Genomic DNA, 72,089 nt, shown 5'->3' with positions numbered 1-72,089 from the left:
GTAGCTGTCATATATTCCCAGTTCAGGCGGTCAAATGCCTTTTCGGCATCGAGCGCCAGAACTATTCCTGCCTGTTTGCTGGTATGTGCCCAGTGGATTAGATTGAGAAAGTGCCTGGTATTATCTGTTCGGGATGAACCCTGCTATTTCTTTGGAAACCAACGATGTAATGTGGGATTTTATTCTAAGGGCCCAAAGTTTTGCGTATAATTTGATGTCACCGTTTAGCAGCGATATGGGTCGTAAATTTTCACAATGTGGGTGGCTTGCCTGGTTTGGGCAGAGTGACTACATTAGTTCATGCTCCCGCAATCACAGACGTCTCTTTGACACTTTTAATTCCCTTCTCCGCCCTGCTGTGGCCACCCCCCAAACTAACCTTACAGCTGATAGCTTTGCATATTACTTTACTGACAAGATTGAACAGCTAAGGAAACAATTCTCCCCTCCTTGCCGGTCTCTTTCTCAACCACACATAAATCATGCTTTCCCTACCCTTCAGACTTTCTCCCCAGCTACTGAACAAGAGGTGGCTGCACTTCTCCGTTCCTCTCGTCCCACCACTTGCCCACTTGATCCTGTCCCATCTCACCTCATCAGATCTCTCTCCCCTTGTCTTGTGCCTATCCTAACACACATCTTTAACTGCTCTCTCTCTTCTGGCACTGTTCCTGCTGACCTTAAACATGCCACTGTAATACCTATCCTGAAAAAAACATCTCTTGACCCGTCCTCCCCCTCTAACTATCGTCCCATATCCCTGCTCCCTTACTCATCAAAGCTTTTGGAAAGACTTGTCTTTACCCGTGTGTCTCACTTCCTTAATTCCAACTCTCTCCTTGACCCTCTTCAGTCTGGCTTCCGCCCTCTCCACTCTACTGAGACCGCTCTTATCAAAGTGACTAATGACCTAATCTCCGCTAAATCCAAAGGTCACTACTCCATATTAATTCTCCTTGACCTCTCTGCTGCCTTTGACACAGTTGATCATGCTCTCCTCCTTCAAACTCTTCAATCGCTCGGTCTCTGTGACTCTGTCCTCTCTTGGTTTTCCTCCTATCTCTCCCAATGCTCATTTAGTGTCTCCTTTTCCAAGGATACCTCCTCCCCTCGCCCTGTCTCGGTTGGAGTTCCCCAAGGCTCTGTCCTTGGTCCCCTTCTATTTTCTCTTTATACTGCCTCTCTTGGAAAACGTATTGCCTCTTTTGGATTCAACTACCACCTGTACGCTGATGACACTCAGATATACCTCTCCTCACCGGACCTCTCCCCGGCCGTCCTGCAACGTGTCACTGCTTGCCTCTCTTCCATCTCTGACTGGATGTCGTCACGCTTTCTCAAACTTAACCTCTCTAAAACTGAACTCCTTGTCTTTCCTCCTCCTAATACTGATCCTCCTCTCTCACTCTCCCTTCAAGTCAGTGATATCCACATAAGTCCATCCCTACAAGCGCGCTGTCTTGGCGTCATACTTGACTCTGGTCTCACCTTTGAGTCTCACATCCAGTTTGTTGCCAAGTCCTGTAGGTTCCAACTCAAAAACATAGCCCGCATCCGCCCCTTTCTTACGCAAGATGCTACCAAGGAGCTTGTCCATGCTCTAGTAATTTCCCGCATGGATTACTGTAACCCTCTCCTGATTGGTCTCCCCAAAAGCCGTACTGCCCCGCTACAGTCTGTAATGAATGCTGCAGCTAGACTGATTTTCCTATCCAGTCGGTCCTCTCACACCTCGCCCCTCTGCCAGTCCTTACATTGGCTCCCTGTATCCTATAGGAGTCAATTCAAAGTGCTAACCCATACATTTAAAGCACTGAACAATTCCAGCCCCTCTTATATCTCTTCACTGATCCAGAGGTATGCCCCTCCTCGTACCCTCCGCTCTGCCCGCGACCACCTCCTGACCGCTGCTCGCACCCGTACGGCCAACTCGCGCTTGCAGGACCTCTCACGGGTGGCTCCTCTCCTTTGGAATAACTTGCCTACTGCCATCAGACTCTCCCCTAGTCTTCAATCATTTAAGAAGGGCCTTAAAACCCATCTCTTCAGGAAAGCGTATGGCCTCCCAGAGTAATCTCTCCCTTACATACCTGTCTCTTGCTCTCTCCTATGGGATAGTGCTTTGCTCTCTTCTCCAGCTCTGCTTCACTCCTACCTGATATTTCCTATCCTAATGTTTCTAATACCCCACCTCCTATAGACTGTAAGCTCATTTGAGCAGGGTCCTCTTCAACCTATTGTTCCTGTAAGTTTTCTTGTAATTGTCTTATTTATTGTTACATCCCCCCTCTCAAAATACTGTAAAGCGCTACGGAATCTGTTGGCGCTATATAAATGGCAATAATAATAATAATAATAATAATAATAATGTGCCTCCAACATTTCTGTTGGGAGGGTGCCCGACACTTTTATGGAGTTAAATAGTTTAGTGAGGCGAGGAGTTAGGAGTGCTTTTAGTTTATGATAGTGGTAATTAGAGAACCCGTCTGGGCCTGGAGCTTTGTGCTTAGGTAAGGAAAGGATGGTTTTGCGAATTTCATCTTCTGTAAACGGGGCATCCAATTGTGTGCTAACCTGGGGTGTTAATCGTGGTAATGGTATGTCCTCCAAGAAGGCATCAATATCTTTAGTGTTTGGCTGCGGTACCGTAGGGTCGTCCTTAAGGTTATACAGATGATCGTAATACCGTGCCAATTCGTTGACAATGGTCAGTGGGTTATATATTTTGCCTTTCGTGGGGGATATAATGAAGGGGATTTTGGTTTGCAGTTGTCTAGATTTGAGTTTGTTAGCTAACATTTTACCCGCTTTGTTCCCTTGTGTGTAGTATTTGAGTTTGAGGGATCTCAGCCATCTTTCGGTGGTCAGAAGTTCGAGCTCCTGCAGTTCCTTCTGCACATCGTTGATGCGCTGAGTTAGAGATTTGCGAGGGTTGGATTTATTATGTGTTTCTAGGTCATCTAATTCCTTTTTCAGGGCTTTTCGGGTGTCCGTTGTGTGTTTCTTACGTTTCAAACCTTCGCTGATGAGTATACCACGCATGACCGCTTTATGTGTGACCCAGGTGGTTTGGATAGGGAGGATGTCTAATTCGTTATGTATGATATATTCGGTCGCCTCCTTAGTTATTATGTCTAGGACTTGTGGGGTGTCCAGGAGACTTTCGTTCAGTCTCCACGTCCCTCTACCTCTAGCCTGGTATAGGGATCTGAAAGTGATTGTCATTGGGGCGTGATCCGACCAGGTCCTCTGGCCAATTTGTACTTCATCTATGTTAGCTAGTGTGGCTTTGTCAACTAGGCAGAGGTCAATCCTAGAATAAGTTCTATGCACCTGCGAGAAGTAAGTGTAGTCTTTCTCTCGCGGGTATATAGATCTCCAAGCATCGTAAAGATTGTTGGCGAAAATAATTTTGCCTAATTCCTTGCCATTGGAAACCGCGAGAGGTGTCGGGAATTTGTTGTGTTCTCTCTTTATGTCCAAAGAAGGGTCTAGGGCGCAGTTGAAGTCACCACAAATAATTACATGGCCTGTGCGGAGTTTGTCTATCAGTTTTACGGATTTGCGAATAAAAGTAGTTTGGGCCTCATTTGGGGCATATAGTGAAGCAATTGTGATTAGCATGCCATTCAGGTTGCCCACAAGGATTAGCAGTCTACCCAGTGTATCCGCATGTCTTTTGGTTTCTTGAAATACCCAGTCCTTGTAGAAGAGGATTGCAACCCCCTTGGATTTGTGAGGGGAGTACGAATGGAATATTTGGGGATATTGAGTGGATCTAATTTGGGGGGGATTGCGATTGCAAAGATGCGTCTCTTGGAGGCACACAACAGCGGCTTTTGAGTTATGCATAGCCTGGACAGCCATATGTCTTTTGTGTGGGCTGTTTAGACCTTTCACATTCAGAGAGTATATTTTAAATGTGGCTACCGCCATATTAGCATGTGAATGGGGGGACGCTCATGTGCTGCATGCCAACTTGTCTCGTACTGTCGATGTGGGGGGTTGACATTGAGCAAGTTTAAGGAGTTGTAGTTTGGTTTGCGATGTCTGTAGTGCGTGTTACCTTGTCTGCCTAGAATCCGTGTCTCGCCTTCACTCAAGTATATTATGGGCGATATTTCAAGGCAATCGCGTGTAGGACAGGTCATGAGTGTTCGAGACATATAGCAATGTATACCTTCAAAGGACGACATAAAACATAGCATTTCAAAACAGAAAAACAAAGATAAACCTGGGGGGGAGAACATAGGATGTCCTGCAGAGTGTGCAGGGACTTAAGCTGCCTCATGTGGGAGACTACTGTCTCTCAGGAATTGGGCAGAGGGGGTGTGAAGGTCTCCGCCAACATTCAGCCAATGCTGATGGCTTAGCTATTGAGCCAATGGTAAGAAATCTTAAGTGCACCATACAAGTTAAATTCCATTTCACTTTTTTTTTTATTTTTTTTTATTTATTTATATATATATAGAGCAAGCCTCTCAGTGTATCTGGGCTACTAAATTTACCTAAAGGAACAATAACAATAGTGTATACTTTCTGGTATTAGCATATACCGGCATAGCCATTTGAGGCACCACCAGTGGGGTTGGTGTCGCATGTTTAAGCAAGAGCTACCGGGTGGCTAGTAAGCAATACAAAATATCATAACGGCTTGCTTGGGATAGCATACAAAGTGACAGCGTGATGTAAGTAAGGGCGATATTGCATTTACGGTTGGTGTTGCAAAGCACAGCTAGGCCCTTTACAGTAGAAAGACTCTGCCCCCTGTACACGTTGTCATGAGTAGTGTACATTGAGATTAGGACACGCTATAATGCCATACAGTAACAGAATAAACTAAACTAAACACCCCCTAGCGGCGCAACCATGCGCACGGCCAGTATCGCTGGTTATCGCTGGGTATTGCAAATAAACTGGTTATTGCAAATAAACATCTGTCCGCAAGGTGGGATATACAACATAATTTAATGTAAGGTTAGGACCATATAGGAAAATAATGCGCACAAAATTATTCTAAATACTTAAGTGCCCGAAGTAACTCTGGTGTAGTATGTAAGTGTCCGATTTCTAGCCCACTTGGGGAGCAGTGATTTCGATGGAGATCCCACCATTGTCCATTCAGCTCTAAGTTTTTTCGGTTGTGTTGTCTGGGGTTAGTTTCGTCCTAAGTTGTGATGTAGGCCCCACTCTTTAATTTCCGCCATACCGACTTCAGGTTCCAGGAACACTTCAGTTTTTCCTCTATGCCACACCAGTAGTTTGGTCGGGTATCCCCACCGGTAAGATATTTGGTGGTTACGGAGAGTCTTGGTGATGTTGATGAACTCTCTTCTTCTCGCCATGGTTGCTGCGGACAGGTCGGCATATACGCTGATACCCTGGTATGGTTCAGGTAGACGTTCTAATTTCCTTGGCGCAGTCAGTATTGCTTCTTTTTCCTTATAATAGTGGAAGCGTGCTATCACATCTTTCGGGGTATCCAACGTGAATCTCGCCGGTCTAGGTAGCCTATGCACCCTGTCAAAAGTCCAAGAAGCAGCTTCGAGTTGCGGTAACAGAGCGGCGCATAGGGCCTGCAGGTACTGTGGCAGGGCCTCTGCGGATACCGTGTCAGCTATTCCCCGGAAATGGAGATTGTTTCTGCGCGATCTGTCTTCCATATCCGCCATTTTCATCTTTAAAGTCGCTTGTTCTTCTTCTAATCTTTGCAATTGATCCACCATAGAATTATGGGCAGTGCAAATTTCCTCTGTTTTGGTTTCTAGGCGGCATGTGCGATCGCCCAATTCCTGGACGTCTTTTCGAATTTCCTTGGTAAGTTGTTTGAAGTCTGATCTGAGGGAGTCTTTTAGTGCCTGCAGCATTGTGTGTAGGCTATGATTGGTGACAAGATCTTCTCCCTGAAGGGTCTGTAATGACTCTCCGTCTGTCAGAGTGCCTGGATCAGGGGATTGTGTGGCGATATCGTCGCCATCTTGTTTTTGCCGGGGGCGATCTTTTTTACTATTGCGGATCGATTCCGCTAATTTGAGCTGTTTGGAGGGTGCCATGGAGGTTAGGGAGGTACTTGCCCTCGATAGGTGCCGGTTCTGTGCGGTGTTGGCTTATTAAAAGTAGCAGCTGGATCGGCGGTTCACGGAGCTCGCCTGACTTGCGACTACTCCATGCGGTCGTCGGCCACGCCCCCCCATAGTAAGCTTTTCTAATGCCTGGAAGGATAAATGTGTAGGATCTCCATTGTGGTGATTTCTCACATGATTAGAAATTGGAGTAGACACATTAGGGTTCATAATTGAGCAGACATGTTGTAGGATCTTTCGTCTTAGTTGTTGGTAGGTTTTACCTATATATTGTACCTGGCAACTACATGTTATCAGATACACAACTCGTACTGAACCGCAGTTGATTAAGTCGTTAATCTTTTATTCTTTCTAAGTTCTTGTACTCATGACTGTTTTTGTTGGTTTAATACATTTACAAGCCTTACAATGTCCACATTGATATACTCCTGTTGTGTAGAATATTGCATATTCTGTATGGTCCTATTCAAATACATATTAAGGTGTGGCTGTATAATGGGTTAAACAGAACAGATGGTGTTTGCTATTCTGTACCATGAGGTCTCTGGAATTTGCTGTATAAGAGCTTTGGGGTGGTCTTTATATGGGGAATTTCCTTATATGGCTATTCTAAACTAAACGTTATGACGTAATTTGGGCTATAAAGGGCAGAGGACAAAGGACCAAGTTCTCTTGCTCTTCCTGCTACGATCCTGTTTGCTCTCCTCTCTGAAGTCCTGAGTTGCTGATACAAAGACGACTCTCTGTAACTTCGTTAAGAAATACCATCTGTTGAGTATATTATGATTTGCTGTTGAAGTAGAATAAATAATTATTTTTTTTATAAAGAACGTCAGATTGCGTATTAGTACTTTTTAATAATATAGACATATATTATTGTGGCGAGCATTTGGCCCAAGACTATATATATATATATATAAAGGACTTACTAAACTAAATAAACAGACAGACAGTTATTACATTGACGAGCCAGTCAGACTGTTTTTCTGGCATTCCACACTTCTATTCAGGGGGGATATTGAGCAGAGGAAGTGAGAGAGAGGACGGATCGAAATACTCTGTGTTGAATAAAAGTGTGTGCAGGCAGAAATACAGAAAACCCACCATGTTTAAAAGCTGTGTGTTTATGAGAAGACAAAGATTTTCAAATCACAAAGACTGTTCCAAGATTATATTCTACAACAGACAAAAGCACGTGTTATAAAGAAAGCAGCACAAGATACAACGTGTATTCTAGAAGCAAGCACGTGGCAGAGATTGGCAAGCGTCCAGAATCAGAACTGCGCAGCTGTACGAGTAAAAGGCAGACTAAAAGCAGATGGAGTCATGCAGTAAAGATCAACTTGTCTGGTGAGTAATAATGGATTTTGTTACTGAAATTGCAGAGAAAAGTAAACTTGATTTTGTGTTTAATAGATGCTATACAGATAGTCATTTGTGGGCAAGTTTATATGAGCAATGTAAACAAGCAAATGCAGCTATTGATAATAAACTGTTATGTTTAAATAAAACAAAAAAGAAAATTAGAAATGTTTTAAAATTGGTAGAAACCTTTGACACAATGATTCTTAAAACAGGAGTTGCTCCAACAAAATTGCAACTAAAGGTGCAAGATTTAAAAAGTACACAGACAGACATTAAAGAGAAATCTGTATGTGTAACAGAAATTAAATGTACTAACTGTGATAGACTATAGGCAAGTATTTGTGATTTGGGAGAACAGTTGGATCTTAAATCTGAATTGATCTGTAAGCTTAGAAATGAAAATAAACAAATGTGTGTAATTACAAGGAGCGACCATAATTTGATACCCGAGACAGTTGATGTCACAGAAATATCATCCCAGTCTGATTTGCAACGTAGAAAATTGTTAGATAAGGCTGCAAAACTTAAATTAAAAATTCAAGAACAGCTGATGGAAGTTACCAAAGATATTCCCCCATATAATCCATCAATGGATGCCTTTGGTAATGCAGACGTATTTGAGTCTAATTTATCTAAACATAATTTGAATGACGAACAAAAGAAACAGATTGTTTAAAATATGGCTGCCAACATACATTGCACGTAGACTGACCCCACCCATAAGTACCCCTAATGACGAAGATGGTGAAATAGTCCATGGGAATGAGCGAGATAGATTGACACAATTAATAAGATTAACAACAGGAAATGAGCATGTGGATATTGAGGTTTTAGAAAAATTAAAAACAAATATAAATGAAGATGTCTTCAGTTTCCTTTTAAAATTTGAGCGTGCATACAGATTGATCGTGAGTATTCCTGATGATCAGACACCAAAATCTATGGTAAATGCATTTGTAAAAAAATTTAAATATCTTGATCCAATATCAATTGCATGCGCTCTCCAGTGTCAAAATATTTAAGAAGCTGCATCATTTCTAGATAGGGTTAGGAGGGAATCCAGACAACAAACAGTTAAAAAATATGTCTGTGCAGTAAGGAGAGGTAGGGGAGAGGAAAAACCCAGCTACAGGAAGTACCCCCTCCCTCGCCTCCTGCAGCTGTTAGAACTCAGACAAAGAGGAGAGAAGCTCCAAGTTTTAATATGCCCCACTCACACTATGAAAGAAACTCGACATATGGTCTGGTCTGTTTCTATTGTAACAAGCCAGGTCATATAAAGAGAAACTGCAGGAATTATTTTCATGATTTACAATCAAGGGATCATGGCAAATAAAATGGATTTATTCAAAATAATCCTAATAGAGAAAACTCCAGAGATTCGCCATATACTCCTCTGATAAGGCAAGTGAGAGAAATTGTAGCTTCCTCAAACACAGGAGACAGACAGGGTGTGATTTCTAACATGTCTAATCAGGCTGACCAAATTTTAAATTCACAATGACAATCTAAAGGAATCAGGCCACGTCCACTTGAATTTTTGGCTCCATTAAATTTAGATGGATGTGGTACACCATACATTAAATGTTCTTTAAAAGGTTATGACACGGAATTTCTCATCGATACAGGTGCTCAGTTAAGTATAACCAGTTTACAACTACCTTTATCACCAAATGCACCTATATGTACAATTGTAGGATTTGACAGAAGTGGAGGATCTATGGCAACATTAGTAAATAATGTTACTTTAGAAATACCTCAGTGTTTAAAAACAAAAATTGATATCTGGTACTGCAAAAATGTTGATAATATCATAGGCACAGATGTTATGCAAAGAAGAGGTTGGATTGTTGATTTGGGAAACAAAGCTATTTGGAAAGATGCTAAGGGTAGGAAACCAGTGCTATTGGATCCTACTGAATATGGGGAGTTAGGAATTGTTTGTCCAGTAGATGTAGTGTCTACAGAAAGGCAATGGTCTAATACTAGGGATAACCTTGAACTTAAAGAGATTGTACAGAGTTATCCAGATTTATGGGCACAAAGTAAAAATGAATGTGGAAGATTTAAAAATGTGCTGATTGACATTCAAGGTCCTGATCCACTCCCACAGAGGCAGTATAGATTACCCCCAGATTCAATTGATTCTATTGCAAGTGTCATTAATGATTTGGAACAGAGAGGAATAATTATAAAAGCAAATAGTCCATGCAATCATAATCTGTGGCCAATATTGAAAAAAAGATTCAAATTCTTGGAGATTAACAATTGATTTAACCCCTTCACGACGGGTGACGGACGAGGTCCGTCATCCTGGGGATGCCCTTAACGACGGGTGACGGACCTCGTCCGTCACGCGGTAAAATTAACCCCAGATCGCCGCAATCGCGGCGATCGTGGGGTTAATGGTGCTCCGGTCTGCCTCTGCATTAGAGGCAGACCGGGAGCACCGGATCGGGCTGTCCCAGCTCATGTGCCCGCTCTGACAGCATGTCAGAGCGGGCACATGTGCTCTGTATACTCACCTCCGCCTCCCTGCACTTCCGGGTTCAGTGTGAAGTGCAGGGAGACAGATCTTCAGTGATCCTGCCCCCTGGTGTTAAAAAAAAAAAGTTAAATTAAAATCCCACCCCCCTTTACCCATATTAATAAAAAATTAACCCCTTCCCTGCCAATTGATCACTGACTACAGTGATCAATTGGCAGGGATTACATTTTAATATGATCTGATTTTTTTTTTAACCCCTGAGGGTTAATTCTTTTTTTTTAAACCCTCAGGGGTTAAATTTATTTTATTAATTAATTTTAATATTTTAAAATTATAGATTTAGCTAGCTGGGGAGGGTGGAAGTTAGTGGGGAATTGGGGGATTTAGTGTTAGGCTAACTAGGGGTTAACGTTAAAAAAAGTTTTAAAATAAGCTTTAAAAAGTTAAAAAATTAAGTAAAAAAAAAGTTTTAATAACGTTTAAGTAAAAAAAAAAAAAAAAAAACCCTTTACCCAGTCCAAATAAAAATTAACCCCTTGCCTGCCAGTCTATCACTGCCTACAGTGATCAAAATACAGATCACAGTATTATACTGTGATCTAATTTTTTTTAACCCCTGACGATTAACTTTTATTTATTTTTTAACCCTCAGGGGTTAAATTAATTTAATTAACTAATTTAAATATTGTATAATTAAATATTTTGCTAGCTGGGGTGGGTGGGAGTTATGGGAAAATGGGGAATTTACTGTTAGTGCTGCTTACTGCTAGTTAGGGGTTAACGGTAAAAGAAAAAGCTTAGAAAAATGTTAAATCTGTAAAAAAAAGTTTTACGAAAGTTTAGGAAACTTTAAAAAAATGAATAAGCAAAACAAAAGTTTAAAAAATTGTTTTAAAAAGTAAAAAAGTTTTAAAAAGTAAAAAAATACATTTAATAACGCTCATTACCACTACACCTGGTACAAGCTAGCGGAAAAATGATCCCACGCTAAGGTTCAAAATAGGCCTTTTGAAATACCCTGGGATGTCTTCTTTAAGAAATGGTATGGCTTTATGGGGTATTTGGATTATATAGCCTGGTAAAATACTCTAAAATGGGACATGGGCACAGCGTAAAAATTTAAAGTTTGAAAAAAAATGGAATGGCTGTGTCCCAAATGTGCCCCTCCGATGTCCACATATACCTGGCAAAGGTACATACGGGGGTATTTTTGTACTCAGCCGACATAGCTGAGCAACATATAAAGTATTATAGAGTGGTGGTACACATAAGGTTTGCAAAATATACTGTGCAAACTCACTTTGTGTGTCAAAAAGGCAGAAAAACGCTTATTACCACTACACCTGGTACAAGCTAGCGGAAAAATGATCCCACACTAATTTTCAAAATATGCCTTTTGAAGTACCCTGGGATGTCTTCTTTAAGAAATGGTATGGCTTTATGGAGTATTTGGATTATATAGCCTGGTAAAATACTCTAAAATGGGACATGGGCACAGCGTAAAAATTTAAAGTTTGAAAATAAATGGAATGGCTGTGTCCCAAATGTGCCCCTCCGATGTCCACATATACCTGGCAAAGGTACATACGGGGGTATTTTTGTACTCAGCCGACATAGCTGAGCAACATATAAAGTATTATAGAGTGGTGGTACACATAAGGTTTGCAAAATATACTGTGCAAACTCACTTTGTGTGTCAAAAAGGCAGAAAAAACGCTTATTACCACTACACCTGGTACAAGCTAGCGGAAAAATTATCCCACGCTAAGGTTCAAAATATGCCTTTTGAAATACCCTGGGGTGTCTACTTTAAGAAATGGTAGGCCTTTGTTGGGTAGTTTGAATTTAAAACTTACGAAGATGCTTGGAAATTGCACATAGGTCCAGCGTCAAAATTCAAAGTTCTGTAAAAACTGATCTGGCTTGGTCTCCAATATGCCACTGTAGCTTCACAAAATAGTGCCAAAGACATTCATTGGGGATGTCTTTTTACTCAGAAGACTTAGCTGAGCATAATTTGAAGGTTTTGAACTTAGTGGCACATATGAAATATACAACATGCCCAGCAAAAATGCAATCCGTATGTCAAAAAATGCACAAAATTATTTTTTACCACATACTTTGGCATATATTGGTGAAAAAATGGGGGCATGCTAAGGCACAATATGCACCTTATGATATACCCTGGAGTGTCTACTTTTACAAATGGTAGGCCTTTGTGGTTTTTTTTTGAACAGTCAAACTGTTATAATACCCCAGATGGAAGCATAGGCTCATTAAATCCGTCTCTCAAAATTCAACTGTGAATACTGAAAAGGACAGGTCTCCTGTATGGCACTGTAGCTTCACGAAATAGTGCCATAGACATACAATGGGGGTGTCCTTTTACTCAGAAGACTTAGCTGAGCATAATTTGGGGGGTTTGAACTTAGTGGCACATATGAAATATACAAAATGCCCAGCAAAAATGCAATCCGTATGTAAAAAATGCACAAAATTATTTTTTACCACATACTTTGGCATGTAATGGTAAAAAAATGGGGGCATGTTAAGGCACAATATTCACCTTATGAGATACCCTGGAGTGTCTACTTTTACAAATGGTAGGCCTTTGTGGGGGTTTTTGAACAGTCAAACTGTTATAATACCCCAAATGGAAGCATAAGCTCATTAAATCCGTCTCTCAAAATTCTACTGTGAATACTGAAAAGGACAGGTCTCCTGTATGGCACTGTAGCTTCACGAAATAGTGCCATAGACATACAATGGGGGTGTCCTTTTACTCAGAAGACTTAGCTGAGCATAATTTGGGGGGTTTGAACTTAGTGGCACATATGAAATATACAAAATGCCCAGCAAAAATGCAATCCGTATGTAAAAAATGCACACAATTATTTTTTACCACATACTTTGGCATGTAATGGTAAAAAAATGGGGGCATGTTAAGGCACAATATGCACCTTATGAGATACCCTGGAGTGTCTACTTTTACAAATGGTAGGCCTTTGTGGGGGTTTTTGAACAGTCAAACTGTTATAATACCCCAAATGGAAGCATAAGCTCATTAAATCCGTCTCTCAAAATTCTACTGTGAATACTGAAAAGGACAGGTCTCCTGTATGGCACTGTAGCTTCACGAAATAGTGCCATAGACATACAATGGGGGTGTCCTTTTACTCAGAAGACTTAGCTGAGCATAATTTGGGGGGTTTGAACTTAGTGGCACATATGAAATATACAAAATGCCCAGCAAAAATGCAATCCGTATGTAAAAAATGCACACAATTATTTTTTACCACATACTTTGGCATGTAATGGTAAAAAAATGGGGGCATGTTAAGGCACAATATGCACCTTATGAGATACCCTGGAGTGTCTACTTTTACAAATGGTAGGCCTTTGTGGGGGTTTTTGAACAGTCAAACTGTTATAATACCCCAAATGGAAGCATAGGCTCATTATATCCGTCTCTCAAAATTCTACTGTGAATACTGAAAAGGACAGGTCTCCTATATGGCACTGTAGCTTCACAAAATAGTGCCAAAGACATACAATGGGGGTACCGTTGTACTCAGCAGAAGTAACTGAACACATAATAAAACTTTGTACAGGAATAGCACACAACAACTTTACAAAATGCACATGAGAAGTTCTTTGTTATACGTTTGTGTGCGAAAACCCCCCCAAAACACAATTTTACTCCAATATTTAGCAGAGGTTGGCGGTAAAATGGCTACGTAGAAAGTGTCAAAACAACCTTAGGTAAATAGCCTGTGATGTCTACTTTATATAAATATATACTTTTGTGTGGCAATTTTGTTTTATTTTATGGCTATTAGGCTTACAAGACAAACATACCAAATTCTATTAAATTCTATTCATATTAAAATTTTATTTTACTCCTTGTGCTTTGTGACCTGTAACTACCAAAAAAAACTGAAAATCCCAGACACATTATATATTCTGTAAATCAGAACAAATAAATGAATTTATTTTTAATTACTTTCCTTAACCTGCACTAATTATGCACACATTATGATTGCAAAAACTGTAAAAAAAAACAATATTTTTCATTTTTTTTGCATTTTTCTGTATTTTTTTTATAATAAGTAAGCATTTATATATTTATATGTTATATCAAATTAAAGCCCTTTCTGTCCTTTAAAAAACAGTATATAATATGTGTCGGTGCAATAAATGAGAGAGATGCAAATTGCAGTTGAACGCAAACAGCAAGAAAATGCAAAAATTGCTTGTGTCATTAAGCGTAAGTCAAGCTTCTGAAGCTCTGTCCTTAAGGGGTTAAGAACATTAAATAAATACACACCACCTTCTGCACATGTGGTGGCAGAAACCCCAGATATGATGTCACGATTGACGTCAACGGCTAAAGTATACTCAGTACTAGATGTAAGTAATGGATTTTTCTCTGTACCACTGAAGCATAGTTGCCAATATAAGTTTGCTTTTACATTTCAAAATAAGCAATATGTGTTTACTGTGTTACCCCAGGGTTTTCACAGTTCTCCAACATATTTTCATCAGGCATTGGCAAAAGTTGTGTCTAAGTTTTCTAGGCCAGAAATCTTGTTACAATATGCTGAGGATATGCTTTTGCAGACTGAAACTGAGGAATAACACCTGATTCTATTAAATGAATTATTTTTCCTTTTGCAGGATTCTGGTTTAAAACTGAACACACGAAGTAACACTGATGCAACCAGAAGTACAATACTTGGGTGTACACATTGGTCCAGGACACAAGAAGCCAGTGCAGGAAAGAATCAAAACTATTTCTTCTCTTCCTGTACCGACTTCACACAAGGCCTTACGCCAGTTCCTAGGATTAATGAATTTTTCCAGAGAATTCATTGAAGGGTTCGCTGAAAAAGCCAAACCTTTATATGATCTCTTGAAAAATAGTGAATCTTCATTTGGACCATGGACAGATGAACATCAGAATGCATTTGAGGTACTTAAAAGAGACTTACAGGTTGCACCTGCTTTAGCGACAATACATCCAACTGCATCTTTTGCAATTCAAGTACATACTTCAGAGATGGCTGTCTCCGCAGTACTATTACAATTGCAACAAGAGATATGGAGAGTAGTGGGAAGAGGGCTAGAAATTTGTGCCAGACATTTGGTAGGAGTACATTTTGCGGTAATGGCAACTGAACACATAGTGGGATTCAAAGACATAATTCTGCAAACACCACATACACCTTTGAAATTACTTCTTGAAAAAGGAATTCCAGGTGTGTCACATCAGAGATTTTCACAATGGTTAATAGCCCTATCATCAAAGCAAATTAAGGTAGAACATAAGGCAAAGTATGTACTTCCACAACTAATGCAATATGAGGGTAAACCCTATGAATGTTTAGCAGAAGTTGAAGAGAATTTTCTTTCTCTTTTCAGAAAGGAAGCAAGTGAATCTGATGAACCTGTGTTTGTTGACGGGTCCAGATTCTGTTCAGATGGGAAGTACTATACAGGTTATGCTATATGGTATCCTAAACGAGGATATTCAGTAGAGCATAAATTGCCAGGTCATTTGTCAGCACAGGGAGCAGAACTAGAAGCATTAAAAACAGTACTAACACTTGAGGAAAAAGAAGGGCGTCCCCTAGTGATATATAGTGATAGTTCATATGTGGTTAGATCACTAACAGAACATTTAGCTATATGGAAAAGTAGAGGGTTCGTAGATGCCTCAAATAAAGTGTTAGCACACAAAGAGACACTGGAGACCATATTTGGAATTGCATCTCAAAAATCATATTTACATGCTATAGTTAAAGTTCCTGCCCATCAAAAAGGTAAATATTTACTTAGTGAAGAAAATGAAATAGCTGATACATTAGCAAAAAGAGCAGCTTTAACTGGTGAAAATGCATTGCAGACAGAGCCTATGTCAGTATCAGTGGTTAGAAAGACTAACACACAGCCTCCATCTTTTGCAGAAGAACAGGCAAAGGATTCGTCCCTTGCGGCTTCTCGGGTTGATCCAAAACCTCCATTTGTTCATGAGAACGGGGTTTTGTGTCATGACCAAAACGGAGAACTGTGTCCGGTCGTGCCAGAACATCTAAAAGTGTTATTTACACAATATAATCATGAGAGTTTAGGTCATATTGGACAGCAGAAACTATTAGAGGTACTCAGAAATCAGTTTTATTGGGATAACATGGAAAAGACTGTACAACAGGTAGTACAATCATGTTTGATATGTGCACAAATAAATCCCAGACCTAAAGGACAAAAAACACCTATACAACATATAGCACCTGCAAATGGTCCTTGGTCTACTTTACAAATTGATTTCATTGGGCCATTACCAACAGGTAAGAATGTTAGTAAGTAGTTGTGGATGTATTCTCTAAATGGTTAGAAGTAATTCCACTGACTAAAGATGATTCACAAAAAACAGCTGAAGCATTATGGACACACATTTTCTCAAGATGGGGATTTCCTAGACTTCTAGAGTCAGACAGAGGTACCCATTTCACAGGGAAAATCATGCAAGCACTGTGTGCTATTCTAGGCATAGAGCAGAGATTTCATGTTCCATATCATCCACAATCTGCTGGGATTGTGGAACGTATGAATCGAACATTGAAATTTAGACTTTCAAAGATGTTACGTGAGAAAGGCAACACATGAGTACAGGCACTTCCGCTGTACTTATGGGTATTAGAGGCACTATTTCTTCAACTACACAATACACTCCATTTGAATTGATGACAGGTAGGAAAATGCAGTTGAATTTTCCTAATGAACCATATTTGTCTACCCCACAGAAAGATGCAATTGCTAAAAATAAATGGTTGCAAATGCTGCAGGAAAATTTGGAGCAAATTCTTCCACATGCAGCTACTCGTATGTGCAAAATGGCACCTCCTGATTTTTCAAAGTTTTTAAAGGGGGGTATGGTCATGATAAAAACTTTTAGGAAAACTGGACCTTGGGAGGCAAACTGGGAAGGTCCTTATAACATAACAGATACAATGGGACAAACAATGGTACAAGTGCAAAGACCTCTTGATGGTTCACGGAATAAACAGAGGCAAAATTGTTTTTGGGTTCATGCAGATCAGTGCAAATTGTATAAACCTACAACATAATCTGATAATATATTGATACTGCTTTGTTTTTCTTAGTCTATTTTAGATAATTGTAAGCAGACCTACAGACGAAAGTTGGCCGGTGACAGACGATGTGTTCGCAAAGACAACCGTGTAGCAGAAAGAAGTTGTTCGTCAGCATCCTGCTAACATTGATGACTACAGTTCTTGTAATAGTTATTTTTAAGATGAACAAAACGACTTTCAATCAGGAATTAAAGAATGACTTATTGGGAAATATTAGAAAAAAGATAGACAATGAACAAGTATTGAAAGGCCATGTTTGTTTCGGGACAAAAGATGGCTATCTACAAGTATGCAATGTGCGAATTAATTTCACAGGAGATAGTGTTATTAATTTAAACATTACAATAGGTCCTAATGATTTATTTAGTTGGACCAAAGGTTCATTTGTACAAGACAATGTAAAAACGGGATCATGGGAACTTAACATATTACAAAATGCATATATCATGATTGTAGTTAATGGAGAGGAAATGGTAAATTGGTCAGGTGACATGTATGTGAATGTTGCACAAACTTCAGTAACAACACGAGGACGAGGTGGTGAGGTACTTTATACAGTACAATATTGGCTTATACATTTAGAGCCAGAATTCCTCTTAAAAAACAATACTCCAGGTATACCTTGGATATGGGAAATACGAGCATCTAGGGAACCGTTGACAGTAAAAGTTAACATGATGTTTCTGGTAACTGATTATGTTATGCGAGATATTATAATGAAACCTAGTCTTGTAGATATCCAGGAAGGAAAGGAAAGACTTAGATTAACATGTAGTACACATATAAGTTTACCCCCTGAGTCTGTAATGACATGGAAAGGGGAAGGAATGTTTTTGGGTAGTATGTCACATACAACGCCAAAGGTTATTCACAGAGGTGTACTAGGAAAGGTGGATTGGTCAAAAGAAATGTTTGTTTTCTATCTAGACAATCCTACCTACAGTGATAGTGGAAACTATCAATGTTGTATAATGTTAAGAAATCATCACAAGAGATGTGGTGATGTTAAGGTAAATGTATTCTCTCCCAGAATGGTAGAATGCAAAAATAAGGTTTTTAAGTTATCAAGTCCCTTTCAATTGAATCATTTTCAATCAAAGCCTTTGTTATTAGATGGGAAATTTGCAACAATAGTTTGGCATTTTAATGTTTCTCAGTGGAAAATTTCCACTAAATTTCCACAATGTAAGGAACATTTATTAAATATGGAACGAGGCTTAGAACATTGGTTTGGAGGAAGTAAAGTATCAAACAGGAAAAAAAGAGATATAGTAGAAGGAATTATGGCTGGATTTGGTACTATAGGAAGTATCACTAATTCTATGGATATTCAAACATTAAAGAATGATTTGGGAACTGTAGGGTTAATAGGGGGAAAAGGATTGCATATTCAAAGAGGTTTAAATCAAATATTGAAAAATATGGTTATGAACACAGCCTCTGTTATTGCACCCTCTGTTCAACATTTACAGGAAGCTACTTTGTCATTAATGAGAAATGCAGATTCATCCCAGGTAGCCAAAGCTTGTTTAGAGATACAAGTTGAATATTCTACAGATTTTAAGGTGATGGCACAAGCATTGCAAGGTGGTGTTACTCCTATAGAACTCAAACGTAGTTTACCTGAGCAGTTTGCATTCGCAAAAAATCATACAGATTTATGGGTTAACAAATGGTTGGGATGCAACAATGATATATGTATAAGTTCTTCTTTAATACCAATTTCTGGTATTGAAAAAACACTATTTTCAATGTCGGTATTAGGAATTCCTATTAGTAACACACAATTATTATTTTATAAATTACAATATCCTGATTTTGTATCTTACAATAACATTACTGAACTTGAGCAGGTAGATCTTTCTAGTTGTCTACATTTTGCATCCAAAATAATATGTTTAAATAGCCAAGTTGAAACCATTTATCATTCATGTTTTCATAACCAAAGTTCATGTTCCGGTAAAATTAAAACAGTTAAAAATCCTCATGAAATTGTAACTCCCATAGAAAAAGACAAAGTATGTGTACAGGTTATGTCAAATAATGAGTTAGTAAGAGCTACATTTTCAGAATGTACACATTCAGAAACATTACTGAAAGGGTTTTATTGTATCAATGGGGGTCCACTAATAATACATATACAAGGAACTCAAGTTAACATATTGAAGAGTCCTATACAAGAGATAGATATCATGCCTATTCAATTAAATGTTTCACAAACAAATGAGTTTCCATGGAGAAAATGGGCAGATGAGATTAGGAAAGACAAGATATTATTATATTCGTTACAAAAACAGTTGAAAGAAACAGAAATTCAATTTGAACATGAACAGGGTAAATTAAAGGTGATAGAACATGAATGGTCAATTGTTTCTAGTTCCTCTTGGTGGAATGACATAATTAAAAGTACAAACACACTTGCTAAATCATCTGTAGGATCAGCAATTGTAAATATTTTATTTCATCCATTTATTATTGTTATATGTGTATCTATAATGTGTATTGTTTTACAAGTAATTATGCAATGTAAAATTAGAAAACTGTATATACTCGTAAATGAAAAGGTTAAACAGAAGGAGAATACACTAAAGGAAACTGTAAACAGGGTAATACACAATACTTCCAAGGAATCTCAGATACTGGGTAGCTATGAACACATCTCTTCTTATACCCAATGACTGTGATATGAAATGTGATACGAATAATGTATGAATGGACAGGTAAATAACATTTATGCTACAGTCAAATACTCTCCAACAAAACTGAAGGCAAAATTAGCTTCAAGCAAGCATGGCAAAAAGAACTTAAATGCACTATAGAAGAAGATCAATGGAAGAAAGCGTATGTATCACACAAAGGCGTCACATCATGCACGAACCACCTGGAACTACAAAGGAAACTGCTATACCGTTGGTATCTAGTTCCAGACAAAATACATAGAATATGGCCAAAAACATCCACAAATTTATGCTGGAGATGCAATACACAAGTTGGAACAATGCTCCACATCTGGTGGTCATGCTCGTTACTGCAACCCTTCTGGAAGAAGGTCCAAGAACTCATAGCACAGGCCTCGCAAACAGATATAACACCTGACGCAAACACATGCATCCTGTTCATACAGCCAGAACAAATGAACAAGGTACAATGGGCAACAACGTACCACATACTCATTTCGGCGGCGACAGTGTTAGCCAGACTATGGAAGAAAACAACCCCACCTCGGATTGAAAATCTAATAGACCAAATAAACACCAACTGGAAATACGAATCTATGCATGGGCGCCAATATGGTGAAAAGAAAATCTTAACCAAGGCCAATCTCATGTGGAAGGAATACTGGACGAAGCAGAGCAGTAGTGTACCTCATCAAGTCAGGGAAGCTACTTAAACACAGTAGAAGGGGAACGCATGCATAGCCCAAGGACTATCAGACACTAGGCACATCTACAGAGGCCTTAGGGGGTAACCTGAACCGATAACCCCAAGCATCCCAACCTGCATAATCTCCCCTCCACTATCCAAAACAAAACTGACACGCAGACTCCCGAGGCAAGAGGTCACCACTCTGCACCCACTACAACATAACCAGTAAGAGGCCCATGTTATTAGCAAGTACAGCATTTATTTGCAGCATTTAAAGTACAGATAAACAGACTTAGAGTTGATCTATGTACCTTGTATCTATGACAGACAAATGTTTATTATATGCTTGATACATGTGATCTATGTGTAACGAATCTGTTATGCCACATAAAAAAAACTTACTGATCTCGCTGTTACCATATCCCCCCCCCCCCACCCTTTTCTCCTTTCTGTATCCACCTCCTGTGTACTCATGAAAATAAAAATTGTCAAATTGAAAAGAATAGCACTGGCCAGCGGCACTGCATCTACCCCCATAGCGAAACATTTTCTTGAAAGGGGACACACATTGACAACCTTGAAATTCATGGGCATAGAACATGTCCCGATCCCCGTGAGGGGAGGTGATAGAGACAATCTGCTTCTCCAAAGGGAAGCTTTCTGGATTTTTACACTGGGAACGGTTCACCCAGGAGGTTTAAACGAGATTAATCCTCTAAATTGCTTTATTCCGAAAAGATAACCACTTATATAAGTTTGTTTGCTCTAAGCTGAGAACGGCTTTATCACTCGTATTAGTACTTTGTTGAATTAGAATGTGTTACTGTCTTACTCTTCTGTGATTCTTTACACATATTGGATACATTGTATATTAGTCAACTCCTGCTCCTGTAACTTTATCTTCTCTAGAGGATCAGACCACCCTAGTTGGAATTTTAGTATACTCTTTTGTATATGTACTTTTTTCTAGACGGTTAGTAGATGGGTACCTTGGGTGGAATCTTGAACCTTTAATTATTATATTATCCTTGGTTTTTATGTTTATGCTCACCCGAGTGTGTGGATTATCTACATCTCGGTTTTCTACTTAAACCCACTTTGTTTTCACCAGTTCACACTCTTTGGGGTTAAATCCTATTTGGGATGATGCTCTTTGAACTTTGACATTCTATTTTATGACATCATTACTTCTTTCTTTTTTTCTAAGTTCACTCTCCAATCAGAGCCTAGGTTCACCATATTTAAATCTCCACTTTTCCCGCTTTTCTTTGTCTTGATAAAAGTCCTTCGTGGACAGAAACGTCGACTTGACCGTTTTTTGAAAATATCACTTGTATGTGAATAAATGAAATTTATTTTCTAAAGAAGCCCTCTTGAGTGCACTCTTTTTCTATGCTTATATATATATATATATATATATATATATATATATATATACTCAGATCATGTATGTAATATATATATATATATGTATGTATGCATGTGTGTATATATATATATATATATATATATATATATATATATATGATATAAGAATATCTAATTGTATTTTAAACTGTTATAAATTTTATTTATTCTTTTCAGGCAGCAGGGGGAGTACCTGTCATTTCAGGCACTCCCCCTGCTGGCAATGCTATGAATGACTATGCCGTCCATGTGATCGTGAGGTCCTCGCCAGTGGCGAGAGGAACAGACCTAGTATGTCTGAGAGGAAAACGTTGCTGTGAAAACGATGGAGCACGAGCGTCTATCTGTCCTAACTGCCTGTTGCCTGACACGTGTTTCGGCGCTGCTAAACGCGCCTTCTTCCGAGGCTATACAGGTGTCCTCTGACACCAGAGGATTCTTTATACTTCTATTGGACCAATGAAAGGAGGGGCGTGTGTTTGAAAGTTCACGCCAAACGACCGAACTCTGAACAAGCCACGCCCCGCTCTCTCTCTCTCTCTAACATGACGTCACTTTATAAGTAGATGCAAATTTAAATGTAGCGGCTTATTAACCCTAGATGTGCCTAAATGTGGTAACTGCAAAGAACAGAGGAATAATTAGTACATCCAGTAAAGCAGTTAAAGGGGTATATAAAAGTGACTGTAGTCACTAAATAAACCATAGAGAGAAGCATCTTTACAATGATTTAGGTCTAGTAACATTAGGACATTGTAGAGTACTATAGTCATTAGAGGATATTGTACACATGGATGATGTCAATAAGTATATAACTTGGTGTTCATATAAATGATAAAGACATCTATAAGAGGCACTTACAACTCTTCTTATGAGCCAACTACATAAAAGTGCGTTCGTATAGAGTAGAGAGTAATGATCTAGTTCGTGCAAGATGTAAGAAACCACTGGTATTGCTGACCAAGGTAAGAAATAGTAAATATATATACGAAATAAACTAAATAAAGAAATATAACTTAAAATCTTGGTGATCCTATTACTCAATAAAGGGGGTAAATGTAAAGCCCTCATTCATTCCGTATGGGGCTAATGTTTTGAACCTATGTATCCAATAGCATTCTCTCTTGAGGAGGATAAGATCAAGATCCCCTCCTCGTCGTCCAAGGGTCACTTTTTCAATGCCTGCAAATCTAACACCACTTGGGTCACCGTGATGATGACTCCTAAGGTGTCTTGCCACTGGGGTTTCTCTGAAGTTTCTGACAGAGTGTATATGCTCCATCACTCTCCTTTTAAATGGACGGATGGGTTTTCCAACGTATCTAAGACCACATGTGCAGATCAAAAGGTAAATTATCCCTTTAGTGTTGCGGTTAAAAAATTGTTTAACAGTACACACAATTTGGTCACTTAAATCTCTTAGACATTTGGAATCTTTTTTTCATGTACCTACAGGCCACCACATTTATAGGTTCCTTGTACAGAAAGCCAGTTGTAACCAACCTTTTTGTTGGAAAAATGGCTCGGTACAAAAAACTCCGTAACCCCTTAAGGACCTAAACATCTGGAATAAAAGGGAATCATGACATGTCACACATGTCATGTGTCCTTAAGGGGTTAAGGTTTCTACCCCTCCTTGCTGTAAGTGATACATATGGGGTGACAGCTCCTTTAAGCTGGGGGTCTTGGGAGATAAGTGGCCAGAATCTCCCCATAATCTTTTTAGCTTGATCCCATCCAGAATCAAAATTTGCAATACAGCGTTCTAAGGGGGGGGGGTGCCATGGTCTTGGACTGGGTGCTGGAGGGGGCTGTGTGAGCTGTGGCCGCACAGTACCAGCCCCCCCCCCCCATGCTAGTTAGGGTGCCGTGCGGCCAGAACAGCTCACACACACAAAGAGCTGCTGAACGTTGGTAAAGTGGGGGCGGAGCTAATGAAAAATCGGGGGTGGAGCCAAACCGGCAGCGGGGGCGGGGCTTATTATGGCCCTTACCCGCTGCTGTTAGGAGGTGCAGCAAGATGGAATCTCTGCTTCCCCACAGGCTTCAGGGATTCCAGTCATCCTCCAGCCCACTGTCTGTAAGTAAAAGTGTGTGTCTGTGTGTGTGACTGTGTGTGTGAGACTGTCTGTGTGTAACTGTCTGCCTGTAACTGTGTGTGTGTGTGTGTGTGTATGTGTGTGTAACTGTATGCCTGTAACTGTGTGTGTGTGTGTGTGTGTGTATGTATGTGAGACTGTCTTCCTGTAACTTTGTGTGTGTTTATGTGTGTGTGTGTGTGTAACTCTCTGCCTGTGACTGTGAGTGACTATATATGTGACTGTCTGTAACTGTGTGCGTGACTGTCTGGCTATGTCTGTGAGTGACTACCTGTAACTGTATGTGTGTGTAATTGTCTGCCTGTGACTGTTTGATGTTGCCTGTAACCGTGTGTGAATATCTGTCTGTGACTGTATGCATGTGACTGTCTGCTGCTGCCATGTGTGTGTGTGTCAATGTATATGTGACTGTCTGCCTGTAACTGTGTGTGTGCCTGACTGTCTGTGACTGCATTTGTGACTGTGTGCATGTGACTGTCTGCCTGTAACTGAGTGTGTGACTGTCTGTCTGTAACTGAGTGTGTGTGACTGTCTGCCTGTAAGCGTGTGTGTGGGGCTGCAGGGATTTTGTAGAAGGAGGCGGGGTTTTGTATTGGGACAGTAGTCTTTCTTTATAAGGGGGGATAAGCAGGGGATTTGTGGAAGGGGTTTGCAGGGGTTTTGTAGACGGGGCAGTACAGGATTTGTAGAAGGTAGCAGGACAGGGTTTTTGTAGGAGGGGGCAGGGCAGGACAAGGGTTTTGTAGGAGGGGCTGACAGCGGTTTTGCAAAGTTTACCAATTGTAAAAAAAAAAAAAAGAAAACCTTTAACATTTTTTACAGGTTTTCCCGCACTGTGTTAACCTCTACCACTTCAGCTGGAAGGCTATTCCATGCATCCACTACCCTCTCAGTAAAGTAATATTTTCTGATATTATTTTTAAACATTTGCCCCTCTGATTTAAGACTATGTCCTCTTGTTGCTTCCCAATTCAATGCAAAACAAATTTTATGCCATGAGTACACATTAATCAATACAATCCCCGCAACCTCACTAAAAGTGGATAGTGTAGAATAAAAACGATATAACTTAACTCAAAATGATAACACACAGCTTCCTCTAGGGACAGACCACTTTTTCTGTATTTCTATTTCTATATATTATATATTTATAGAGTTTTTTTTATTGTTTTTAATAATGTATTTTTTGATGAATAAATACCTACCCATTTTTAGAGATCTTTTGGTGTCCAACTTTTCATGGAGGATCTGGAGCAGCCCCCAGGATTCCAAGGGAAGGCAACCTAAGGTGACATATTCATCAACTCTCTAGTGAGTGAATTACTATTTGCGCATATATATATGTACTGTATATATATATATATATATATATATATATATATATATAGTTTACACTATATCAGTGTCACGTTCTGTGGAGATGTCTGGTCTTGGCTTCTAGTATCCAGTACTCTTGATACAATTCTTGTTTAGTTTTTCTTGTTTTTTTGGTTTTCTATTTTATGTCTGGTTTTCTTTATGCTGGGATTTCTGGGTTCATTCCTGTAATCCACCCTTGGATTTCCCAGTCTCTGGGATTCATTTAAATGTTTGTTTTATTTGCCACACCCGTTTGTTTCCATCTTTCATTATGTTTCTGTGTTCCTGCAGGCAGCTGCTCATTGCTTCTGTCCTTTCTTGCAGGTATGTGCTATATATGTGTGTTCTAATCTGTGGTTATTTTAGCATACATTAGGCAGTGTAGGACCTGCCAGATATGGGGTACATTGGCGTTGTTGGCAGGCTTATGCAATGTATGATCATATAGTGTGACTAAATCCCCATGATTTCCATATGTAGTACTTGGTTATTTCTCCTCTTGTTTTGCCTATGTTATCTTGTATTGTTTTAGTTTGTATACCCAGCCCATGTACAGTCCTGTCCAGTCATGCCCATGTTATGTTTGTTTTCCTCATGTCTTGTGTATATGTTCTGGGTTTAGCTTACTATCCTTCTCTGGTTCTGGGTTCTATTAGTTCTGTCTTGTTTTCATGTTTGGTGCCTGTCTCTAGTCTTCCTTGTTTCTAGTACTGGATACAATCTTGCTGCAGAGCCTCCCTATTCAGCTCCTGGGAGGTCTGCTAATTTCCATGCTCCTAGTTCCTGGTATCCGCTTAAGCTGATTCAGGGTCTTGGTATATGGCTGCACAAATGCTGGTGCTCAACACCAGGGGGCGTGCGGTTACCCTGCACCAGACCCTGCTAATCCACCTACACGCTGTGACTCCTACTCTGAACATCAGGCATACTGGGTCTGGTCCTGCACCGCCGCCCGGACAGCGTCTGGGTCCCGGGCACCGGACCGCCACCCTGACAATCTGTGTTTTTTCTGTAGATCTATAGCTGTATCCTCATCGTTTCATATATTGGTTTCCATGGGTACACATTTCTGGTAGTGAAGTAGTTAATGTATACAAGGCATAATACACCACAAAAAGTGAATAATGTGCATTTTCTATTTTCTTTTTACATTTATTACATAGTTATTAAGTAAAGAGTTGTATTAATGAGTAGCAGATTGTGCCATCCAATGACTACTTTCATTTAAATAAAATCTATTTTGTCTTGAAAGCAAACAAAACATAAACTGAGTGGGCCGATAATCTCCTCAGCCTATTTTCAAAGTACAGTCAACTCCTGTTCAACTTTGGTCTCTTGACATTTGCCAACGACCAAAGCTACCTTAGATGGTTGTTGATGGCAAATTTTACAAAGTACTACAAGTGGAAATCACTTAAGATTAATGGAATAAGAAAACCACAGGTGTAAAGCAAAGCACAAAACGAATCTCCTTAAATAAATCTTGGTAAACCGGCTGTGCTTAAGATTCTGAAGGGGTTTGTTTTTCTTTTAAGTTTAAGGTAATCTAAGGATTGCAAAATGCATGCAACAATAAGATTTCAAAAGGAACAATTGTAAGTGTGTAAAATTACAAGGTTTGTTCCACCTTGTGCGTAATAGTATTCTAAGTCCTACTTATTGAGCAATCTGGAGCATCTTACAAACTATTTAAGGTGGATTAAATTATAATTAGGCAACTACACACTGAACTGCTATGTTTTTATAAAAAATTGTTTAATGTAAATTTTCATGAAATACAAATCAGTGTCGGTGCCTATAGAAAAGTAATAGAGCATCCAAAACCATGCAAAAAATAAAATAAAAATCATCAATGGCTATATGTTTCTATTGTCTATTGTCTATTCTTGCCAACCAAAACTGGGCAGAATCCACCTCCTTTTTCCCCGTTTTAATTAGATTTCCCCTCTTCCCTTCTTGTTACCACATATTATAACTGTTAAGTTTCTATTGTATTTCTATATTGTATTGTTCTATAAAAACCTGTTAATAAAAACCATTTGAACACAAAACTGGTTAGACTAATGCAAAAGTCCACTTCCTCGACAGATAATCAGCAGCACTTTGGTTGTACTGTAGAAAACAGGAGTCCCAGATTTTTGTGAAAATGTTCAAACATAATTTGATACAAACCGAGGAGCTTGCGCCCAAAGAAACTTTGCGCTATAAGCACCATGATGGGAAATGTATATATTGTGTGAAAAACTCTAAAAAGTCCAGGCTCACAAATGCTCAATAAGGCACATTTATTTTAAACACTGTGAATCCAACAATGTTTTTGACCGCAATAGGTCTTTATCAAGCTTGTCAAGCTTGACAAAGACCCAGTTGGGTCGACATGTTGCTGGTTTCAGCTTGTTTCAATTAAGTGTGCCTTATTGAGCATTTGTGGACCTTCTTTGTTCTACTTGAATTCTTTGGCATAGACTGTGTTTGCAAGGATTAAGTGACAGGCAGAGCACAGGATACCTCCAACAGTTGGTCCTACTGCTCTGCCACAGCAACCACTGTTCACGTACGGTGGTTGCTATTGCAATTCAATAGTCAATGCTGTTACCACTGTAAATAGAGTAACTTACATCATTGGCATGTGGGAAATAAGACCTGCATGTCACCTTTCACAGAAAATGTTTTCCCTACATGGAGAGGTATCGCCTAGCAGAGCAAATCAAAGAAGAGACTAGGATCAAAAATGGGTGTTACAGAAGAGTAACACCTATGAAGTTGAGGATATGGTAGTGCTGGAATGACACAAGACAAAAATCAGTTTGAAGTAATTCAGATGTATGTGGCTGGATATATATATATATATATATATATATATATATATATATATATATATATTGAGGAAAAAAATTACACGACTAGAGGGGCAGGAAAAACCTGACCCCAAAGTCAAGACTGGACTAAATGGGTAATATGGGCTTAACCCAGAAAAGACAAAATTGAAAAAAGAATAAGAAATCTTTCTTTGAAAAAAAGGGGGTGCCAAGTCAAAAGACTATGGATAATGATTCTCAAAAAATTTTAACATAAACTTTATTGGTATTTAAAGGGCATATCTACATAACAGTGAAAAAGGGGAAAAAAAAGACAAAGTGAAAAACACAAGTGACTTGTGAAAGTGTAATATTAAAAAGGGGGTCTGCCTATCTGGCTTCTATATATCAATCACAGCAAGTGTGAGAAAATATACTAATTCTTGATCAACCCAAGTAGAAAGATAGTATCAAGAAAGACAGCTGTTTAGTAATAAAAGTAAAAATAAGGTTCTAGATTCCAACTGTCATTCTATGGAAACATCTAATTTAAGAGTCATCATCCTTTCTAAATGTTGTCTTAATAAGGATCACCTTTCACTACTGAAAAAAGGGCTCTTTTTTGTACCAGTGACGCCGTTTAATAAGTTTATGTGGGTCAACGACCTACACTTATTCGCACGTAAGCTGGCACTTCACGAATACCATCAGTTGAACAGAGAGAGAAGGGCAAGAACTCATGGGATGTCCAGTACTGAATATGAATGTCTGATGACCCTGATGGAGCTGTGGGAATAAAACAATGAGACTAACCATCCCAACCATACCGACCTTAAACCCAAAAGTCGGTTTTCCCTCCATTTTGGTAATTATCGTAATATTGATCTATTTTTGGAGACAATGAAAAGGAAAATAGAAAAAATAAGCATCAAAACGTTGGAGTTTTCAACATATTAAAAATGAACACACTCCCAAGAATACTCTATCTTCTGAACACACTCCCAATCTCAATCCCACGTATGTTTTTCAAGAAAATCCAGACCCTATTCACCCAATTCATATGGGCCTTGCTGACGCACGTTTCGGCACTATGTGGCGCCGTTGTCAGAAGAAGGGTCGCCTAGAAGCCTAAATCTGGCGTCCTTGCTGACGCGCGTTTCGGCGCTATGTGGCGCCTTTGTCAGAAGCAGGATTCTTCTGACAAAGGCGCCACATAGCGCTGAAACGTGCGTCAGCAAGGACGCCAGATTTAGGCTTCTAGGCGATCACTATGCCAGACTTAAGCTCTTAGTTAGCTTTTTTATTTTTCACCATTGGGTTTTGTTCACGGGTTGTGGGTCGTGTTGGACAGTCTAGTCAGCTCTTATTTCGGGATGACTGGTGTCTAGTAAGGTTCAGCATTCTCTCATCTTTAGATAGGTGATTTATGGTTGTCTATTGCCCTAGCAGTACCTAACAATGTTATGAGACAGGAGATTTAGGGACTTCTAACAAGTCTACTTCCCCTATGACTACCGAAATGAGGTCTTTCTAAGCTGTAATTCAGTTTTTTTTTACACTGCCTAGCCACTTCTTATAAGGGTGGCTTTTTGGGTGTCAACAACCTGTTGTCACTGTGGCTACTATATATAATTAATTTTTTCTCAGGTATAAGATACTTGGCACTTCTAAATTGAGAGTTAATTTCAACTATTAACATCCTATCTACCTGGAGTTGCCTCCTTTACCTGATTCTATTATATGGTCTAATGTCTACAAACTAAACAGTTGTTTCTCACTATCTTTAGATCAATTGCCACGGTGGCCACAGGTACACGTACCTCAGGTGTAAGATATTTGGCACTTCAGGTTGAGAGTTAATCTGTTCATTAACACATCTATCGATCTGGGGTTGTCTTCTTTACCTGACGCTACTATACAGACTAATGTTTACAAGCCAACAGCTTAGATTATAGGCTTAAGATTACCTCTATATTAAGAGGAATGTGCATCGTTATTCATATATGATTTCAGGGTTGCTCCTACCATTAGTAGCACCTGTTTATATCAGATGCACTCTTTCCATAGGTAGACATCTCTTACTGTCCCTATTATCTCCAATACCTAGAGGAGTGACTTCCTCCTCCATGATCTAGATAATTTGTATCTTGATAACCATCTGACACCAGGCATTGACCCTAAGTTTTCCCATATATATTTGCACTATTTAGACTCCATCTACGACCTAGACCCTTAGAGGGTAGCACTGTCTGTCCCTGTTTTTCTGTTGTTTTTATGTATTTCTATATTAAAGTTTTTTTATTTTCTTCTCAACACGGTATAAATCATGACAATTGAGCTATATACTTCTCTACATGGGCACACCTCTGGTTAATGTGTGTTGGAAGTTGAATTAATTCTCCTTTCCAGCTACCTTTGACATCTGGGGATCCTTTTTTGATAAATTACACTGTATGTGCTCTTGTGTTTACCTCATCTATAAGGCCTTATAGATTACATCTCACTCAGGGGAATATAAAGTTATTGCGTTTTGTTATTTAATTGCAATTTCATATCTAATGTTTACTATGTACAACTAAGCTCAAAATTTTTAAAGACATGTACATATATTTGCTATATACCATGTGAATTTGTGGATTACGAAATTTACTACAATGTTATGCAATGTCTATATATCTTGTATGAAAAATATAAAGGTAAAAAATATACAAAAAAAAACGTTGGAGTTCCATCCTAACAACAATTTATCCAAAAAGAACAGCAAGCCTTAAGTTCCCTTAAAAACGATAATGACCTCATAATAAAACCAGCGTAAATGGGGGGGGGGTGGGTGGGGGGGGAACATTGTAGTTATGAATCTGAATAATTAAGTTGAGATGGCTGGGAGGGTATTGGAGGATATAGAAACCTATAGAATCTTAAAATCAAACCCTACTAATGATTTTCCTCCGGAAATACAAAGATATTCTGGACTGAGGCCGAAGTGAAGGGTTGCTATCGGGTGACGAGTATGAATTCATTCTTAATCATCACCCAAGGAGAGCAACCTTTTACTGCCTGCCCAAGTCCACAAAAGCTTGACCCTACCTCCGGGGTGCCCGATAGTGTCAAGGGTTGATAACCTGACCCAAAATGGGAGCATTTATATTGACTAAATTTTGAGACCTTTCGTTGAAGGACTACCGTACTATATCAAGGACACTAAGCAAACCCTTGCCCTCCTCTCAAACCTAAAGGTGACAAACTTGGCTGCCCTTTTGTCAGGATTACAAGTTGATCCAGCACACAGTACTGTGTCACATCTAGGACTAAGGATAACGTATAACCGGACCTTAGAATGGCTGGACTTAACATGTCCAAAAATTGTCAAAATACTAGCCGAGGTCAGGGACACAGAATCAGACACAAAGATGAGGGAAAGCCAAACGTCAAGGATACCAGATATCAGGCAAGTCAAAACAAAGCCAAAGTCAAATAACAGAAAATCAAGATCAGGTAAATATACTTTTGTGAGTTATGTATATTTAACCTGATTTGTTTCCCTTATATTGAAGCACACTATGACCATAAACTGTTAAATCTAATTTAACTATCCATAACATAATATGTTGGAGCATTACATATGGGTTTTGTTACCTTTTTGTTACCAGATTTGTTACCTTTTTTTGGATATGTTTTAAAAAAATTTTTTACCAATAGCCATTTTTAGTCTCTTTAATGGTTTACTTTTATGGCAATTTTATTCAAAAAGTGTATAGATAACCATCAATTAAGATGCTCCAATTTATGCCTTTGCCTATTTATTTTCACTTTAACCCCTTAAGGACACATGACATGTGTGACATGTCATGATTCCCTTTTATTCCAGAAGTTTGGTCCTTAAGGGGTTAAACACTTTTATACTCAGATTCTACCATTTTCGAACGGTTGTTTAACTAAAATGCTGAGTTTACATATGGACTTTAACTGGTTTTAACAGCCTCCTATAATCTTTATCTACCTTGAGGAGTTAACTTGCACTAATTAGTTAAAGGCATTACTGATTGTGGGGGCATGCCTATATAGCCTCTACCCGCCCCCTCTGACATGTCGTCACTTGATTGGCCATGTTACATCATCGGAGGGATGGAGTTACACATAAAAACAACCGGCGAACTCAGTTTATTTCTACTCTTGAAAAAAGGCGCCGAAGAGTGCGTAGAGGAGGATACCATTATAGGCAATTTCTATTTTATTAGGGTTTCCTAGGGGCTCTGCAATAATGCACTTTGCCAGGATAGTAAGCTAAGCTTCTTTATTTTAGAGCTGCCTTGAAGTAGCTAGAGAGATTTGGGGGGTGTTAGGATCTGTGTGGTACTGATTCTGCTTTTCATATGGTTGGGATTTACCTTTACCTTTACCTCTAAGCACTTGTACCACACCAGTACTAGTATGAGAGTAAGCTTTATGGTTTAGGACCTTTAGAAAGGTATCTCAATAGGGAGTCTATGGGGTATGTTTTAACCCTGGTTTAGGTGCCTTCAGATACGGTATTCACCTAGGTTAGCTACCTGGACTAATCCCAGATACCTCTCATATATATTTACTTTGATCCAGCCATTCTGGATGACTGCTGCGTTGTTGTTGTTTTTTTTGTTTTTTTTTTTTACCTTTTTCTTTGTAACTATAATCAGGGTTGTGGTTTGTAGCGGAGAAGGGGGTAGGTAATTATTGCTATGAACTCCTACCCTCCTGTTTTCCCCTTTAAATTCCATATTCACCCTCTTTTAAGTGGAGTTTGGTCTAATTATTAAGGTGGGGGTGGCGAATTAACACTCTATACACCTACCCTCCTGTTCCTTATAATCAGACTCTACTAATATACCAGTTTACTTCCATTACCTTACCTTACATTATCTCAATCATTGTATCAACCCATACCTTTTATTCACCTTTTGAATATCTCTAATATTTCCAATATCTCTAATTTTGAATCTAAATGCTAAACTTTATACTTCTGATCCCCATAGACTGCTGCTATTTAATTGGCTACATTTTAGCCTTCCACTTGGAATATGATTTTATTACTAAACAGCTGTCTTTCTTGATGCTATCTTTCTACTTAAATGCAAAAGAGAACAAATAAAGGTTAGGTCATAGAAATATAGGTATAGAGTATTCCAGATCTAACCTTTAGTAAGGGCAACCCTTGTAAACTAATCTCTGTTAAAGCATAACTTTTAATAAAACTTAACTTAACCCCTTAAGGACCAAACTTCTGGAATAAAAGGGAATCATGACATGTCACACATGTCATGTGTCCTTAAGGGGTTAAAGTACTGTATACACATGCTCAGTGAAAGGGGAGAAGGGATCAGCACTAGAAAGTACTTGCTGAAGTAGTTATATTACCAATGGCATGGGGTAGTCATAAAAGGGTAGTCTAAAGTCCAATTTAACCAAATTAGAAAAGTAGATAGATATATCTACAACTCCCATCACCCAGTGCCAAAATAGCGTTAACACCCTTTCCCCTAATGCTAGAAGTATAGCCGATTAACTGCTAGCTACATATCTGTTCTAGATACGGTAGATAAAAACAATAGCAAGGTGGCTAATATAGGAGAGAGTAAAGCTGCAGCATCGTCCCCATTAACCTCTGCCACCAACTGCTCTAAATTCCCAACGCGCGTTTCGCCGACTATCGGCTCTTCCAAGGGAAGTCCTTTCTTCTTGACTGGTGATGATTTGGCATAATATTGTGAAAATCACAGTGAGAAGACGCTGGGCGTCCATAGGAAAGCATTGAGTAATGCTTTCCTATGGGCTGTTTGAATGTGCGCACGGCTCTTGCCGCGCATGCGCATGCGGAGCTGAGAGGAGGATCAGGGTGAAGAGATCCCCAGCGCGAAGGGAACAAGGTGCTGGAGAAAGGTAAGTGCTGAAGGGGTTTAACCACACACACACTCACAAACAGACTCAAACACACTAGCTAACAGACACACACTCGGTGACAGACATACATACACACTCACTGACAGACAGACACACATACACTGACAGACAGACAGACACACATACACACTCACTTACAAAACATACACTCTCACTGACAAACACACACTCACTAACAGACACCAAACAGACTCACTAACAGACACACACTAACAAACACACACAAACTAACACACTAAGTAACAGACACACACTCGCTGACACACAAACCGGAACCTCCTAGTACATAATGACCCCTGACAATGTTATGCCAAACCATCACCAGACAAGAAGAAAGGTTGCGATGTAGTGGCTGCGTCACTTGTAGCCACATGACAAGTGGATCCACGTTTGCCCACCCACATAGTGGTAAAAGAATTCTAATCAACCATTATATTACATGCATGACTGATCATGTCATATACATGATCACCTGCCAGTGTGGACTTTCATATGTAGGCAAAACTGATATGACACTTAGAGATCGAATCAGAGGACACCGCTCAGGTATCACTACTGCATTCCGGGGTAAAAAAACGGACAAACCCGTAGCAAAACATTTTCTAGCAGCCCAACATCACCTACCTACTCTACGATTCATGGCAATTGACCATGTCACCACGCCACCGCGAGAAGGTGACAGATCAAAATTACTCTTACAGCGAAAAGCCTATTGGATTCACCACCTGGACACCGTGACCCCAAAGGGACTTGGCGAAAATCTAATCTACTCTATGTTCCTTTAAATTTGTATAGGTGCAGAGTACAATACATGTCCTACTTACAATAATTATTTTTGACGTATCGCTTATGCCCTAACGTCTCTATAATTCCTCTGAATGAGTTATTAAGATTTAAATACCTCGTGCATTCTTTGTATCTACAGAATTAGGCTGAGACATTTATGAATTCTGGCTGATGCAGTCCCCATCGTAATTGTCTTTTTTTAAGCATTGTTTTTTTTTTTTTTTTTTATATATATATTTAAATTTATAACGAAAGCTCTATTTAGTTAAATATCTAGCCTTGCAGACATCCCTGAGTGATATACTACTTGAAGTGTTTTTTTTTATTTTTTATATATTTAGAGATGTTCCCGTATAATGGCTTACGGTTTTTTATTTGTTTGCTTTTGTAAGAGAGAGGATGTTCCCTATGCTCCATAGAATATGTTATAAAACCTTCTTTAGTTATGTTTCTAAGGTTATATATAACCTAGGAGGTTTTGGACTACCACCCCATATCACTCTTTGTATACACCTTGATGCATACACTTCACTTTATTTGGTTTGCTCCTTTTCATGAGTTTTTAGACACACACAGCCTTTACACCACCTTTACCCACACTTTAGTCTTCTTTCAGTCTATCCATATACCGTTACGGTATTCCTCCATGCCAGTTGATGTGCTTTTTCCACTTCCGGTTTCCATCAGTCTGCCAGCTGTCATATCACTTCATTGGTAAAGTTTTTTCACTATTTTGAAGACCTAGAGTGCTCCCTTATAATTTTTTGTTTATATATTAACGTGGGATTTTGCACCTAAGTACGAAGAGAGTTTTTTTCATTGAAGGGAGGAGAGCCATTTCTGTTTTTGACATATATATATATATATATATATATATATATCTTGGAAAAGTAGGTGCACTCACTGTTTTTTTTTAAGAAATAATTAAATCCTTGAAAAAGACCCAGGTAGGGGTCGAAACGTTGATCGAGACAGGTTTTTCACTTTTGCTTATATGTATTAACTAACACTAATTATTTCATTAAAAAAAAAAACGTGAGTGCACCAACTTTTCTGAGACCTATCTACTAAACGTGGTTAGCACCAGGGTATGTAACTCAGTATATCTGTGTGTGGTGAGTGCCAAGGTTTCGGATATATATATATAATCCTGATGAAAGTCCTGATATAGGATTGAAACGTCGATCACCTTTGGTTGTTGCAGAATAAAGCTACGTTTATTTATCACCTTATATGAAGTCCTTGGAGTGCTTTTCAAACTACCATGTATATTATTATTGCCGACAAGCACCGGGCTATATATTTTTAACTATACTGGAGTGCAAGCTATTGGACATTGTTATACATATATATATATATATATATATATATATATATATATATATATATATATATATATATATATATAAATGTGTCCCCGATGAAGTCAAAACAATTCAGGATAAAGAGTGTTCTAAAAGTACATTGTGTTCTTCATCTGCTGCAAACTGGCTCACAGTTTTTCTGGATACATTTGACATTAAAACCTTGTGTATGAAACAATCCTGTCTCCCAATGTTATCAGAAATAGAATAGCTACTTACTGTAGCTGTGAAATCCCTACAAAGCCTTGCATCATTCAGGTATACAAGTACAAAGAAGAAATTGGAGAAGATTAATATGTAGAAAATGTATATCAATCTGATCCATATCATAGGATATTACATTTTACCATATATGTGGCATTTACTGACAATAATTCACACTTCTTATCTGTTTCACCAGTTGCCAGGAATGCAATGTTATTTATGACTATTAAAAATAACTAGTAAAGAGACACTTTCAAACAGATAAAAAGATCAGGACAACCTCACATTTTTTTTCTTTTCATGTTTGCTGCTTGACATAATACTTTGAGATGAACATGTCATGTTAATCAGGCATTTGGTTTTCAAACAGTTAATACATTTTTGGCATAAGTGGGTTTGCTATATATAAAAACAAAGTTATAATTGTTAATGATGTATTCCTTTGCCTAATCTTATAGCTCTGTCTGTCTTTCTCACTCTGGGTTTTTTATAAGAACGCTAACTTAATTTTTTTGCTTTTACTGACAAGCCTAATGCCATTTTCTGTTGCCTTCAGCAGTGCAACTTTTAAACAATCCCATTTCTCCTGGACTCCATTTAAACTGCTTCAGTCTGACAAGGACTCCTTTACACATATTCTAATTTTAGAAAAGTCTGTTTTTCCAAAGTCTACAACTTTTGTTTTTATGTGGTGTGACTCAGTTCTTATATTAAACCACACTGACTGGTGATCACTGGATCCTAAACTTTCACATACAGTAATATCTGATACCAAATCTCCATTTGTAAACACTAAATCTAGTATGGCCTCCTTACGAGTTGGTTCCTTAACGGGTTGTTTTAGAGACAATCCCAGTAGGGAGTTTAGAATATGTGTGCTCCTGGCACAAGCAGCTATTTTGGATTTCCAGTTAACATCAGGAAGATTAAAGTCACCCATGATGATAACTTCCCCCTTCATTGTAATTTTAGCTATTTCCTCAACTAGTAGATTATGTAACTCTTCTATTTGTCCAGGTGGCCTATGAATCACACCTACACGAGTTACTGTGTGATTACCAAATTCTAATGTAACCCAAACGGACTCTATGTTTGCCTCACTAACTTTTTTTTATGCTAGATTTTATGCTATCCTTCACATACAGGACCACCCCTCCCCCACCTCTCACATGATTACAGCAGCAGTTTATTTTAAAAAGGCAATGGCATGTCAAAAGGTACTATTGCCAAAATAGACATAGCCTGGATGTAATGGATCTCCCCATTTCCCCAACATTTTTTTCTGAGTCTATACATCAAATATCCCAATTGAGGCTTAAAAATTATTGATTCTGTGCCAGAACTGAAATGGGGGAGGATGATAACAAAAAAAAAAAAAAAAACTGTTTTGGATTAATAAATTGGACATTCTTAAACTCAGGAGTATTAATTTGGTCTCTTTTTTATTTATTTTTTTAAATATTTGTTCATGTTATAATTATAACTATAATAAAGATTTTTTTATTTTTCTTTATTTGTGTGTGTTTTACTCTCAGGAAAAAAAAAAAAAAACATTCCCAGTTTGCCTTGTGTCTCTGTTGGTCTTTTCAGGTATTTCGCTTGATTTTTTTTTTTTCCCCTGTATATAATTTTATCTGTATATCATGTTTCTTTGTAAAATCCAATATAGTGTGTAGTCAAAATGTTTATCCCAGAGGTCTAGGATTTTTTTTTAATGAAAGAATGGAAAATTCTTCAAATATTCTTGATGAATTGTACGGTATTAATATTGTTAGCATTCTTATTAGGTCTCCTTTTCCTGTGTATAGTGCTCCTGACACTATTGTTATTTGGGGTACATAGTTTATTAAATAACGTGTTTATTTTTCAATATATACAAGGATTATATTGATTGTTTAGCTTAATTGAAAAAAAAAAACTTGTTTTGACACTTTATGGTACATTACTCTATTTTCTATTTTCAATGCTTTCTGTGTGATTTTGATATCGGCTGGTCAGATGAAAATGAGTCTAAGCTATGTATACTAGACATGTGCAATTAGTTTCGGTCCGAATATGAATTCGGACGAATTTCGGACAATGCGGACATTCGGGTACTTCCGAATGTCCGAATTGTCGAAGTGCCGATGTGCCGAAGTTCCGAAATTACAGTATTTCCGAAGTTCCGAAGCACAGTATTGCCTAAGTACTAATATACTTACCCAGTGAAAGAAGAAGAATGTTACAGTGTAAACTATTTTAAATAAAAAGTATACAAACATAGCCAGGATTCAGCTGTAAGCATTTGCATAACTTACAACCAAGTAACATATATTCATATAAAATGTAAGTTACTTGGCCAGTCAATGTAATGACAGGAATGAATAGAGAACTCCCTAATTCACACGGTATCTACTAAAAGGCTGAAAGACCTAAATTGGTTTTTCAGCCAAATTTACTAATACTAAGTAAAGATTACTTAGTATTAGTAAATTATGCCCCTACTCGCTATACCGCGAGTAGGGGCATGTCTAGTAAAAAGTGAGTAGCCTGTGGCTAACTCTCTGATTGGTTACTTAATCCACCAATCCGAGAGTTATGAGTCAAATGACACAGCGTGGGAAAATTCCAAAGAACTTTCCCATGCTGTGTAAAATGACACAGAGCACTCTGGTGGATTTCAAACCAACCAGAGTGCTGTGACGGGTAAATGTAGAGACTTACCTGTCAGTCTCTTCATTTACCTGTCAGAGCACTCTGATTGGATGGCTTAAAGCCACCAATCAGAGTGCTCTGAGCCTAATTGCAGGGCGGGGGAAGGCTTTATAAGCCTTCCCCCGCCCTGCAGAGCTCAGTCTGCGCGGAGCCCTCCATGGGCCTCCATATTTTTTGCGCTCGTTTTTTTTTTTATAATTGTGTCGGTTATTATGGTTTTTTATTTGGCCTTTTTTGGGGCTGAAAAGAGAAGATTTTAGAAGAAAGAAAACATTGAATGGTAAGTGTTATTTTTTTTTTACAGGTACTTAGATAAAGGTCCCCCCCTCATTAGTTTTTAGGGTGAGGGGGGTAGGTAAGGGGATAATTTTTATTGGGGGGAGAGGGTGACTAGGGGTTTGGGGACCCCTAGTCACCTGGGGGGGGCATTTTTTTTAGGGCCCCCGCCCGCCGCTCAGGGGTGGGGGCCAGGGGGGAGGACCTTAGGTCCCCCGCCCCTTATTAGTTTTTAGGGCCCCCACCCGCCGCTGAGGGGTGGCGGCTAGGGGGAGGACATTAGGTCCACCCTTTATTAGTATTTAGGGCCCCCACCCACCGCTGAGGGGTGAGGGACAGGCGGGAGGACACTAGGGGTCCCCCCTTATTACAATTTAGGGCCCCCACCCGCCGCTCAGGGGTGGGGGCCCGGGGGGAGGACAATAGGTCCCCACCATTATTTTACATTAGGGCCCCCACCCACCGCTCCGGTGTGGGGGCCAGGGGGGAGGACATTAGGTTCCCCCCCTTATTCTGATTTAGGGCCTCCACCTGCCGCTCAGGGGTGGGGGCCCGGGGGGAGGACAATAGGTCCCCCATCATTTTACTTTAGGGCCCCCACCCGCCGGTCAGGGGTGGGGGCTGGCAGGGGCACTATTTTTTTTTTAAACAGTGAGCAGTCAAAGGCTGCTCACTGTTTACTAGACATGCCCCTACTCGCAGTATAGCGAGTAGGGGCAAAATTTACTAATACTAAGTAATCTTTACTTAGTATTAGTAAATTTGGCTGAAAGACCAATTTAGGTCTTTCAGCCTTTTGGTAGATAACTCCCTAATACCATGGGAATTAGGGAGTTATCTACCAAGCGGCTGCAAGAGAAGTCCCGAGGTGGCCGAAGTCCCGAGGTGGCCGAAGTTGCGAAGTCTTGAAGTGACGAATTGCCGAAGACCCGAATTGCGAAAATCCCGAATTTCGCAATGCCAAACCGAACTGAAAAATTTCCCCATGCACATGCCTACTATGTACAAGACCTTCTCAGCAGTAAAGATAGAAGGCCCTTAGGATACTAGATCATTAGCTTGAGATCTTGCGGAATGGGAAGAATAATGAGAGGTATGATCTCTAGATGTGTTGAAGCAGCCTTTGTTTATCTGCTCAAGAATGACTTGAAGTCATCATCTCCAGCTAATAGGGCAATAGCCGGGTATGCTAACAGGACCCGCTGTCAGAGGTTTAGTTCCTATCCCTGATGACTGATGCTGTGTAAAAACTGTGTAACTACATTCAGCCTATCACTAGCCTGTCAATATGCTTTTAATACAGTTAGAGATAGCTTTGTGATCGTAAGAGGGACTCTATCCATTAGTCTAGACTCAATCATCATGAAAAATGGTTTTATTAATTTTCTGCAACTCTACTACTCATAGCATTTTCTTCTTAAAAAACACAGAGAAAACAAAATCTTTTTTAAAAAAACAAAACAAAACTAAACTAAAAACAACCCAGCAACAACAAAATCTGTTTTTCTTGGTTGTGTGGTTTTCTAAATCAAACCAATCATTTTCCAATGTATCCAAAACACTAAGTGCTAGAAAACTAGATTCCTGCCGATGAACCATTTTACAGATATTTCTTTAAATTGTGATTGCTGACCAGGAAACACAATAAACAACCATATCACAAAATAATCTAATCTTTTGAATGTACTATTTCCTTATGAGATTTGAACTATCCATATCTTAGGCTCTCATGATGATTGCTGTGCACAGCCAAATTGCTGAATGATTATTTACTCCTATTCATCACCTCTGGAAATGTTTACAGTGGAGCCTGATACCTGGAAGAAAATATTGATTATTAAGATTTCCATGGTATAGTGCTATATTTAGAACACAATTTAAGTATGTGCCTCTCATGCAATCTCCTGAGCATTTGCAAAGCAGGAAAAAAGAAAGTTAGGCACAATGTACATATATTTTTTAAAACATCTTCTAGGACTCAACAGACACATATAGCAAAACTTACTGATTTATACAACATTAGCCTTAGTACATTGTTAAGTGAAGTTTTGATCCTAAAATAAATGGCGGCCATGGAGACAGACAACATTTTCCACCACCACTTTTGTACCATTGATTTATCCTTCTTTATGACACACTAACATGCATGGACATGGATCCTATGATTTTGTTTTGGCTCTTCAGAATAAACTCCTATGGTTATATCTGGGAATGCACACAAAATAGCAGTACTGCACTTGTAAGAACTTAAGGGGAAAAAAGACATCTGGAGAACGAGTATCCTTGTAATATAAATTCATCTCTGCACATCTCACATCTGTGCACCGGGCATCAAAAAAGAGAGGGGGGATAAAATAAAAACCCTAAACGAGACTGGGAAATTAATGCATTTTGCGCTGTTACTGGATACTTCCTCAACATGAAATAAAATAACTCAACACCATTGTTTAAAAAGATTTTCTAGAAAAAAACAAGCAAAAAAAACATAAAACCTCATAAAACTATTTAGGAAGTGTTATAATTAGATTGCATTATCAGGGAAATATTGTAATACATCTGCACTACAAGAATATTTGTCTGGAGATATAATTTTTTTCCATTAAGTTCTTTTGACTGTGGTACCACTATTTTGTGAGAATTTTTCAGAATTGGAGGAACATTGCTGCCAGCACCGAGAACTTTGAGCATATCTATTGCCATGATGGTGTGAGTAATTAGTTTCCTGCTGTTTTTGTGATATATTGTATATATACACATTTTCATTAGTTTTGATTAACAAATTTTCTTCTCCCGTATTTGGGGTAGTGGCACATACTTTTTTTGTACATACTTTTCTTCTTATAAAGCATTGTGTGCTTTATATTTGGGAATGCTATAAGGCCCTGGTTGTTGTGACTTTAATGTCCCTTTAAATGGGCTGATTATAAAAATTGACATTCTTATTTTCAGACCTAAAAATCTTCCTCTTCACAGTGAAGATCCACCCTTTTTTTCCTATGACACTGACAGAGTTAGTCAATACAAGTATGGATTGCTAGAAGTACAAAGATAACTCACAGTGAATTGTGAAAATTGTAGGTCATAATAAACAATCTATACATTTAAATGACTTTAGGAGCCCCAATTGACTTACATGAGCCCCAGGTAGTCATTAATACCTGGGGCTAGAGGCGTGAGCAGGAATGTAACCCTGCACACACCGCAATTTCTATGTAGGTATATAAATTACTATTTACAAAGTTAATTATATATTGAAAATACAAAAATAAGTCAAACAGATCTTCCAAAAAATAATTTCAAAAAGGTAGGAAAATTGAAAATAGAAAAATGGATAAATGTATTAACCCCTAAGCACCGTGTTCAACTAATACAAAAAAAAAAAGCCCCCATCCAAGGTTTATTTCAGCTGTTACATTGTATGCTGCCTTTGGTTACATTTAGTAACATTTAGAGGTATTCGGGATATTGTGATTCTAGGAACTGCACAAGGGAACATACAGAACTGTGGCTGTAAAAAATTGTTCTAAGACTGTCACTTACTATAAATTAACTGGGAGTTTATTGGAGCTATTAGTTAACTTTTATTGTTTTATTAGTGTTGATATTAGCTGTATATTGGATCATTGCATTCAAGCATTTTTTACAGTGCATTGCAGTATATTGTTGTGTGTATACTTTATTGGTGAAATGTTCATAAGTTTTTGTTTTTTTTGTTTGTTTGTCTTTCTCTCTAACACCAACATTAACCAGCATTAGACATTGTTTCTTTTGCATATTTTTATTAAAATTTATTATCTCTTTATTAGAAAAATGTTCTTGTTTTTAACAATACAGAGCATATAGAAAATACATACATACATTGTGACACTAATAAGTACAATTATTACCAGATATTTAAACGTCAATACTAAGACATAATCCTTTCATACTACATTCATACATGTTGGCCAGCCAATAGTCATATTTATGTATAAACAATTTTTTAGTTGAAGGTTTAACTAGAATCCATATTTACACCTGTACTGGAGATCTTAACATATCCTGTTTAATTTGTTAATACGATTATCATATACTAGATAGATTTTTTTTTTATATATTTATATTGAAGTGCACAGCTTTCTCCATTTCAAATTGATATTGTAATTGAGATCTAAAGAGACAACTTTGAGGGGACATAGTAGATTTCCAATTTCTTGCCAAGACAATTTTAGCTGCCATCAGACAATGTGAAGTCACAATTCTACCTTTCAAATTTATATTCCCCCAGTTCAAAAGCAAGAGGGAAACCTCGGGAGATATAACCAATTTAACATTACTCAAATAAAATGTAATGTTATACACTTCCTCCTAGTTTTTAGTAATTAAATGGCAGCTCAACTATATTGTGGTGGAATCTCGGTAAAAATAAATTTAGTAGGCCGAGATTACCACGTGGCATGTGTACGTGCATATGCTGACGTATCGATCAGTTGGTTGCACGAGGCAAGATACGATCAGTAGTGTACGGAGCATGTGCAAGAATACAGGATGTAGTATTCCCCCTCCTCCATTGTGCTGGACAAGCCATGTGGTCAAACAGGAAGTTAATTCTTATTTGTGTTGATTGGTTAAGAGAATGTGCGGGTGGAGCTTAATATGGGAGGAGTTATGTGCCTATATAAGGAGCCTGCACTATTGTCCGGGGCTCAGAATTTGCTGTATTTTGGTGACGCTAGTCCCTCTGAGTCCCGATCGGTGATCCAATAAAGAATCTCTTCCTTCCTGAAGAAACCTGTGTCCATCTCTCTGTGCTTGGCTTCCGTCAGTTTCTCCGGTATCATTTGGTGCATTGGCCGGGAAGCTCATCGTTCAACGGTAGCTGAGAGGCAGAGGCGTGAGACGGTCTATCTTTGCCCACGTTCTCTACGGCTGCACCCCTGAACTTCTGCGTGGACCTCCCTTCGTCTCGGCGCCACTGGTCTGTTGTCCAGGAGATCATCGGCCTCTACGTGAGAAGTGCTGGGGTGTCCCCGTCGATGAGTGTGAACTCAGGTTCAGAAACGAGGAGGTAAGACAACTGCTGTTTTAGACGGCAGGACCCACTAGGGGTATACCGATTGTGCGGTAGGCCCAACGGGGTTTGAATCTGTGTATCTGCCCCCTCTGTCGGAGGGAAGGAGCGAAGGCGCACCGCTCGATCGAACGCTCTTTAGTCAGACCGTTTGATTTTGTTAGTCAGGCGGGGCTCTGGTGTAAATAGCCCTAGCCGGACACCGGTGTCTTGTCTAGACTAGCATTCTAGGGTGTATATTTTGTTCGCTAGGTCGGAGGGACCGGGAGACTAAGCGGCGTCTGTGTAAATTCGGTTCGCTAGCTCTCATCCTATCTGGGCTAAGTGGGAAGGCGTGTAAATTTGGAACCCACTAGACTTTTGATAGTGCGACTAAGAGGCGTCTGTGTAAATTCGGTCCTCTAGCTCGCTATATATGTGGTGCTTGGGCAGTGTGGCTAACCAAAACGTATGTAGATTGTTTTTAGGTAGTCCATTCAAGGTACTGGCCAATAGTTTAGTTGGGAATTGTAAATGTGATAAAGATTGTTTAGTAAAGTGTATATCTTGTTAGATAGCGCGAGCTCAGCCGTCTAGCGAGAGTGTTAATAGTGTGTTGCTGTATTATAGTGCACGGTACCATAACCCTGTATATTTACTGACACTGTATATAAGTACTAATCATTGTCGTCCATTGCATGTTTAACACCATAACCACTAATAATTGTATTGTGACCTTAACTTGTGCTTTGACCTATGCTAACCGTATTGTAACCGCTATTTGTAAAAGACGATGTTACTGGGGTGTGTTATAGACGGGTAATTCGTATATAGAGAATTATAGCGTGGGTGACTGTATAGTTACGCCAAAGGGCATAATATTGATTATCTAGTGACTGGTGTAACAGCTGTGTGTGTACGGGAATTCCCTGAGTGTTTATTGTTATTGTGTACGTTTCACTTGGTAACCGTACCACGTGGTGCTGTTGCCAGAGGAAACGGGTGTGACTGTTGAATAGTACGCGTGTATAGTATTCGTTGTCGACGACGTTCCATTGCTAAGTATGGGTGCGTCGCAGTCAACGATTCCGGATCCCTTAGGTTGTATGGTGAAGAATTTTAAAAAGGGATTCAAAACTTGTGATTTTGGGGTTAAAATGTCTCCTGTACGTTTGGTCACTTTGTGTACTAGGGAGTGGCCTACTTTGGTTGCGGCATGGCCGCCACGTGGCAGTTTGGATCCAACTCTGGTACGGCGCTTACACGTGGCTGTATCAGGTAGGCCTGAACTTTACGGCCAGTTTCCTTATATTGATTGTTGGAGACAGGCCGTAAATGACTCGCCAAAATGGCTCCGGACATGCCACGAGGAGCAATGTCGCCTCATGGTAGCTAGGACTTGTTCGTCCACTAGGACTGGTGTTAGGCCCATTTTGGACACGCCCCCTGAGTCCGAGATCCCTTTGCCGCCCCCTTACTTTCCGTTAAGAAGAAGTGACGCAAATGCAGGAAGTCCTGCAACCCTCCCCTCATTACCCCCATCCACTTCCGCTTCCTCCTCCAGTACAGGATCCACCCCCCCTCGTACTAAATCTCCCCTTCCGGAATCAGAACCAACCCCCATTAAAAACGAATATCCTGATTTGGCGCCACTTCAGACTTCCGGTCAAGCTTCATCTGGCTCGGCTCGAAGTGTTTTATTTACAACCTTTTCCCAAAACCAAGCTCCCACATCCCCATACCCTATTTCTCCCCGACTGGAACCTATGACTGACGCCCCTCCACGTAGCCCCATACAGACCCGACAGTTGACCGGTGCCCAACAATTAAAACACTATCAGATGCCTCTTCGTCTGAATCCTGGGTCAGCCTATATCGATGCTGCAGGCCAAATGGCACATGCTGACCCAGTCTTTGTATATGTCCCATTCACGACAACCGATCTTTTAAATTGGAAGACCCACAATTCCTCGTATACTGAGAAACCACAAGCTATGACTGATCTGTTCACCTCAATAGTACAGACACATAACCCGACATGGGCTGATTGCCAGCAGTTATTAATGACTTTATTTAACAATGAGGAAAGGACAAGGATTAATCAAGCGGCCATTAAAGCACTAGAGGATAAAGCCCGTACTTTAAACCAAGCCAATCCATCAGCATGGGCCGCAACACATTATCCCAACACCGATCCCGATTGGAATGTAAATGGTGCTGATATGGTTCAACTCAGAGCCTATAGAGACGCTATAATTGCTGGCATGAAAGCCGGAGGAAAGAAAGCCATAAATATGTCGAAGACAGTTGAGGTGATTCAGAAAAGTGATGAAGCGCCCAGTGTCTTTTATGACCGATTATTGGAGGCATACCGCTTGTATACCCCCTTTAATCCGGAAGACGCAGACAATTCCCGAATGGTGAACTCCGCCTTTGTCAGCCAAGCTTACGGAGATATTAAGTGCAAGCTACAAAAGTTAGAAGGGTTTGCAGGTATGTCAATCACCCAACTAATGGAGGTAGCGAATAAGGTTTATATGAATAGGGAAACAGAAAGTAAGAAAGAGGAAGAGCGCAAGATGCGTAGAAAGGCAGACATGCTAGCGGTAGCGATCGCAGGCGTAGATAGACGGGGCCCAGATAGAGGCGATAGTAGATGGAATGAGGAACCTCTAAGTAGAAATCAGTGCGCATACTGTAGGGAAGAAGGGCATTGGAGAAATGAGTGCCCTCGAAGAGAACAGTGTGAGAAAGACAGACCTAGGATAGGTTATGGAAACTTTAGAGGCAGAGCGAGAGGTAGAGGAGGCCCCGGAGGGAGTAATGGTAATAGAGGGAGTAATGGGAACAGAGGAAGTGTTAGGGAAGATAGATATATCCCAGTAGCGCAAAGGTCCCGCGATAGAGAAGGCAGGGACTTTGTAGGATTGGCTGACACGGTCATGGAGGACTATTGATACCGACCGGGCTCCATCCCCCTTGGTCGAGCGGAGCCTATGGTCGATGTATCAATAGGGGGGAAAAGGAGTGCGTTCATGATCGACACTGGTGCTGAACATTCAGTGGTGACTAATCTAGTTGCTCCTCCATCTGGAAGGACTATTACTGTGATAGGAGCAACTGGAAGAAGTGCTGAAAAACCGGTTCTTAAAAGTCGACTCTGTACATTGGGAGGCCACGTAATAAAACATCAATTCCTTTATATGCCTGAATGTCCAGTCCAATTGCTGGGACGTGATATGCTATCAAAATTACAAGCGCAGATTACGTTCCTACCAAATGGAACAACATCCTTAAAGTTTAATGGACCTTCAGGTATCATGACATTATCCGTACCAAAGGAAGAAGAGTGGCGACTTTATACAGCGTTGACTAGCCAAAACCCTAGGAGTGATGAGACATTATTTAATATACCAGGAGTTTGGGCAGAGAACAACCCACCAGGACTGGCCCGCAATATTCCACCTATAAAAATTGAACTAAAACATGGGGTTTATCCAGTGAGCCTAAGACAATACCACATCCCGCAGAAGGCTAAGAAGAACATCCAATCCTATCTGGATAAGTTCATACGGTATGGTATCCTAAAATTCTGTACTTCCCCCTGGAACACCCCATTGCTGCCTGTTCAAAAGCCCGGTACAGATGAGTATCGACCTGTGCAGGACTTGAGAGCAGTCAATGATGCGGTTGTTAGTATACATCCAGTTGTACCCAATCCATATAACCTGCTTGCTTTAATTCCGGGCGGGGCTACCTACTTTACAGTCTTAGATCTCAAAGATGCCTTCTTTTGCCTCCGAATTGCCGCAGAAAGTCAATGTATTTTCGCTTTCCAATGGGAGAACGCTGTAACGGGCTCAAAACGCCAAATGACTTGGACAAGACTGCCCCAAGGGTTTAAAAATTCACCTACCCTATTTGGTTCAGCCCTAAGTCAAGATCTACTGGATTTCGAGTCCATCCCAGGAGAGTGTGTATTGTTACAATATGTAGATGACTTGTTGATAGCAGCAGTTACAAAAGAAATCTGTCAGCAAGCAACGCACGATCTACTACACATTCTCTGGAAGGCAGGATACAAGGTGTCTATAAAGAAGGCTCAGTTGTGTTTGCCAACTGTTAAATATCTGGGATTCCATATCTCTGAAGGTCAAAGAATTATGGGGCCAGAGAGAAAAGAAGCTGTCTGCCAAATACCAATACCCAAGAATAGAAGACAAGTGCGAGAATTCTTGGGGGCAGCAGGCTTCTGTAGGATATGGATTCCCAGCTATGCGATACTGGCAAAACCTCTGTACGCAGCTATCAAAGGTACAGAGCACGACCCCTTCTTATGGACCCAAGAACAGCAAACGGCATTTGAAGATGTGAAGAAGGCTTTGATGAGTGCCCCAGCATTAGGTCTACCTGATCACACACGACCATTCTACTTATATGTACACGAGCAAAGAAGAATGGCTGTGGGAGTATTGACACAGTACTTGGGATCATGGCAAAGACCTGTTGCCTACATGTCTAAGCAATTGGATGCAGTGGCCAGCGGACTTCCACCTTGTCTAAGAGCCGTAGCTGCAGCCGCCCTGCTAGTAGCTGAAGCCGATAAACTCACTCTGGGTCAAGAACTTTATGTACGAGTCCCACATGCAGTACAGACGTTGTTGGATTACAAAGGAAATCATTGGTTTAGTAACAGCCGTATGACCAAGTATCAAGCAATGTTGTGTGAAATGTTGAGTGCATTTAGAGACTGTAAACACCTTAAATCCAGCTACCCTTTTGCCACAACCTACTGAAAGTCAACATGATTGTTTGGAAGTAATGGATGAAGTATTCTCAAGTAGACCAGATCTTCGTGATTTTCCCATCCAGAACCCCGATGTTCAATATTATACCGACGGCAGTAGTTATGTGAAAGAAGGGATCCGCTATGCAGGATATGCAGTGACAACAATAGACAAGGTGATAGAAGCTCGGCCACTGGCGAAAGGAACATCAGCACAAAAGGCAGAATTGATAGCACTGACACGAGCGTTACAATTGGCTGAAGGTTTAAGAGTGAACATCTACACGGACTCCAAATATGCGTTTTTAACCACTCATGCCCACGGAGCTTTGTATAAAGAAAGAGGACTACTGAATTCAGAAGGAAAAGAAATCAAATACGCAGCTGAAATCCTACAACTATTGGAAGCAGTGTGGGAGCCGAAAGAAGTCGGTATCATACATTGTCGAGCGCATCTGAGAGGAGATGGTGATGTAACCAAGGGAAATCGGATGGCAGATAGTGCAGCCAAGCGTGCTGCTGAATCAGGAAGACAGGAGTATGTGGGGCATATAGCTGCTCTTATACCAACTCCACTGTCCCAATGGACTCCAGTTTATACAGCTCAAGAAGAGGAGTGGTTAAAGACTGAACCAGGAAAGTATTTGGAGAACAAGTGGTATCAGCTAGAAGATGGAAGAATAGTCATACCAGCATCACTAGCGGTAGAAATTGTCCAAAATTATCATAACGGGACACATTCTGGGAGAGACAGTACTGAAGAATCTCTCAGAAAACATTTCTACATACCAAGATTGTCCAACTTGACTCAGGCCATTGTACGAAGATGTGTAACGTGTGCTAAAAATAATGCAAGACAAGGACCAGTAAAGCCACCAGGAGTCCAGTTTATGGGGGGACTCCCCATGTCCGATCTACAAATAGACTTTACAGTGATGCCTAAATCGGGTGGACATCGTTACCTGTTGGTAATTGTGTGCACCTATTCAGGCTGGGTAGAAGCATGTCCTACTCGTACAGAGAAAGCAGGAGAAGTTGTGAGATTCCTGCTACGAGAAATAATACCCCGATATGGACTACCCTGTTCTATAGGATCGGACAATGGTCCAGCTTTTGTTCATCAGTGCCTACAACAACTGACTCATATGCTTGGTATAAAGTGGAGGCTTCATACTGCATATAGACCCCAGAGTTCTGGTAAGGTAGAGAGAATGAATAGAACTATTAAGAACCAGTTGGCTAAAATGTGTCAGGAAACCCAACTTAAGTGGAACGTTCTCTTACCCATAGCTTTATTGCGAATCCGCAGTACCCCTACCAGAAGGATGGGCCTCTCTCCTTTTGAAATTATGTATGGGCGACAACCTCCCGTACTTGGTAACTTAAGGGGGGATTTGAGTCAGTTGGGAGAAGGAATTACCCGGCAGCAGGTTGTAGAGTTGGGTAAGACTATGGAGGAGGTACAGAAATGGGTACAAGATAGATTACCTGTGAATATTTATCCCCCTGTTCATAGTTATCATCCAGGAGATCAAGTGTGGATTAAAGAGTGGAATAATGTACCGTTAGGGCCCAAGTGGAGAGGTCCTTATGTAGTTCTTTTGTCTACCCCTACAGCGATAAAAGTAGCCGAAGTGACTCCGTGGATACATCACTCCAGGGTTAAACCAGCAGCAGTCGATTCTTGGCAAGTTACAGCAGATCCAGAGAATCCCTGCAAGATCCGGTTAAAACGCACTACTCAGTCAGAGTAACGAGGAATCGTGTGGATTACAAATTTTATTGTTACAGGGATTTGGTGCGTGAGTGAGAAGGCCATAATAAAGCCTGTCCGCTTACCAACACATAGTATATAAGCCAGGAAAGTCTCGAAGGGACACCTGTGAAGACGAGCAGAACTCCATTCCCTGCAGCCCTCACATCCTGGAAGCTGAGGCGCCTTCGCACGGACGAAGACTGAGGATGACGGCGAAAGATGTGTTTTTGATAGTCTTTATTTATGTGTGTTTTTATATTCAGGAAGGTAGAGGTACCGACACTCCTAGCTGTGAGGTATGCATTAAGACTACGAGAACAGGTAACCATATTTCCCAAACCCTAATTTGGCATTCACAATACGAGTGTAAAGGAGATGTATCGAGATGTAGATACTTAAATATAGACTATAGTGTGTGCCATTTAGGAGTAGGAGAACCTAAGTGCTTCAGTCCGGAGTATCAACCTCGTACAATTTGGTTGACTCTCAGGAATGGAGATCCTCAGGGGACCCTAATTAATAAGACGGTGTTAGAATCCGTACATTCTTCGGGTGTTCTGCTATTTGATGCGTGTAAAGCGATATCGAGTGGTAGAAAGCCGTGGAATGTATGTGGGGATCTTAGATGGGAGAGGACGTATGGGTCTAATGATAAATATATTTGTCCCAGTAGTAAAAATAAATATGTGAGTCCTAGATGCCCAAATAAAGACTATAACTTCTGCCCATATTGGTCTTGTGTGGGGTGGGCGACTTGGGGACAGACAGTAGACAAAGACATGATAGTGACTAAGTTGCCGACTAGCCCATTTTGTAAGTCTATGGAATGTAATCCCATCCATATACTTATAAATAACCCCGATAAGTTCTTAGACAAATATGGCAATTTATTTGGGTTTCAGATATACGGGACGGGTTTAGATCCTGGGACATTATTGTTTATAGGGATAGAGACTGATACGGTATCCTCCCAAACTCATCAAGTATACCATTCCTTTTATGAAGAGATGAGTATAGATAATAAGATCCCCCATAATGCTAAAAACCTGTTCATCGATTTAGCCGAAAGTATTGCCGGTAGTCTTAATGTTACCAACTGCTATGTGTGTGGAGGTACTAACATGGGAGACCAATGGCCTTGGGAAGCAAAGGAGGTAATGTCCGGTTCTGAGGCAGTTGACCAATTAATATCTACACAAGCCGATTATCATATGAGTGTTAGAGGTAAATCTGAGTGGAGATTAAAGACCTCCATCATAGGTTATGTTTGCATAGCAAGGAAAGGAATAATGTATAATACTTCTGTAGGAGAATTAACTTGTCTAGGGCAAAAAGCTTATGATGATGATACAAAGAATACAACTTGGTGGTCGGCTTCAAATGTCTCAGAACCATCTAACCCGTTTGCTAGATACGCCAATTTAAAGGATGTGTGGTTTGATCTATCCATCACATCTACCTGGAGAGCCCCAGCAAATTTGTACTGGATCTGTGGTAAGAAAGCCTATTCGGAGTTGCCACAGGACTGGGAAGGGGCATGTGTGTTGGGTATGCTCAAACCATCCTTCTTCTTGTTACCGATTGAAACAGGTGAGACTTTAGGTGTTAGGTGTTAAAGAAAAGGGGACCCATAGAGATAGGCACCTGGGAAGATAATGAATGGCCTCCCCAGCGTATCATAGATTATTATGGGCCAGCCACGTGGGCTGAGGATGGTACCTTTGGTTACAGAACCCCTATTTATATGCTCAACCGAATTATAAGATTACAGGCGGTGGTTGAGATTATCACCAACGAGACATCACAAGCGCTCAATCTTCTAGCGAAGCATACACCAGGATGAGGACAGCAGTCTACCAAAATAGATTAGCCTTGGATTACCTTTTGGCAGTAGAGGGAGGTGTATGTGGGAAGTTTAACCTGAGCAATTGCTGTCTTCAAATAGATGACGAAGGGCAAGCAATAGCTGAGCTTACTAGCCATATGGTTAAACTAGCGCATGTGCCTACTCAGGTATGGAAAGGGTATAATCCAAGTAGTTGGTTTGGTAGCTGGTATGAGTGGTTTGGAGGGCTTAAGGCAGTGGTAGGTGGAGTCCTACTGATTTTAATGTTGTGTCTTCTCCTGCCGTGTCTTATACCCTTAGTAGTTAGGTCTGTGCAAAGTCTGATAGAAAATATAGCAGAGAGGAAGGCTGCTGCACAGATAATGGCGATTTATAAGTATAAGCCTCTAGATCAGGGAGAACAAATGCAGGAAGATGAGTGTTAAAAGATTCACATCATAAGATAAGTCTGGTCTGGTTCATGGTAACTTGCGGTGTATGCAAACCAAGGTTAAGTGATGCCTCAAGTAATTGTGAAATATCAAGAGGCATCAAAGGGGGGAATGTGGTGGAATCTCGGTAAAAATAAATTTAGTAGGCCGAGATTACCACGTGGCATGTGTACGTGCATATGCTGACGTATCGATCAGTTGGTTGCACGAGGCAAGATACGATCAGTAGTGTACGGAGCATGTGCAAGAATACAGGATGTAGTATTCCCCCTCCTCCATTGTGCTGGACAAGCCATGTGGTCAAACAGGAAGTTAATTCTTATTTGTGTTGATTGGTTAAGAGAATGTGCGGGTGGAGCTTAATATGGGAGGAGTTATGTGCCTATATAAGGAGCCTGCACTATTGTCCGGGGCTCAGAATTTGCTGTATTTTGGTGACGCTAGTCCCTCTGAGTCCCGATCGGTGATCCAATAAAGAATCTCTTCCTTCCTGAAGAAACCTGTGTCCATCTCTCTGTGCTTGGCTTCCGTCAGTTTCTCCGGTATCAATATGTGTACCATGGATCCCTCTTGTTGTTTACACCTCCAACACAGTTTTTAGATTACATTTTAAATAGTCTTGTTGGGACCATATGCCATCTTTAAAGTATCTTTATATGTGTGTCAAGGATATTTAAGCAATTAATGATTTTCTTGATATTATGCAGAGGCACACCACTCTTTATATACTATTGATATGTTTAATTCCTTCTCCCATTTTAATAATGCCTGTGGTGACTCAAGATTGAATCTAGTGTTTAAGAGTTTTGTAGTAGTTGAGCATATCTTCTTCACATTCCTACCACCCAGGGCCGGATTAAGAGCCCAGTGGGCCTGGTGCTGATAATTATGATGGGCCTAATTACAAAATCTTATTGACCAAAAACACTAAAACAGTCCTACCTCCTAAGCGTCATGTATCTGATGGAGATGATGCTGTAGGGAAACTCATAGGATGCAACTATGAGAAAACACAAACCCTTTGCGAATCTCATGCTTTCATCTTTCAAGTAAACCCATACCCCCTAACAGCAGTGTCCAGTAAAGCAGGAAGTCTATGGATGCGGTAAAAGGGTGGGCTACTGACACAAATCACATAACCAGAACGGCTGAATGGGCGAACATACACAAAAAGGGGGAATGTCTGTGTCTCTATGTCACCCAGTCCCTTAGTGTTTGTGTCCTCATGTCTCCCAGTGTCCCCATGTCACTAGGGGACATTGAGAGACATTGGGACACTGGGAGACATGGGGACACAGATACTAGGGAACACTGGGAGACCTGGGAAATCTGAGACTCTTGGGGACACTGGATGACAGACACGAGGGGACACGGGGAGACATGGAGCACTGAGACACTGTGATATATAGGGGACACTGGAGACTTGATAAAAACCTGGGTACAGGACAAAATGTTGCAGTGTCCAATAAACCTGCTTAAAGCTATCACAGTGAGTGCCTGAGATTTTTTTCTTTTATACTAGGGGACACAGAGACACTACGGGCACAGAGACACTACGGGCACAGAGACACTACGGGCACAGAGACACTATGGGCACTGAGAGACATGGGGCACTGAGACACTGATACATAGGGGACACTGATACATAGGGGACATTGGAGACTTGATAAAGACCTGGGTACAGGTCGAAACGTTGCGGTGTCCAATAAACCTGTCTAAATCTATCACAGTGAGTGTCTGAGATTTTTTCTTTTATACTAGGGGACACTGAGACACTAGGAGACATGGGGACACAGAGACATTGGGAGACTAGGGGACTTTGGGAGTCTAGGGAACACTGAGACACTAGCACACTACAGACACTGAGAGACACCAGGGACACATGGGGATACTGAGATACTAGGGACACTGTATCCCCATGTCTCCCAGTGTCCCTTAGAGTTTGTGTCCTCATGTCTCCCAGTGTCCTGATGTCACTAGGACACTAGGGGACACTTAGAGACATGGGGACACTGGGAGACATGGGGCCACTGAGACACTAGGGACAGTGGCTGGGAGACATGGGGACACAGACTAGGGGCCACTGGGAGTCATGGGGCCACTGTGTCCCTAGTGTCTCAGGGTCATGGGCGTCCGAATGGGGGGGTAAAGGGGGGTACTTGCCCCCCCCCTGGATTTTTCAGCTTGTGCGGCTATTTTTCTAGTTTTAGTGTGAGAATACAGTGCAATACCAGCGCTGGCCAGTAGGTGGTGCTGTGAATGGAGAAATGCAGGAAGCTACAGCTTATCCCTGCCTCTCTCTCATGACTGAAACCGCAGGGGAGAAGCACAGAGGCAGCCTACAGAGCAGGTAAGTGAGGGATGGGAGGTGGGGGAGACCGCATAGAGGAAGGTAAAGTAGAAGGAGCAGAAAGGTTCTGCAAGGGGCAGGAGGGGTCAGCAAGGAATAGAAAGGGGCAGCAAGAAGCAGGAAGGGGTCGAAAGGTTTTCAAGGAGCAGGAGGGTAAAGTAGAAGGAGCAGGAGGGGTCAGCAAGGAGCAGGAGGGGTCATCAAGGAGTAGAAAGGGTCTGCAAGAGGCAGGAGGGGTCAGCAAGGAATAGGAAGGGGCAGCAGGAAGGGGTAGGGACGGTCTGCAAGGAGCAGGAGGGGTCACCAAGGAGTAGGAAGAGGCAGCAAGGAGTAGGAAGAGGCAGCAAGGAGCAGGAAGGGGTAGCAAGGAGTAGGAAGGGGCAGCAAGGAGTAGGAAGGGGCAGCAAAGAGTAGGAAGGGGCAGCAAGGAGTAGGAAGGGGCAGCAAGGAGTAGGAAGGGGCAACAAGGAGTAGGAAGAGGCAGCAAGGAGTAGGAAGAGGCAGCAAGGAGTAGGAAGAGGCAGCATGGAGTAGGAAGAGGCAGCAAGGAGTAGGAAGAGGGAGCAAGGAGCAGGAGGGGTCAGCAAGGAGTAGAAAGGGTCTGCAAGGGGCAGGAGGGGTCAGCAAGGAGTAGTAAGGGTCTGCTAGGAGTAGGAAGGGGCAGCATGGAGAAAGAAGGGGCAGAAAGGAGTAGGAAGGGTCTGCAAAAAGCAGGAAGGGTCTGCAAGGAGCAGGAAGGGGCAGCAAGGAGCAGGAAGGGGCAGGAAGAATCAGAAGGAACAGAAAGGATCAGCAAGGGGCTGCAAGAAGCTGGAAGGGGCAGAAAGAAGCAGGAAGGGCAGTAAGAAGCAGGAAGGGTCTACAAGAAGCAGGAAGGGCCATCAAGGAGCAGGAAGAGCCATCAAGGAGCAGAAAGGGATCAGAAAGAGAAAGGAGCAGAAGGGCGCAAAATAAGCAGAAAGTAGCAGAAAGGTGAAGGAGCCTCAGAAGACAAAGAAGACTGTGTCAAATGAAGGAGAAGAAAATGAGATTGGAGCACTTAATTCTGGACACCACATCATAAGGCATTGGTACCTGGGCCTGGCAGGGAAACTTTGGACCTTCTCATCTCCCCAGGTAAAAACAAACAATATCAGTGTTAATGTGTTCACTTTTATTTACTGAGTGTCAGGAAACACAGAGGGCCGCTGGGTAGGGGTGCCGCTGATTGGCTAGATGGGTCAGCTAGCACTCTAAGCCAATCAGTAGCTCCCCATTCATAAAAACGTAAAACATTTTTATGAATCGGGAACTAGCGATTGGCTTAGAGTGTCAGCTGACCACTCTAGCCAATCAGCGGCACCCATGCCCAACGTCAATCTGCACTTCCTGACACTCTGTTTCAGAAGTCGAATACCACTGAGCGACCTGGAGATCTGGAGCTAAAGGAAGCCTTTGGGGGTAAACCATTTGAGAGTGATTTCACCCCTTCAAAGAAAGTGCACCCAGGGGCCACCTTGCATCACAGCATTTTCATTTAGATAAAGTTGTTATGGTGACCAGAATCTTCCTGTAATTTGATTAAATGAACACTATAGTGTCAGGAATACAAACATATATTCCTGACACCATAGTTGTGAAAACGCTATTCATCCTTGCTTTATGTGAAAATGACTATGCTCCTTCCCTTTCATGACACTGTCAAAAAGGGGCCAAGCATGGATGTCATTACAATTATGCCCCCCACCCCCCCCGGAAAATTCCTGCGGACGTCCATGCTCAGGGTCCCCATGTTCCCCAGTGTCCCAATGTCTCAGCGTCCCCATGTCTCGGAGCTGCTGTCTGGACTCTCTGTGCAGAGCTGCTCCCCCGCGGATCATTACTGCAATACCGGCACCGGCTAGGCAGCCTCAAATACCTGAGAAATACTTCTGAGAAATTCCTGGCAACCCTAAGAAATACATGAGAAATACCTGGCAACCCTAAGAGTAGTGTGTAAAAAAAAGAAAAAAAAAATGTAATTTTTTTTTTTTTTAACCCCTTAAGGACACATGACATGTGTGACATGTCATGATTCCCTTTTATTCCAGAAGTTTGGTCCTTAAGGGGTTAAAAACCAATGGGCCTATTCCATGGGCCGGGGCCTGGAGCTGCAGCTCCATCAGCCCCTATGTTAATCCGGCCCTGCTACCACCAAATTTTTTTGTAAACAGACCTTCAGCATATCGTGTTTATAGGTGATCTTTTAAAAAAAAAAAAAACTCTTAATGTGTAAGTAGTTGGATATTCCCTGGCTTGGTACATTAAATTTAGTTGCCAAATCATTATATGGAAGAATAATAGAATTGTTGCAGATATCATCTATACTTGTATCTTTTGGAAGTTTCCAGTTAGAAAGAGCTAGGTCTGGCATAACCTTCTCTAAAATCATTATATTTGTGCCCCCATACATTTTATCTGTAAGATGTAAATCTTTCTTGATTCATTGCAATTGGTTTATAGTTTGTTGTAGTGTAATTGCTGAGCTATTCGGGAAGGTAAATCCTTGGTCATTGATACATTGCCATAATAAATACTCTAGGTGTGTTTACCCCACTGAATCTGCTTCCAATTTATACCAGGTTTCCAACTGTGCATCAGTTAGTTATGAATATTAGCCATCATATTAGCTAGATATACTTCTCTTATTACCGGGTAGCCTACCCTGCCTTGATATCCTTTCTTCACTAGAGTGTTAACTTTTATTCTAGGTTTTTTATCTCGCCATATGAAATTAGAGAAGCTTGTCTGTATCAATTATAGCCAACTATTATGTATTTTCAGTGATATCATGCTAAAAAAGATCCCATTTGGGAACTATATAGAACTTGATAGTGTTTACCCTACCCCACCAAGAAATCTCAACCTTACACCATTCATTTAATTCTCTGTTCATAGTTCTTAATACATTTCCAAAGTTTACCTCCAATAAATTTGTGGTATTATTTGTTATCGTAATTCACAAATACTGAAAATTTTTGGTCCATTGAAAACAAAAGTTTTCTTTCAGTTTTTTCAGATACTCTAATTTTATATTTTTATACATTACTGTAGTTTATTCTATATTTAATTTATAATTAGAAAAGTTACTATATCCATTAAATTCAGTCATTAATGCCCCTAATGACAAATGAGGAGTAGTAATTGTAATAAGGATATCGTTAGCATAAATTCAACATATTTAGATTTTCTTCCTTAATCTTCATGAAACTTCAAAAACTAAATTATTATTATTTTTTTAATTAACATTTTGTAAGGTACATAGACAAGTCATGCAGTTTACAATGAGTATCGAAATACAGAGCCAAAAAAAAAAACCACATAGTAGTTGTATTCAGAACTGTTATACATATTCTCATTCTAACAATTTCCAAGCTTACATTTGTCTTGTCATTTTGAACCTGGCGGATGGGTCCCTGTGCCCTGTCCCTTTCCATTTGCTCTGTTGCCTGTTTGAGCTAAATTATTGCTAATAGCTAAGAGCTAATTGCTAACAGTTCAATTGAGATAATGTAAAGCAAGGGTGAAAGTGGACAACCTTGCCTAGTACCATTAGAAAGAAAAAAATCTGTACAGAAATCATACCCTTGTACCCGGTCAGTTGGTTTTATATATAAAGTCTTTATCGCTCCCAAAAACCAGCCATTGAAACCGAAAGCCATTAGGGACTTTTCTAAGTGTCCCCAACCCACCCTGTCAACGGCCTTTCTCGGCATCAACTGAAAGGGTCAGGAGGGGGATACCAAAAACCTCTGCTCAGTCAATAATATCTAAAATCCTACGTGTATAGTTAGATGAAGACCTGTTTTTTAAAATCCAATCTGATCCGAATGTCTTAAAAAGGCACAACTTTCTTAAGTCTAGAGGCCAGAATTGAGGCATATAATTTTATGTCCACATTTATCAAGGATATTGGACGGTAATTTGCCAAATTTGTCGGTGATTTATACTGTTTAAGTATTGGAATGATATTAGCTCTGAGTAGTTCTTGCATAGCAAATCCCCTATTGGCAATGTCATTAAAGGCACGAGTCAAATAAGGAACTATCTCCTCTTTAAACAATCTATAAAATATATTAGGAAAACCATCTGAACAAGGCGTTTTTAAATTATCCAGTCTATTTATCGAATTGACCACTTCAGTTGTCATTATTTCCTTATTTAGAAGGTTTAATTCTTCTTGTGATAGTTTTGGTATTCTTAAATTATGTAAATATCTATTGTTTCATACGAAGTTGAGAAGGGCTAATTATATAGACTTTTATAAAATTATTTGAATACATTACCAATCGCTTCTGGGGAGTGAATAGTCTGTTTGTTTAAAGGGACTCTCCAGGGAGAATATTTTACTCACCTCATTCCAGCGCTGGGAGCCTTGTGAAGCCGCGCCCCCTATTTCGTCAAAATGACGAAATAGGCGGGCGCGAGCAGGGAGCAATCAGACGCTTCCATTTGGAAGCGTCATTGCTCCCTTGTGCGCATGCGCGGCTTTGCCGCACATGCGCACATACTTCAGAGGGCAGCATTCATGCCGCCCTCTGAAGTCCTTAGCGCACTACCGCGCATGCGCGCAGTGTGCGCGGCCGCGAGCTGAGCTGAGTGACAGCTCAGCTCGCGGTCTTTGCCCGCCCCCCTCCTCTGCTGACAGGCTGGAGAGAGAAGGCGCGCACACAGTGCCATCTCTCTCCTGCACACGTCAGACGTATTTTAATACGTCTGACGTGTACAGGGCCTTTTTAGGGCCCTGCATGATAGGAAGTTCCTCTGGTGGCCGTCTGAGTGACGGCCACTGGAGGTATTCCAATCAATCAATGTAAACACTGCTTGATTCTCTGAAAATACAGTGTTTACATTAGATTGCCTGCAGGGAGCTATAGATCTCACCTGAACAAATACACTAAGCTGTAGTTGTTCAGGTGACTATAGTGTCCCTTTAATACAAGTTTACTAATTTTTTTCCCAACATTTTTAAAAAAAGTTTTAATGTTAACATTTTATCCGCCTTATTGTTTCTATAGTAATACTTTTCTAGTATTCTTAATTTGTGCAAATTAATTTCCATATTGATTGTTAATGCTTGATTTATTTATTTTAGAATTTGTATAATATTTGACTTTTTCACTGACAGAATATCCTTAAAATCTGAAGGCAAATGATAATTTTTTTATAGAGATCAGAAAGATTAGCGGAATACTTTTTGAATTCTTTGGCTAGCTATTTTTATCCAGTATCCTCTAACTACCACCTTATATGTACACCAAAGTATATAATCCTCGATACCTTCGGTAGTATTTTCTTTGAAAAAGAGTTTAGACATCCTTTTAATATATTCCCTATTTGACTAAGAATTAATTCACTTTGGACTCAACTTCCAGGGTGGTGTTTTTTTAATGATACACAAATTAGTTATTTTTATTAAACTTAAATCCCCCATACACATGTAAATTCTTGCTGAAGTACCATGAGCACTTGACTTGTGAGAAAAGTCAAGTGCATTAGGATGCATAAGCCACCAACAATCATAAATGTCATTTGTCTTTATCAATCTGTTTAAAAGAGCAACTTGTTTAGTCAAAGTCGTATCCACTGCTTGATTCAAAGGCAACAATTTATCCACTTCTGGGTCTATTATACAATTAAAGTTGCCTGCAATCAGCAAGATACCTTTACGTATAGGATTTACTATGTTTAATATTTTTGAGAAAAATTTTACAGGTGATTTCTTCGGTAAAATGTTTATCATTTATTTGACATACCAAAATTATAAACCTCCCTTCTACGTCAAAATATTGAAAAAGACATTTAAAATGTATTGAATTGGATATAATTATTGCTACTCCACACTTCTTTTTGTCCTTAAGGGAGGCACTGAAGACCAGAGGAAACTTCCTATATTTCCAGTATCGTACATCCTCTGGACTCCAGTGTGTCTCCTGGAAAAAAACAATAAGAGCCTTCTCTCTTATCAACGTTATTATGAAGAAAGCCTCTTTTATATGGTGTATTTAATCCCTGTACGTTGACTGATATAAATTTAACCATTAAACCCTAAATCCATAATCTAAACAAATAACTAATTTGGCTGGTCGTCACACATGCACATTCATACCAAAGCAAAAAAAAAAAAGAACTCCCTTACATCTGCGTGCAATAGGATTACCTAAAATTGACAGTGACGTTATCTCACTAAAGCCCATGTCCATTAGGCACTGCTCTGTGCTCAATATCTGAGCACCTATTAGGTACTCAAAGGGAGGAGACTATCTAAGCTGTCAATAAATTATATAGTTAACAAGAGAAAGAGAGAAACAAAAAACAAAAACTTTAAAGTCATCCTTAATACATTAAGCTTAACATATATCATCAATATGATCTTCCTTATCTTTCGTGAATGTTAATTGTGAAAGTTTCTCCTTGATATTTATCTATTATTACTGTCTCATGTATTTATGTGTTTATAAAGAAGAGTAGAAAAAGAAAAACATCCATTAGTGGTGAATCTAAACATTCAACTTCTTATAAGTGTACATTTGCTCAAATAACCATATGTATACATTTAATATTAGTTTATTTATTAGTGAATTTACTATTCGATTTGTTTACCTATATATATTTCTAATAGTGACCCTCCACCTATTTACTAGTACATATTCTTGTATACATTATTTGTGACATTATTATGTGTGTGTGTATGTGTAACTAAGTATTAATCGTAATCTCAATACTATATCCCATTCAATTAGATAACACATTCTTCCCCTTGTTCCATCATCCTCACCTTTTACCCCCCCCCCTTCCTGCTCCAACCCATATCTCCAATCCATAGATTATAGAAAAGAGAGAGAAGAGGTGAGAAGAGAGAGAAAGGGAGTATAATAATAAAAAAAATCCATATGTCCTCTAATTCCGCCTTCCTTTCTCTGAATTTTTATTTAATGTTCGTGCTGAATATCATCATATTGATTTTAGTCTTGTGTTTGCCTTTCTAGGTCTTTTCATGTTTCTTTACTTTTTATTTCCATTCCTTATCTTTCAGATCTCCAGCTCTTTTCTTCATTGTTAGATTCTTCATTCCTGTCTTCTCGATGGAGATTTTATATTTTTCATGTAGATTTAGATAGGTCTTAGTTTTTCATCGATCCATATTTCCATTTTTTCATCATTGTCAAAGGTTGTCTATGTGTCTTTATATAATACTTTTAGGGTGGTTGGGTAGCCCCAGTGGAATTTTAGATTATATTGCTTCAATAATGGAAAGATTGGGGTAAATGCTTTTCTCTTTATTCTTGTTTGCAATGATAGATCTTGTAAGACTAACACATCTTTGAATTTTTCTTCCGTTATTTTTGAAGATCTAGCAGCATAAAAAGCAGAGTTTTTAAAGTTGTAAGAATGAAAGGCCACAATGACATCTCATGGTAGATCTTTGAAATTTGATGTGCTAAAGATCCCATGACATCTTTCAAATTTGCTTTCATGGGGATCCTTTGATAGTTGAAGATTAGAAAATAACTACTAGAAATTCCGTTAGCTTCTCTGCTGTAACACGTTCAAGTATATTTCTAAATCTGAGATTGGCTCTCCTTGATCTGTCTTCTAGATCTGCAATTTTGTTCTCTAATTGAGTAATTTTTGTTTTCATTTCATTGTGTGATTCTTTCATTGACTGGGATTGAAACTCTGATAAAGCTTCTTTCTCTTCTATCGATTGTATTCTTTGGGTAATATTAGTTAGAACAATTTTTTAATCTAGGAACTTGCTGTTTATTTCTTTCTTTATTTCATCCACGGTATGTTCCAGACATTGTTTAAAATATTCTGGTGTAATCATATTGGTAACGGTCTTATGCTCAGTATTATTAGAAGGATGTTGGAAGGACATCTCAACTAAGGAGTTATACTATAAAGAAAGTACGGTAGATAACCTTTTTTCTTGTTTACAATTTTTTTGTCAGCTTTTTTAGTTTCTTGCAATTTTTTGGTTGCCATTGTTAAAAAAATAAAATAAAAAAAAATAGCAAAACTGACCAGGTTTAGTAGTCCATACCATCACTTTAATAATTGCTTTTGCCGTATCCCGAATAGCTTTACAGAATGAATTGGCTATTAAATCATTGCCTTTATATGCTGTTGTTTGTTATACATATAATTACCCATAAATCAGAGTAAAAATTGTACAGGATAGAGGACAAAAAAAAATATTTCTTTTCCCTTTATCTTAATTTTAAGCTCCTTCTCAGTACCCCACTATCCTGTGGTTGGCAAAATTGTCGACAATACAGGATTAGATACCAGCAGGTTTCTAGTAGTTAACAACGCTTCTAGAGTTAAGTCAATAATCAGATTTTTACAGCAGTAGTATGTTGTCCACATGCATTATCTTTATAGGGGACTTTGGGTTGCTCTTAAATTCTGCTTACTTTTAACTAGAAAATCCACCACTGGTTTGTTCTTCCCATCAATTTTCTTTTTTTTTCTGTTTCTTTTTCGGCGCCAAAGCACCTATGTACTCACTTCAGCCGTATAAACGTAAATTCTCGTGCAGCTGCTGAGCCTCCAGCCACCTAACACTAATGCAGACACCCTCAGCCTCTCCAGTCAGCACAAGTCAGAGCCTGCCAGGAGAGGCACCACTGGATCCTCCAACATGCCACCCTTCACCAGAATGGTAAGTCCGTTGGACATCAACAGACCCGTCAGCACAGTTTTATCTTCAGCATCCCCCAACACACAGCTCTCAAATCATGGCCGCTAGTCTCCTCCCCTCCTGGAGCGTGCGTGCGTCTTTACGTCATCACGCTCCTAAAAAATGGCGGTCTCTTTTGCATATTATCGGCCATTCTAAGGACTATCTATTATCATATACATTACACACTGCTTGTTGGGTCACCAGATATCTTGACAGCATTTACCAGTGGAGTTGTATTCATTGAATAAGTCTTCACGGGTAAACAAAGGATGAATCCTTTCATTCAGGTGTGGATTAAAAGATTTTTGATTCAAACTGGCTCAAAATATTTTTGCGCAAATCTAATCAATACATGTCTTAATACTTCTCATGCACACTCTCATACATTACAACTCTAAGACACTATAAGTCACAAGCATTATTGAATATATAATGTAGAAGAAGCATTTGTACGGAATAGCTTTAAAAGTGGAGAAAACACCTTGAAAACCAGCGCAACTTTCCTTCTCCAAAATAAATGCTTTTCAAACACAAACTTCTTGAATTCTATTAATCAACTATTATTTACATTTTGACATGGAGTTTTGTGCTGTAATCAAAAGTGCTTTCCAATTTCATAGATTTAGTTCTGAGATCTACAAGAGCTCAAGCAAAATCCATGAATAGTTTAACTTAAATGTTATTTAAATAAGCTGAATAGCAAATACCAGAGAATGAAAACTCAATACATTCACGTAAGTAATTCATCAGGGATAGTTATATAAATTTGTAATATGGTGTTTTTCATCAAAATGTATTGTTTGAATATCTCAAAGGGTTTAGATATGTTTAAAACATGAAATGAGTCATTGTAAATAAAGATTTGATTGGTTCTACAGCACAATATGCATAGTACTGATTTCTGCAGTCTACTAAAAATTAATATCAAACCCATTCTGCTAAGTAATGCAGACATGTTAATTCACACACCACTTCCATGTAACAAACAATTTTCCTTTACTCCTCTTGATCACCTGACTTTGCCGTCCAGTGTAGGGATGACAGAGTCAAAATGCAGTCAGTGCCTCTTGGAGGCAAGTTAGAGGCATTTTAAGGCCATATAGGAAAGCTATCTAGAATTCGGTGTATGGAAGCCCTACTTGGCAGCCCAGCCATGCAGCATGTCATCTTGGTGTACTTGTGTGCTAAGATGACATGACCACTTTGCTGGTGGGTTTGTTGCCTATGATGCTGTTGGTCGTCTGTCTCGCCCCTGCATACCTTATATTAGACCTACCAAATTTGGCAGGCATGATTAATGCCACGCTTAAAATAAACCAAATCTCATGCTATTTTAGTGTGTTCTAATTAGCCACCCAAAACAAATAGTTTTACAAAGGAAAATAGCCTACCCTATGCATGGAGACAACTATAGTATTAAAAGAGTTGGACTGAAGTGTTATTTTGATTTACAATTAAAAGTGGATTGTTTCGTTATTTCTATAGTTGCATAATGGTCGCCCAGCTAATGCCATGTACATCATTTGGTCTCTGTGGAAAACATTAGAAAATCAGACCTGTACATAAAACATGGATAGAGTTAACATTGGGGAGCTAGAATTACGTGTGTTGCTGATGCTTTATTGATCATTTTAAGAGTCTGTCTTTTACAAAGCACTGCAGTCCTAAGTAACTCTCAGAGTTGAGGGTAGACCAGTGATGGATTCAATGGGCATTAAGGCAAATTTTCCTTGAGAACAGAGGAATTTACGTCTAGCTGACAGCAAAGGCAAACTGAGGGGTGAAGCACTCTTGTTCCCCAAATGCCTGCTTTCAAGTTATTAAAAAGATACCAGGACCACCACTTTTTAAGCCTGCCACACGTACAGGAGAAAGGGGGTATTTAATTGATTTGTCAGGCAGGTATGAGAGTATCAGTTTCACTGAATGCATATTTATAAATGTGTGCCTCTGTATTTGTGTGAAACTATATGTCCCCCTTTTAGAATGTGGCACAAAATCCAACAGTACCCCTCCTGAGTTTGGGATCTTGATCTATGACTGAAGTAGACCAAGGGTGGTGCAGGTACAACTACCTTTGAAATAATACAAAGATGCAATGGTGCTTAGAGTGACCCTTCATGCAATTGCGTAGTCCAAGAATAAGTATTTTCATATAAATCAATCACTTTCAGCATGTACAGTAACCTTTTGTGAGGAACCCTATCAAATGCCTTAGAAAAATCCAAAGTAGATCCCATCCACTGGAATGCTCTAATTTGTATTTCTATATTTCTGCTCAATTCTTCTCCATTACTAATTGTCAAATTATGTTGCATATTTTTTCATAATTAATCATTTGTGTTATATTTTCTACTAATATTTGATCATGACAATAAATTGTTATACATCAAAGGTTTTATCATCATGGTGATTTTTGTTTTTTCATTTCTGCAAACTATTTATTGAATTGTTCCTGTCAAAAGGATACATGCATAACATTCAGAATGGCAAAAAATAACAAGTCATGGGGACAGTCGTTTAAAGTTGACCTTTATTAACTTTTCATTGCAAGTTTGATAATTGCTGTAAGATGCTTCAATGTCTACCGCGGACACACATTTCTTTGATAGTTGAAACACTTTATTAAGGTTTTATGATAAAATGCCACATATTTTATAATTTTGGAGGCAATTAAATTTAATATACATACTGCTACGATTATGGGTGATAGTGCATTTTTCACTCCCATCCTGTCTTTTTTTTTTTTTTAATTCAAGTCCTCTATTGTTTTTCTATATATTTTTTAAACATAGAATAAAGGAATATGTATTTTTTTTTTCTCCAGTATCAGATATTTAAATTTAAACCTTTTCTTCCTTACCAAAGTGCAGCAGGAGAAAGTCCTGCTTCCCTGAGTTGTATGATGTAAGATCTGCATTTATGGTTCATTAAATATTTTTTTTCTGTGTATAAGGTCTGCGTGACTGTTCTTGGTTTTCTATAATCGGATGGTACTTTTTTTTAAGGATTTGTTTTAGTGGTAGTTTTTAGAGATGCAGAGTCAATCTATTTTTTTTTTTTTTTTTCAAAAGCTCTACTACTTAAAATTACTTCCACAAATATACATTCAAATAAAAAATACAATTTACTTGCAAAAATTTGCAGAAGTAGCTATTATTCACAAACTATTCCCATTAATTTATTTGATGGGAATTTGCAATGTCTGAGATTTTATAAATCAATACGTAACTAATCCCTCGATTTAATATTTTTGGATAAACCTTTAAAATGCTTTAATATTTTAATATGTTTTAATATATCGATATATTTGTTATACATATATCTTGTTGATATTTTTAACCCCTTAAGGACCGCGGATGTACTAAGTATGTCCTTGGCAAATATATTACTTACCCGATCGCTGCCATTCCTCGACGGTGATCAGTGTTGCTCCCAGTCTGGGGGGACTGCCTGACAGCCTAGACAGCCCCCCCTCAGCAAATTAGGCCCCTGCAGGCCATGTGATATCTCTGAAAGAGCGGTCACATGGCCGCAATAGGTGTCTTTGTATGTGCCTGCAGGGGGACTGCCTGGGCTGTCAGGCAGTCTCCTGCTGCTAAAAAAATAAAAAATAAATAAAGTTTAGTAAATTAAAAAAATTTAAATAAATGTATATTAATATATACATATAGTAATATAAAAACACACTTATAATTAAATTACATACATATATATATTATATAATAAATATATATGTTGTGTGTGTGTGTATATATATATGTTTTATTATAAAATGTAAATAATAAGTAAATAAAAATAAATGAAAAAAATAATAAAACAATGTAAAAATTATATATATATATATATGTGTGTGTAATTATATTCTAACTGTATTTTCAGATTACTATATATATATATATATATATCAAAATACACTTAGAATTAAATTATATATCTAAGTATATATAAATAAATATACAATATATATATATATATATATATATATATATATATATATATATATATATATATCCATATGCATAATTACATAAATCATTTTATAAATATACACGTAGACTTCAAAAATATAAATATGCATATATATTTAAATTCTACGTGCATATTTATGTAATATTTTTACATAATTAAGTAATTTTATTGATTGCAAGTTGAGGGACCTGCCTGACAGCCCAGGCCAAAAGTCCAGAGAATTTAATTTGCTAGCACTGTATTTAACCCTGCAACTTTCCATGACACCCTAAAACCTGTACATGGGGGTACTGTTTTACTCGGGAGACTTTGCTGAACACAAATATTAGTGTTTCAAAACAGTAAAAAATATCAGTGATGAAAGTGAAGTTTTTTGTATTTTTCACACACAAACAGCAATTTTACTGACGATATCATTGTTGTGATACGTTTTACTGTTTTGATACACTATTATTTGTGTTCAGCAAGGTCTCCTGAGTATAACAGTGCCCCCCCCCCCCCCCCCCCCCATGTACAGGTTTTGTGGTGTTTTTGAAAGTTTCAGGGTCAAATATAAGGCTTGGTTTTCCATTTTTTCACATTGAAATTTGCCAGATTGGTTATGTTGCCTTTGAGAGCGTATGGTAGCCCAGGAATGAGAATTACCTTTATGATGGCATACCATTTGCAAAAGACAACCCAAGGTATTGCAAATGGGGTATGTTCAGTCTTTTTTAGTAGCCACTTAGTCACAGACCCAGGCCAAAGTCAAAGTTCATTTTTTTTTTTTTTTGCATTTGTAACACACAAACAAATATAAATGCTAACTTTGTCCAGTGTTTACTGGTTACTAAAAAAGACTGGACATACCCCATATAACCTGAGTTGTCTACTTTAAAAAAATATGTATATGTGAGGTGTGATTCAGAGATTTATGACAGATAACAGTGTTACAATGTCACTATTGATAAATTTTAAAAATATATATTTCAAAACAGCAATGTCCTACTTGTACTTGTACTTGTCCTACTGTAATTTGCAAAAATAAAAAGCTAAGAACATGTTGAAAAGCTAAGAAAATTGGGTATTTCTAAACTCAGGACAAAATTTAGAAACTATTTAGCATGGGTGTTTTTTGGCGCTTGTAGATGCATAACAGATTTTGGGGGTCAACGTTAGAAAAAGTGTTTTTTTTTTAAATCATATTTTATCATTGTTTTTATAGTAAATTATATGATATGATAAAAATAATGGTATCTTTAGAAAGACCATCTAATGGCGAGCAACTGTATATTTAATATGTGTGGGTACAGTAAATGAGTAAGAGGACAATTACAGCTAAGCACCAACACAAACACAGCAGAAATGTAAAAACAACCCTAGTCCTTAACGGTAAGAAAATTGAAAAACGGTCTGGTCACTAAGGTGTTAATATTTTCAAAAAATAATTTTAAAAGTTTATCCAAAATGTATTAACTCATTTGTGAAAAACATAAATTCATACATAAAACACACAGTATAGAGAGCACAAGGTGAAAAAATAAATAAATAAAACAGTGGACTTTCTAAGACAATGCTCCAAATTCAGTTATCCACAAGAAAATAATTGAGAAAAGCTGCTAGATACAATAAAAACCTTCCCACGAACATCCCATAGGACAAGAAATAAAAATAAATTCAGTATCAGCGCTTAGTGGGTATGCCCCTGTTTTTTTAAAAAAAGGGTCCAGCACAACAAAATAACCATTCAGTAAAGAGTTTCAGTTCCAGTGTTATGTAGGGGTATTTTCAAGAACCCACAGGGATTAGTTACTGTAACAGTAGCACATATGGCAAGTCTGTGTCCTTATACGTATCCAGACCTTTAAAAAAAGGAAACCGACACAGCGTAAAAACTTTACAACTTTTATTCCCATTAGAAAAAAAAACCCGTAGGAGAAACTCTTACAATAATGTGTTGTGAAGCTTATCTCTAAGATTCACAGTCAAAGCAAAATTGAAACAGAGTATCAATGGAAGAGTCGGATGTTACCGCTCCGTGGATAAATTTTTTCCGAAACCGATCCTGTGCACTTGGATCCGTCCTTCACAAGAACGCCGACTTCCAGATACTGCTGTGCTGTTGCAAATTCAAAAGTCCTGCCAAAAACACAATCTATGCGTTTCGCTCGTTAGATCGAGCTTTTTCAAGATGAGGTGTATAGGGGGACAGTTAGTATTTATGAACACCTTTCAATTAAAAATCAATTGGTATATTTTCGAATTTACATGATTCTGTTTTCATGGTGACCTATAAACATTATCCTTTACCATATTTGTATTTGTATAAACCAAAGTATTGGTATCAAATGAATTCTTGCTTAAAAACATATTAAAATACAGTTGATAACTTTTCTTAGTTACAAGCAGACCATCTTAACATGTTTAATAAAGGTGTATCATTTGGTCTGTTCTGTAATAAGGCAGTTCCTACTGACTGATCCAAATTGATTAGACATGTAATCAAACAATTTCGTATCTAGCGGATATACAGAGTATATAAAAATTAAAATATACACCATGGTAATATTCTTTACATAAAAATGAACAGTTGTAATATGAAATTATACGAAGAAAGAAAGGAATTTCCTCTCCTCCAATCTGTCTAACACACATATAAATATATGTACAAACAGCTCATACTACTATATTCCTATACTGTAGTTAACATTTTTTTAGTGTTTATATAACGAAACTAGACATCTCCAGCCTGATGCCTTCTAACCAGGGTTATTCCATATGCATGAATAGCATATCGATGTAATCGATTTAAGGTTATTTTATGATGGTGATTAGCTTAAATTTTTATCCTTATACTGGTGTATAACCATTATCCTTTATAGTTTTCTTTCTCCTGAAAAATTGTATACACTACAACCTCAAACCTAAATTGATTCCGTTTAAAGGCTTATAAAATATAATTAACCCTTTACCTAAATCAAACTGTCCTGTAACGAAACTAGTCCTGTTTGCATCTACTTCATAAAAGGATATTTTTAAATAAAAACGGTTGTAAACATATATTAATTCAAAACAGTGATCCTAACAAATGCATGGTGATAAAAAACTATAGGGGATGCTTATTGTACTCAGATAAATTGAATAATTCGTACATAAAAGTGTCTGTACGAATAGCATTTGGAAATGTAAACCCTATTCGTATGTGGTCGAGAATAAACTATAAAAATTTTGCAATTTACTAATCTGGGTAACATAAAACGAATCTTGGTGATCAAATAAAAATGTATACTAAAAATCCACTAAAAATAAAAAACGGGTAATATTAATAAAATTAAAAATCATACGAACTTGTTTCATAAAATATGTAGCATTTCCAATTCTGCATTCAGTCCAAAAGGTGCCAAAGTTTTTAATGTGTAGATCCAGTACATTTCTTTATATAATAAATCTTTTATAAGGTCCCCCCCCCGCCCTCCAGGGGACTTTGACATTCTGAATCCCACAATACGATAGAGACCCTGGGTCGCTGTTATGATGACTTCTAAAATGTTCTGAGAGTGAGTGTTTTTTTAATTTCCTGTTAATATTGTAAATATGTTCACTTAATCTTGTTTTTAACATTCTTTTAGTTTGCCCCACATATTGTAGACCGCAAGTGCAGCTCAATAGATAAATAACCTGTTTTGTATTACAGGTTACACATTCTTTAATTTTGTAAATCTTCTTGGTTACTGTTGACTTGAATTCAAAAATTGCTCCAAAAGGTGGACCTATCAATTTACAAATTCTACAAGATCCACATTTATAAAAGCCCGTCTGTGAGTTTAAAAAATGTTTCTATGGGGACGGTCTAATA

This window comes from Pelobates fuscus, chromosome 3 (genome assembly GCF_036172605.1).
Source record: "Pelobates fuscus isolate aPelFus1 chromosome 3, aPelFus1.pri, whole genome shotgun sequence".
Taxonomy (NCBI): domain Eukaryota; kingdom Metazoa; phylum Chordata; class Amphibia; order Anura; family Pelobatidae; genus Pelobates; species Pelobates fuscus.
The sequence above is the reverse complement of the archived record's forward strand: the minus strand, read 5'-3'. Positions refer to the sequence as shown.